Source organism: Trachypithecus francoisi, unplaced genomic scaffold, assembly GCF_009764315.1.
Source record: "Trachypithecus francoisi isolate TF-2019V2 unplaced genomic scaffold, Tfra_2.0 Lachesis_group9, whole genome shotgun sequence".
Taxonomy (NCBI): Eukaryota; Metazoa; Chordata; class Mammalia; order Primates; family Cercopithecidae; genus Trachypithecus; species Trachypithecus francoisi.
The window spans coordinates 7256279-7328367 of NW_022681474.1; the positions used below are offsets into that span (position 1 = coordinate 7256279).

The 72089-nt window shown below is 37.4% G+C and overlaps 1 long non-coding RNA gene across 3 annotated transcripts; it reads left to right on the forward strand.

Annotated features, from left to right (window-relative positions):
* Positions 1–954: 954 nt before the first annotated feature.
* Positions 955–40422, forward strand: LOC117082222. Of its 3 annotated transcripts, XR_004436527.1 has the most exons (5): positions 955–1055; positions 9566–9711; positions 38005–38141; positions 38784–38885; positions 40011–40422. It is a non-coding gene; the product is annotated as an uncharacterized LOC117082222 (long non-coding RNA). The 3 variants fall into 3 exon arrangements; XR_004436526.1 differs by lacking the exon at positions 38784–38885; XR_004436525.1 differs by lacking the exon at positions 40011–40422 and having other exon boundaries at positions 38784–39059.
* Positions 40423–72089: the final 31667 nt, after the last annotated feature.

Genomic DNA, 72089 nt, shown 5'->3' on the forward strand with positions numbered 1-72089 from the left:
CTGGAAGTTACACCATAAGCTTCCCTGGTTCTGAGGTCTTTGAACTCAGAATGACCACACCAGCTTTATTGGTGCTCCAGCCTGCAAAATGGCCAACGATGCAGATGAGCTAGCTTGGGCTCCAAAAATTGCATGAGCCAATCCCATAATAAATCTCTTTTATCTCCTTATATATTCTGCTTGTTTTGTTTCTCTGGTGAAACCAAACACAGACATGATGGCTCTGAAACCCACATACACATGATAAAGTAAATATGTTGGACAAATATGAAGAATGTACAACATTTCTCTGTGTCTATGCATTTATCTTTAAATCTGTTAAAAAGGCTACTGACTAAAGTAAAAAAAAATGTTGTGTAAATTATTCTTAGAGAAAGGATATATGCTCATAAGAGTACAAAGTTTGGGAGACTGGTAATTAGAAGCATACTGTCGTAAGATTTTTACATTTTTAATTAAGAAGCAGAATATTCTTTGAAGATAGAATGTGATAAGTTAAAGATCATATTATACTCTCTAGAGCAACCACTACAAAATAACAAGAAAGTCTTAATAGGAAAGTGGATAGAGGGATTTCCAGTTCTGTCTAAGTAGGGGTAGACTCATTCCAAGCTATTTCTCTCTGTTATAACTGAAAAACCCTGGCCATACTACAGGAAGCAAACACAGGAACATTGAAATGTGGACAGAAAAAATCAGCCTGGCTAGGAACTTCAAGACATTAGAAATAACACAATACGTAACATGGTGCACTGGAAAAACCTGTAACCTAGAATCCCCAGCAGGTGATTGGAAATAAGTGTCAAAGCCCCAAGAAAACCTTGATTCCTGGAGTGAAGGGACTGGTACAAGGTTGGTGTAGGAGAATAGAACATCAATTTGATGATATCATCTCCTGCATGTGATGTTGTCAATGGGATCTAAGGAGAAGCTGAACTTCTCTTCTCTCCCAGGAGCAATGAGGTGCTACAAGTAACTCCTCCCTTGACCCTTCCTTGGTGTTGACTCGGTCCAGTGGAGAGCTGAGCTTTGGTCCCCACCTGGCAGCAGCAAATGTATGAGACAAATGTATATGTGTTGGTTACTTTTACTAATAGTTATAAGACTAAGAGTATATAATTAGCCAGGCCTGGTATGAGCACCTGTAGTCCCAGCTGCTTGGGAGGCTGAGGTAGGAAGATCGCTTGAGCCCAGGAGTTCAAGGCTGCAGTGAGCTATGAGCGTGACACAGTACTCCAGCCTGGGTGACAGAGTGAGACCCTATCTCTTAAAACGATATATATAGAGACAGCATATTATGTTATATATACACTCATGTCTCTATTTTTAAAATTGAAGAGCCAGAACACATCCATGGATTAAAAAACTCAACATAATATGTCAATTCTATTCCAAACTTATGTACTGGTTTAATACAATTCCTGTCGTATTTCCAGCAAAGCTGTTTTTTAGATATAGGCAAGCTTATTTGACAAAAAGAGTTAGATCTAATTAGAATTAGTTATTAGAATAATTAGATTAGTAATTAGAATAACTAATTAGAATAACTATAACAATTTTGGAAAAAGAAGAAAGTGAGAGGAATTGACCAGATGTCAAAACTTAATATATAGTTACATTAATCAAAACAATGTAGTACTATAGACCCATAGATCAATGAAATAGATAGAGAATCCATAAAGAGACTGACACAAATATGATCAATCAACTGACATTTGTCAAATATGCAAAAGCAATTCCACGGAAGGAGGACAATGTTTTCCAAAAATGGTACTGGAACAACTGGACATCCATGGGCCCAGAGGAAGGAAGCCTGGATCTAAGTTTTCCATCTTGCACAAAAATCAACTCACAATAGATTATAGTTTAATTGTAAAGCATTAAAAATATCAAACCTTTCGAAGAAAACATAGGAGAAAATCTTTGGGACCTAAGGTTTGGTAAAGAGTTCTTAAATATGACACCAAAACCCTGAGGCATAAATTAAATCAAATAACTACATGTTATCAAAAATAAAACTTTAGTTCCAGAACATATTGTGTTATGAGAATAAAAAGACTACAAACTACAGAATAGAATATTTGCTAACTGCATATCTGACAAATAACTTACACTTAAAATATGTAAAGAATTCTCAAAATGCAACAGTAAGATATTATTTAAAAGTCTCAATTAGAAAATAGGTGAAATGAGAATTTTACTAAAGAGGATATTTAAATGGAAATTCAGCACATGAAAACATTTTCAACATAATTGGCCATTAGATAAGACCACATGCAAATTAAGACCATGATGAGGTATCACAATACAGCTATTGGAACAGGTAAAAAAAATTTTTTTAAGTTACATTACCAAATGCTGGTAAACCTAAGAAAAATCTGATTTCTTATACATTGCTGGTGGGAATGTAAAATGGCTCAGCTATTTTGGAAAAGAGCAGGTTTTAAAAAAAATTAACTGAACATGTACTTTCCATGAAACCCAACAATTTTACTCCTAGGCATTTATTACAGAGAAATAAAACTTATGTCTATATAAAAGTTATATATTAGCCAAAAGCTAAAAACTGTCCAAAGACCTTCAAAGAGTGAATAGTTTAAACAATTGTGGTACACCCATACAATAGAACAGCACTCAAAAATTTTTTAAAAGTTGGCTAGTAACAACACAAAAATTTGAATGAATCGTAAGGAAATTATTCTGAATTTAAAAAGCTAATCCCAAAAGGTTATCTACTGAATGACTTAATTTATATACCATTCTTGAAAGGGCAAAATTATTGAGATGTAGGACACAGTAGTGATGGCCAGGGCTTGGAGATCTGGGGAAAAGGAGACAGGTCTAACTGGAAATAGGTAGCAAGGAGGATCTTTGTGGTAATGGAGCAATTTCTCTACTGAATATGATGGGTTACATGAACATACGTGATAAAATTGCACAAGACTACATACACACACGTGTGCACACACAAAGTGCATGTAAAACTGGTAAGATCCAGATAAGGTCTGTGGATTGTACCAATGTTGACATTGTGGATTGGATATCATACTCTAGTTACATAAAGATATTCTCATTGGGAGGAGTGAGGTTACTGTTATGGGGAATCTATTTATTACTTTTGCAACTTCCCATGAATCTATAATTATTTCAAAATTTTTAGAAAGTCAAAAGAGGACATAAAGTAAAATATTAAAACAAACAATAAAACTTCAATTCATCTATGACAAGTGAGAAAAGAGAGAACACAGGAACAAATAGCAGATAGAACAAACTGAAACCAAACAAAATGGTAGACTTAAACACAAGCATGGCAATAACAGATGTATTACCAAGTTGCGACGTATTGTGGAATACTATCCAGCAACAGGAGGAGCAACATTTGATATCTCCAACAACAGCGACGGACGGATCTCAAAAGATTTGTGCTGTGTGAAAAAAATTAACTGCAAGATACACAGAGCACTGAGGCTACGATGTCCCTTATTTGAGGTCTGAATCCAGACCAAACAAATCTAGGGTAATACAAGTTAGAAAGTGGCTGCCTGGGGAAGGGTACATTTGGCTGGAAATGGGCAAAAGGGAGGGCTCTAGAATGATGGAAATAATCAATGCTTTTGGGAGGTGTGTGGGTTACACAGGTGTACACTTTGGTCAAAACTTATCAAACTGTACTCTAAATATGAGCTCATTTCTACAGATACAAAATTATTCCTTAATTTTAAAATGTCTTTTCTTTTCTTTTCTTTTTTTTTTTTTTTTTTTGAGATGGAGTCTCACTCTGTTGCCCAGACTGGAATGCCACGGTGTGGTCTTGGCTCACTACAACCTTTGCATCTCAGGTTCAAGCAATTCTCCTGCCTCAGCCACCCGAGTACCTGGGACTACAGACACTCACCACCGTGCCTGGATAATTCTTTGTATTTTTAGTAGAGGTAGGGTTTCACTGTGTTACCAGGATGGTTTTGATCTCCTGACCTCGAGATCTGCCAGCCTCAACCTCCCAAAGTGTTGGGATTACAGGCGTGAGCCACTGCGCCTGTCCTCAATTTATTATTTTTTTGAGACAGAGTCTCCCTCTGTCTGCCAGGCTAGAGTGTAGTGGTCATCACGACTCACTGCAGCCTCCAACTCCTGGGCTCAAAGCCTCCAACACCTGTGCATCCCAAGTAGCTAGGAGTACAGGTGTGCACCCATACCTGGCTAAATTTTTTTTTTTTTTAAACAGATGGGGTCTTGCTATGTTGCCTAGGTTGGACTCAAACTCCTGGCTTTAAGTCATGCTCCTGCTTTGGTCTCTCAATGTGCTGGGATTACAGGCATGAGCCACCATGCCCAGCTCCAACATTTTAAAGAAAAGATACAAAATGGAATCCCTAAACTGTATTTAACCAAAGGAATGGAGAGTTTACGTTCATTTGGAGGAGGAGTATATGGAGAATGCTGACAAATTCTTCTCCATCAACTTACCAGGAAAAAATAACATAGAAGAGCGTCAGATCACTGCACCGAAAGCTTCAGTTAGATTTTAGGAAACATTTGACTCATCTACAAGAATAAAAATCTAGTTAAAAACATATATCTATGAAAATAAGCAAATATACTTTACACAAAACTTATAAATTTACACATATCTGGTGAAAAACATCCTCTCAGCTACCACCTTTTTATGCCTTGAGGTTTGTTTTCCATCATTTTAACAGTCGGGTCTGCACAATATTTTACACTGACCTAGTGTGAGCTGTTCTTTCACAGTGATCTTGATGGTAAACATTGGTTGCGATATTCCGTTTCTCCCCTCCAATATGTTTTTATTGGACCTGATTTGGAAGGCTAGAAATAAGTTCAACCAAACACTAAAGTGGACATAGTGTAATGTCACCGGCAGCATTGATAGAGATATTTCGAAAAAGTCTTGTTTTCTGAGAATGTTTAAAAATCAATCAAATGTGGCTGGGAGTAGTGGCTCACGCCTGTAATCCCAGCACTTTGGGAGGCCAAGGTGGGCAGATCACCTGAGATCAGGAGTTCAAGACTAGCATGGCCAACATGGCGAAACCCCGTCTCTACTAAAAATACAAAACTAGCCGGGTGTGGTGGCACATGCCTGTCATCCCAGCTACTCAGGAGGCTGAGGTAGGAGGATTGCTTGAAACCGGGAGGCGGAGGTTGCAATGAGCTGAGACTGTACCATTGCACTCCAGCCTGGGTGACAGAGCGAGACTCTGTCTCAGAAAAAAATTGAAATTAAATAAAAAAAAAAATCAATTCCAGAGGCTGAGGCAGGAGACTTGCTAGAACCTGGGAAGCGGAGGTTGCAGTGAGTCAAGATCATGCTACTGTACTCCAGCCTGGGCAACAGAGGGAGACTCAGTCTTTAACAAACAAACAAAAAAAAAATCAATTAAACGTGGAAAACAAAGTAGTCCCAGAAATGTCATTCTGCCTGACTCATATTACATCATAGAAGCAGTAACTAGGTCAAGAAGCAGTTTAAATCAAGCTCAGAATAAAATATGCCTAAGATTTTAAAAAACAGAAATATGGCAATTTAGTTGTGTGTCACCATACTTCCACAGGTTTTGTCAAACCCTGGGCATTTTTAGGGTGTCAGCTTTCCATTTGTTGCTATCTTCTTTGTCTTGGGAATAAGAATCAGTGTTATACTCTTTTTTTAAATGTCTTTTTCCACATCATGGTCAGTTGTAGTAATTGCCCTTGGTCTATTAAAGCGAATAAATAACCAAGCATGCAAGTACATTTATTGAACAGATGTGCATAATCCAGCAACAATGCTCTGCTGATGAATCTAAAATGAAAACACAGATCCTGCCTTCATGGAGATTAACGTCTTGCAGGAGTTTAGTACATGTTGACTGCAAGTGAGTAAATAAGAACTAGGTCGGCCAGGCGTGGTGGCTCACACCTGTAATCCCAGCACTTTGGGAGGCCAAGGTGGGCGGATCACCTGAGGTCAGGAGTTTGAGACCAGCCTGGCCAACATGGTGAAACCTCATCTCTACTAAAAATACGAAAATTAGCCGGGCATAGTGGCAGGTGCCTGTAATCCCAGCTACTCAGGAGGCTGAGGCAGGAGAATCGCTTGAACCTAGGAGGTAGAGGTTTCAGTGAGCAGATATTGCACCACTGCACTCCAGCCTGGACGACAGAGCAAGAACCAGTCTCAAAGAACAAAAAACAAAAAACAACAACAAAAAAAACCAGGCTTACAAAGTGGGGAAGGATGAAAGAGAACTACCACTTACTGTGTATCTATAATCCCTGTGCCCTGTGCTAAAAAACCTTTCTGCATCATCCCATTTAATCTTCTAACTTCACCCTCATCTCCACCCTCCACCTCTAAGTAAAGGAGCTCAGGAAATTTAAATCAGCTGTTCAAAGGCATGCACACTACAAATGAAGCCACAATTCTACTAAATTAGGCTTCCACCTGTGATATTATAATTGTTTTAATTATTTAGGGGTGACTACAAAAGTGGAGTAAAAGTCAAGTTACTTGAAATCCTATTGTTTTAATTATTCATATTTGTGTGTCAATAGCTCTTTATCGTCAAGATTTCCACTAGCAAAATACAAATGTCACTTCCTCCAGAAAGCCCTCCTGACATCTCACACAGGCACAAATCCTTTGATCATGTGCTCTACTCATGCCAAGTACCTTTCCCTTATGCAACTCACTCTTTGAATATTTTCTACCACTTTCTCTAGATTATAAGAATGGGTGTGGTGCAGGAAGTACACCGCCTAACCCAATAATTTTAATTATGAACAGCTGATTTAATAATTTTGAAAGGCTGATTTAAATTCTTGACTTTCTTTAATCACAAGTGAAGGCTGGAGATGAGGGTGGTGGTGAAGATTAAATGTGTGAGGATATATAAAGGCTTTAGCACAAGACACAGGGATTACAGACACATAGTAACCCAGTACATTCAAGCTTACTCTTGAGTGGATAGTCAATAGTAAGCTTGGAATTATTCAATGAATAATTATTTTACGGGGCCCTCAGTGGGATAATAAAGTGTCATAGGCCCAAAGCTGATGGCAAATTGTGAGTAAAATCCTCTAAGGGGAATTATTTAACAGAGAAAGGGGTTCAGGAGATGAAAGACGCTTTCTTTTCATATTCAACGGAACTGAATATTTGTGGATATTAATCTATGTTTACTTTTGCCATCGTGGAGACAAAAGCGACTTCATCTTGGATGCTAATCTACCATGTTAACCTCTGATGAGCGCCAGTCCCATGAATGCCTCCTGATTCCTACTTTATTTACTGTCTCTAGGGTAAGAACATGGATCAGAGTAACCTTGATGTTATTGCATATATTATAGACAATGACGCAGATAGCATTCTCACCTGTTCTGGAAGGTTGCCTTTTATTGTCTTGCTGGAGCACGTAAACCCTTTCCCTACCGTAGTTAAGCCCCGAGTGTGGGAAGGAACAGTGCAGAAATCTACCTGTCTTACAGCTACCCAAGACCATGCTTCTGTCTGTAACTTGCCTTCATAAATCACTCAATAGCAACACACTAGATTTGTCTGCCTCCTTCTTTGGTTTCTCAGCTCCTTTAGCATTTGCTGGTTGCTTTGCGTATATGAGCCTTTCACAAATAAGTCATATGTTTCTTATTTCCTTTCCCCCAAGTCAAGAGGTAACAGTGGTGTCAAACAGTTTCTCCATAGCTTGGAGGAGATAAGAAGCAGGACCCAATGCAGAAATTTACTCTAATACTTCCTGGATTTTGTTTTGCAAAAAAACCCTTTGAGCCATGTAAGGTAGAGGAAGGAGACAAACAATTGAGCAAAGTATGAAGAAGAGAGAAGCTGCCTCCTGTTCACATAGGGAGAGGTCTGTGGGTCTTAACCTGTGGGGCCTAGCAAACCTGACCTTGCTCCTTGAAAAGGCTGAAAAGAAGAATCACCATGAGATCCTCTAAAGAGAGGGAATCCCAGGACCCCCAGGTTCCCCAGAGAGTTCTAGTTCTCAGAAGAGCACACCTAGCTCCAAGGTTACATTGTAGGCATAGACAATGAAGGCGCTTTGCCAAGAGAACAGTTGCTTTCTTAACAGCCCCCGTCCTCCAAAAGAAATGTTTCCCTTGGTATTCCCAATGTTGCCACCTGCTCAGTAACAATGAAAATCTAGGAGTCATTCTGGATTCCCCCCTTCAGGTCAACAATGGGCACTCTCCAATCACCTGGAAAGTGGCCCTATCTTGTTGTCCTGTCCAATGCATTTCTGTTCACTTTTGTCATCTTCACTGCTTCTGCCCTGGAAAAACCACTCTCTCTCTTCTCTACTGTCACTTGTTATCTTCTTCCATGCTAGCCTTCCTTCAGTCTTTTCTATGTAATAGATATGACTGGTTTTTTGTTCGTTTTTGTTTAAGAGACAGGATCTTGCTCTGTCACCCAGGCTGGAGTACAGTCGCACAATCATAGCTCACTATAGCCTCAAACATCTGGACTCAAGCCATCCTCTCGACTCAGCCTCCTGAGTAGCTGGGACCACAGGCACACACTCCCATGTCCACTGATGTATTTTTATTTTTTATGGTGATGGGATCTCACTGTATTGCCCAGGATGGTCTTGAACTCTTGGCCTCAAGTGATCCTCCCACCTCAGCCTCCTGAAGTACTAGGATTATAGGTGTTAGCCACTGTGTTCGGCCTATGTTATTGCTTAATTTAAATCAGGTCAAAGTCAGCCCCATTTTAAAACTTCTTCTCACTTCAATCCCCTGCCTGCTTCTCCACACTTGCCCTGGGGTCTTGTCGCTCTCATCCTATTTTCTTCCCTGTTTTTCATTCAGGCTGCATCATGTTCTCTCCTCTCTGTCTGAGACGACTTGCCTTTCATCTCTCTCCTTATGCAGCATCCATCTCTAACTTAGCATCTTCAGAGAGCTTTTTTTCTAGCTGTCCCAGGAAAGCCAGTCCCCGTTCCACTTGACAAGACACGAGTGTACCACATCTGCTGTTTATAGAGTTTCATGATGTGCCATTTGGGCCATCCGAACTAAAACTGAGAAAAGAGAAATTGAGTGACTCTCCTAAAGTTAACCAGTTATTTGGTGCCAGAAGTTAGATTCACTGTCTAGGAAAATTTGCAATCTAAAGTTCTATGTTATATGCTACTGGGTTCTAAAATGACTTGTTGAAAAAATAAAACATATGAATATCAGCCGAAAGCATGGTGGACTGGAAATCTCATCCATTTCCCCCAAAATGGGCTCCATATTGGCTTCCTAGAGCCTGACCTTTTATAGGGAGAGTCAGCCACAATAGTATCCAAGAAAAGATGTCCTTGGAAAATGGTATGATATGTTATCAGAGTCACATAAACTTTATGTAAAGTAAATAACAAAAGTAATGTATTCTTTCAAAAAAGACTTGAGTTTGTGGACAGAGATTCCAATCATTTCCTAATGCATTTTCTGGCAATATCTTATTCATTATTAGTCATTGGGATTCCCAAGTTACACCCATGCTATTATTCTTCATTTACCTCCCAAGTTTGTCCACATTTTTGTCATTTTTCAGATGTGTGACGTTAGACAGGTTCAATATGGGCATAAAGAGAAAAGTACATTTCTGACAAAGTTGAACAGAATAATGGACTGAAAAATTCTCTTATCCCAAAGCTGCAGAATCTTGTGCAGTTTGGTAAAGAAGTCCCGCATGGTCTGGTAAGTGGTGTGCAAGTGCTTTTTCGATGTTTTTTATTTCTCTAGAATCTTCTTTGAAGTGGTGCTTTAGGGATCATAAATAACTTCCACTGTCCCTGCAAAGGGCAGGATTAAGGCTCCATTATTAGCAGGAAATGAAGGCTTAGGCAGTTGCAGCAAATTATATGAGGCTTTGGGCAAGTGGCAGTGAAAATTACCTTGTCTGGTTTATAGTGTTTTTTCTTGGGCATGAAAATAATTGGGAATGGCTAAAAGTACCTAATAGTATGACAAAGTTTCTTTCTAGGAAACTAATTCAACTCTCAAGCCACATCATATTCTTAAAGAGCCTTTATTTCTGGTTACAATTCAATTCCTGCCTCAAGAGTCGACACAATGTTCCAGAAATCAATTTCATTATCATAATGCCTGCTCATTGTATAGTTGCAGTCCTAGATAAATGGCATATATTGGCAGTCTGGATACTTTCTGGTGTCATTTACACATCCTCGCTGCATTCCACATGTCAACCCAACTTTTATTGAACAAAGCATTCGTGATTTTTTCCCTTTATTTTTGTCTCCCTCTACTCCACTCGAGAAATAATCAGGGTAGCTGGGAGCATGTCCAGGCAAATTAGCTAATGTTGCAGTTAATTTCCAATCATAAAGTCGATAATTTTCCTTTTCATTCTGGTTGAAGTAATTCATGATGAACATGAATTCTCTCATGAGTCTTTTTTACAAGCCATGTTGCTGGTCGGTCCCTGTGTGAAGGGGGATGGTGGTGGTGGTGACGTCAGGATTCTAATGGTTGTAGAAAGTTACCTTTATGCTTCCTTAGTGCTCCAACAAACGTATGTTACTTGTCCATTGGATTGTGTCACTTCTTTGTCTACTTCTGATTTTTCTTTGACTAGGCAAGCACATCTTGGGACTTACTCCATGAATCACCAACATTTCTGCTCATTTTGCAGTGAACCTTGTGATACTTATGAACTGAGGAATTCAATTGCTGATCAAGAAATTGCATCCGATTAATCATTCGTAGAAGGCCTTCTTATATAATCACTATTATTTTCCGGGTGGAAGATAGCCCTCTTTTGCGGAACCCTTCTGCCCTATACAGACTCCTGTCTCTCCCATTATTGATTTTAAAAGTGTATACGGCTATAATTCACTATTGTCTTTGGTCAAAGGAAAAATAATATACTGTTACAATAATTGTTGAAAGGCACTTGTTAAAATTCATAAGTCATTCTTATTTTTTTTTAAGAAACAGTTTCTGCTCTGTGACTCAAGCTAGACTGCAGTGGCATGATCATAACTCACTGTAGCCTCAAACTCTCAGGCTCAAATGCTTCTCCTACCCCAGCCTTCTGAGTAGCTAGGACTATAGGTATAGGCCACCTTGCCCAGTTAAGTGTTTTATGTTGTTGTAAAGATGGGGTCTTGCTATGTTGCCCAGGCTGGTTTGTGAACTCCTAGCCTCCAGTGATCCTCCCACCGTGGCCTCCCAAACATTGTGATTACAAGTGTGAACCACTGCATCCAGGCTCATTCTTAATTTTAAGAAGTGTTACATATGAAAATAGTGGTAGTTTATCTTAAGGTGATTCCTTAAAAAGTTATCAAGTACAATAAGTATCGAGTATATTTACTGATATCATTTTATTTACACTTGGAAGCTAGAACTAAAGATTTGTATTTTACACTATCATTTCTGGTGATTTGGGGCAGTGAATTAAAAAGTTCAAAGGATGTCTTGATACTGAAAACACGCAAGGCAATCTCCTAAAAAAGCAACTAGAAGTTATAAAAGTTCTGTAAGGTGATGAAATTGCTTCAAGATAATAAGGCCAAATTAATACTTTATCTACATGAATAAAATAACCAGTAGGAAAATACAATGCAAAAATAACCAATCTGCAATAGAAAAACTAATTCCAGAATTAAGTGGAGCTAATTCTCCTTTTTCTTTTTTGCCGTTTGTTGATGGACAACTTTTCAAAGTTTGATGCACAGTTTGAGGTGATTTTGTTGACTATACTTCAAGTTCGAGGATCTTCATATTTACATCAGCCATACCGCACCGAGAAAAGTATTTTGACATTTTATTTGCTTGCAAGAGCTCTTACTGATTTGGGGCAAAATGGATGGGTTGTAGTAGGCAGAAACAGGCAACTGAAAATGATATAGTCTACAAAACTATGAGTCTTAAACATATGTTCATGCATATATTCAAAGCCAGTTTATTCTTGCAATTTCTTCTTTGTCTTGAGTGAATATATGATTTTTGTGCTGTTCTTTAGTTTTTTTTTTTCTTGTAAATCAACTTCTGATGCACAATTCTTTGAAATATAAGACATATTGGAACAAATTTCCAAAGGGCCCTATGTGACATGCCAGAGCCATGGAGCCTGATTAGAACTGGAGTTGGAATCATTTGTGGCACTGGATATAATTTAAGACACCATGTTGTTCCTTAGGAGGAAGCCTTATTTATAACAGCAGTACCATGCTGCACAACAGATGCCAGTGGAAAGTGAAATGATGATGAAATTAATTTGACCTTTCTCAAGCCTGCAGAACATAAATCAGATATATTTAATAAAGATCAAGTTTGCAAGAAATAGCTTCAACTGCAGACGTGTAAATGCTTCAATGAAAGAAATGATGGCAACATTTTGTACAGTTCTGAATGTAGCTTAAATTAGACAAAAATGATGAAAAATGTAGTTCAGTAGTTCAGAGATGTGCAGCTTTTCTTCATTAAATGTATGTGGCATACTAAGAAATTTGGTCATTTCACTGCACTTTTCAGACCATTAAGCACAGTACAGGTATCAATCTGTTGTGTATCTAACAAAAACTTAATTTCTGATGCTTAACTAGGATAAGTGCATTAAGTAGTGTTTGATATTTATTAGGGATGATTTTGTTATCAAACCCCCTTTAAAGTCTATGATCTAATCTCTCATAAGTTCCTGGGGCTTTGGAAATCTTTATATATAAAAAACGATTGAGCAATTCTTCCTCAAAATAAAAGCAAGATGATTGAAGTTTCTCTGACTAGGACAGAGGGCAAGAGTTTATTCTGAAGACAGAGATTTTTAAGATTAAAGTCAGGTTTGGCAGGAAGCCTGCTTTATTTTAATAAAAGAATGGACAGGGGCCAAATTCATTACTGTTGGAATACCTAGCAGCCCCTGAGCACATAAGTAAAAGTAGAAAGAGAACACATGCAGTTTAGTTTGCCAAGATCAGGATAGAAAGGAACTTCATTCATTTATTCCAATATCAATCCCTACTATGTGACAGGTTCTGGGAAAGTGAAATGAGTCAGAAGCAAATATTGCTTTCAGAGTGCTCTCATCAGATTGATTGCAACGATTTTTTTGCATCCAATCTCTTTCAAATGGCTAAATGCTGTGATCATGGTTTGTACAAAATTCCAGGGAGCACAATACTGCCTCAGGAGTATCAAGAATAGCTGTTTTGGGGACCTGAGTGGAGTCTTCGAATACAGACAGGAATTCAAAAGGCTGAGCAGGGGAGAATGCATGTTTCAGGCCAAGGAAAAAGAATGTGCTAAAGGTGCAGAATGGAGGAATGTCGATGCCATGCAGCGGAGATCGAATTCTATCCCAAGTAATGAAGTTTTTTTTAAAATGAATTAAGCCAGAATAGTAATAGGGCTATGATTACCTTACAGAAAGATAAGTCTGATTGGAATGGGATTCTCAAGATGGCATGGGGTGGGCAAGCGTGTGAGTCTTCGAATTGGGGAGGCTGTTGTAGGGAATAAGAAGGACTGAGGCATCTGGATTAGGACAGTGGCAATGGCAGTCAAGAGGGAAATACGGATTCAAGTGACATCCAGATGATGTGATTAATAGGATTTGTCTCTTTATATCAGAAATCAAGACAGAATTAAATACCATTTATATTAAAATATTTGGGTTGGGGATGCCTGAAGGAAATCTCTTACAATGTCCAGGAGGCTTTAGAGAAATAAAGGAATCGAAACCAGCCTGAGCAATATGGCAAGACCCTGTCTCTACAAAAAATACAAAAATTAGCCTGGTGTGGTGGCACATGCCTATAGTCCCAGCTACTCAGGAAGCTGAAGTGAGAGGGTCACCTGAGCTTGGGGAGGTCAAGGCTGCAGTAAGCCATGATTGCACCACTGCTTTCCAGCCCGGAAGACAGACTGAGACCCAGTCTCAAAAATAAAATAAAATAAAATGAAAAGAGAAGAGAAAAAAGAAAAGACAAAACTGATTGGAAAATATATGGTCCAGAGATACAATTTATAACTCATTGGCTGTATTAGTCTGTTCTCACACTGCTAATAAAGACATACCCAAGACTGGGTAATTTATAAAGGAAAGAGGTTTAATGGACTCACAGTTCCACATGGCTGGAGAGGCCTCACAATTGTGGTGGAAGGCAAAGGAGAAGCAAAAGCACGTCTTACACAGTGGCCAGCAAGAGAACTTGGGCAGGGGAACTCCCGTTTGTGAAACCATCAGCTCTTGTGAGACTTATTCTCTACCATGAGAACAGTATGAAGGAAACAGCTCCCATGATTCAATTATGTCCACCTGACCCCACCCTTGACACCTGGGGATTATTACAATTCAAGGTGAGTTTTCTGTGGGGCCACAAAGCCAAATCATATTATTGGCATAATAACCTTGTTGAAGCCCACAGAGTAGATAAGGTGACCAAAAAATGGACACAGTACAGTAAAAGAGGAGTACAAAGAAGCCATAAGGAGCAACATAAAGATTTGGTTGGAGAGGCTGAGAAGTCTGGCTGCAAGGAAAGGTTAGCGTGGCAGTGAAAGAAGGAACTCACAGGACAGAACAAACTCACAGCGCACCTCCCTTGCATCAGGCACAGGCTAGGTGTTTTCAGAGCCTCTCATCATTATTCCCAGCCTTTGATATAATCTTCACAACATTATGTCCACTTTACAGATGATGAGAGTGAAACCCAGAGGGCCTAAGTAACTGCCCCAGCTCACGAAACTATTAAGTAGCAGAAGCTGGATTTAACCCAGATCATTTTGGTTTGAAAAGACTGTTGTTCTTTGGGAGTAAAATTAAATGCAGTATGCATGTTTGTGGGATGGGTGAAAAATGGTCCATCTTCTCTAATGGGGTGTAATTTTGTGGTAGGACATGTTGCCTGTTTTAAATACATTTTGTGATGCTCAAGTATGATTGTTATAGATGGAGATGCTCCTAAAATACTCTACTGTTTTCCCCTCTACCACACTCACATTTAGTCTTCAAAATTGGTCTTGAATTACGTGTCTTGGTATGGCCTAAATTACTCCTTTTGTAACTGTGTAGTGGCAAAATCCATGGGGCTATGAACATATTACTGGGAAATAAGAAGATGATTTTAAAGGATAGAGGAAGTTCCAACCATGAAGGACATTCCTAGGAGAGGAGGGAAGCAGCTAGTGACTTTGTTGACAAGGGAAAATGAGGGAATGTCAGAGTATAGTCCACCTGAACACTGCCCAAACTGTCACCCACCATCATGCAGAGGGCCTGGCCTTCCACTCCTCATTGAGTCAGTGGGTCTTCCAGGAAACTCCTAGGTACAGAGAGAGTAGCCTGCACAAATCTCTCTGCAGTCTCTTGCACAGCTCTTAGATCAGTCACTAGTAAAGCAGCCATTCTCTCTAAATTTGTTTCTACCACTGGAAATTGGGGAGATAGAGAGGTCTTGCTCCCCACTGGCGTAATCCCCAGAATGTTGGGGAACTAGAACAACTAACTAATAATCCAAATTAACCTGAATCCAGATTTCAAAACCTGTCAGCAGTGAACACCTTTTGGATATAGGGAACAACTCAAATAATTCTGGGTACATATGTTATATTAACTGTGACCTGAGAACTGTTTACTATGTGGTTCAGATTTCACCACAATGTACACAGCCAAGTCACCACTTGGCTGGACCTTGGCTTCATAGCAGCCGGATCCTCCTCTGAAGCTGAGCAGTTTTGCTTCTAATACCATGTCCTCTTAACACTGTTGTGTATATCTTAGGTCCTTCAGGTTATAACAAGAAACTGGGTAGTTTACAAATCTAGATGACACCATTAAGATGATGGGGAAAGAGACTTTCCGATGCAGTTTACAACTAACACTTCTACGCTTCTGATTTTTAAATGTCCAAGTCCACATTCTAGTTTATGGGATAGGAGGTTACTATAAATCTTTCTCTTGAAGAGTTTGAGTTTGGTATTTTATTTGATAAAACATCACCTGAAAATGCCTGTGCTACTTACTGGAGCTACTTCAAAAACAAACAAAATAAAAGTTAATTATTATTGTGATTTAACCCGATATTTTTCATAACCAATTGTCTTTGACAGTTTGTTCTGTTACATAAGTGCCACAAATAGCAGAGAAGCTAAAATGTTGGTGTCAACAATAATATGATTAATTTCTCAAACACTATATACTAAAACTCCATTATTCCAGGCATTATTAGCTGGAACTGTTGATGACAATGTCAAATATTGCACTCTTTAAAAAACATAAAGTATGTGGTAACACTCCTATCCCTGTTCATTTTTCTTTCAATATCTTCATCATTTTGGAAGGATCATGCTTTGAACAAGCAGCAGATGTTAATATGGGAATATAGAACATCTCAATTTTCTCACTGCTAACTCAGCTTACTGAGCCAATTTCACAGTTCTCACATTCCTGAGTCCTAGGAGAAAATGCTAATTTAGATTGTTAAAATTGACATGGGTTAGGGTATAAAGGGTAATTAGCATAAAATCCCACACAAAGTGTTCTTAGCACCGTTAATCAACACCCACCTAGGCATACACTTTTTTAGTCGGTGCTGATGTTTAATGGAGCTGAAGAATATCTAAAATATTCTCTTCTAGTTAAGTAATAAGAAATGCAGAGTTTGTCCTCGAATTGAGTGTTTTTAGGGAAAAAATACCTAACATGCAGTTCAAGCATAACTTGCATTTCACACTTAGGAATTATTTAAAGCATATAAAAGGATTCTCTTGAGGAATACGCCTCTTAAACACTTGTGTTTCTGACATAGTTATCTCCGCGCTGTGCTATACATGTGTTGTTATTGCTAAAGACGCTGATCTGTTTTCTTTTTCCTCCCTCGCCACTTGCAAAGACTGTTGCCTTTGGCAACATTATTCCCACTCTTAGTACAGGACCCAGTAGGTGTCAATGCTGCTTTCTTTCACCACCCCTAAACCCAGATAAGCCACGCAGGTCTAAATCTGCTCAAGACAGAGGTGTACTGTATTAAAGCTTCTTTTTGTTTTTTCCTCTCCTTGCTAATGAACTAGAGGCAAGGCATCTGTCTTCCACTTAGATGAATGATTCAAAGTCAGTCAACTTTTTGTCTGCCCCTTAGTTTCCTCATTGGCAAAAGAGAAAAATGGCATAAATAACAAAGATGGTAAGTATAACAAAAATAATGTTTAAATCACAGGGGCGTAAGGGTCATACATTCCTAGGAGCCCATCCATATATGTCTGTGGGGAGACCATCTTTGGAAAATCTATCTTGGAAGCCTTATGGAGGGAACAAGACTGAAAACATGTTATATTACCCCTGGAGGCCATTTATTCTGCATAAGAGAATGCTGCTTCGTATAAGACATGGGTTAGTCACAGGAGATAGAAGCTGAACAGAACAGTCTCAAGAGAGAGATTGTTTTAAAAAAAATCCATAACCACAAGATAAGTGTTGTAATAAATGCTGGTGCTATGAGAACATGCAGCAGGACACCTAATTAAAATAGGGAAAAGGAACTAAGGGGAAGGACGTGTAGGCTTTGCCTGGGTAAGGAGGAAAGAAAAGAGAATGTTCCTGACACAGCATGTTTGGGAAGAAAAAGCAGCATGGCAAATTCTAGAAGCAGAAATTTCAGTACAGTGGAGGCAGGCAGAATAAAGTGGAGGTGACCTGAGTTGAACCTGGGATGGTAGGCAAGAGCCAGGAGCTGAAGTGTCTTTTGCACCATGGTAAGGAACTGCATGGATCTGAAAACCAATAAGAAGTCACTGAAGGGTAGGAAGTTTGGAAGAGCACATTGTCTTTCCATTTTTGAAAGCACCACTTCAACTGCAGTGAGAGGACAGATTGGATCTCGGAGGAGACTCAAGGCAGGAGATCAATGGGAAGACTCTTACAGTGACCCCATGAGAAAAGCCTGCAGATGGAGGGAAAGAATGGGTTAGGATGGAGAATAGGAATTAGTCATAAGAATAGCTTGCATGTATGTTTTCCGTGTAGGGTCTTGTTACATATACAAAATTCTATAAATATAAGTATTATTTTATTATGTAAAAAATGAGGAAATGCAAGTTTAAAGAGAAGAGCAGCTCAAACTCAGGAGTTCCAAAAAGGCAAAAAGCTGGGATTTAAAGCCAGGAAGTTCTAAGAGCTCCAGAGCTCTGTCTTGGATCCGCTTTACAGATAAACTTAGGAGGAAGAGTTGACAGTGGTCTGTGATCTACCGGTAGAATTGGTAAAAGGTAAAGGAGAAGGAGGTCACCTGTGTTGTGAGGCAGTAAGGGAGGTTGTTCACTTGGATACCGAATCCAAGAATAAATGCATGATTGGGGAAGGGCAGGAAAGAGGAGCAATTTGACCAGATTAGTGGACACCTTGAGTCTGAGGTGGCTGCAGGATATCAGAGTGGATGGGCAGCTGGTAGGGTGGATCTAAGTCCGGAGAAACGGAGTGGACTGGCCGCCTAGGCTTTGGGGTTAGCAGCCTATCAGTATATTTCTTGGGTGTGAAGTTGTAGAGAAAGAATCCATGGAGAAAGAGGATACAAGGCATGAGAAGGAGCAGTCATAGAGTTAGGAGCAAAATCGGGAGACTGTGTTGTCAGAAAAGCCAAGGAAATTGGCGCTTTATGATCAGGGGGCAAATAAAAACATCAAGCACTGCTGGGAGGTTAATAGGATATGGACTGAAAAAGAAACTATTTCATTTTGTAACAAAAGGGCTTTCTCCTGAAGATTCAGGACTTGGTGAAAACATGGTACAGTGCCCATACAGAGACCTTCAATGCCACTATTCTTCTAGAGATGATACAATGACATCATTCTACAGATTACACATGCAGACAAGGGGACTGCTACTGGGTGTATTATCTGTCCCCACCCCAGGATTGCATAATTTATAAAGGAAAGATGTTTAATGGACTCCCAGTTCCACATGGCTGGGGAGGCCTTACAATCATGGTGGAAGGTGAAGGAAGACCAAAGGCATGTCTTACATGGTGGCAGGCAAGAGACCTTGTGCAGGGAAACTCCCAGTTATAAAACCATCAGATCCTGGGAAACTCATTGACTACCATGAGAACAGTATGGGAGAAACCACTCCCCATGATTCAATTATCTCCCATTGGGTCCCTCCCACAACACGTGAGAAATATGGGAGCTACAATTCAAGATGAGATTTGGGTGGGGACACAGCCAAACCATATCACTAGGCTATCTACTGCTTCTGTGCCTCTCATGTTCTCCTTATTCGTGCATCTGACTTGACTTAGAAAAACAAATTCCAGTGCCCTTGAACTTGAGCTTAAATAGTTGGTCAAGTCATGTCCTAAATCCTTTATGATTTAACAAAGTTGAACACTTAAGGTTAGAAATTTATTATAAAAGTGATGCCTCCTGTCCTATCCAACAGCATGCTTTTTTGAAAGGAGAAATTGTGACTGGAAGCTTTCTTTAATGCAGAACCCCTCCCAAGATTACTAATTTCATTTCTAGAAACCCTGATAAGCTTTTGTTTTATAATTATACCATATTTAGAAATGGATATTAAGAAGGCTTTTTGCTTATTGTGTACCTTATATTTTTCACGTTTTCACACTGCTAATGTCTTGCTCTAAGATAGTCCATAGGGCAGAATCTTGAGGTGGAGGAAAGAAATAGTAAGTAAAAACCATGATTTATACAAAACACTACTGTGAAATAGTCTGAATTTTTTTTTAATTTCTGATTTTTAAAAAATTGATTATAAGACAAATAAAACTCTATAGCAGCCTTCATGTACTTGGCTCTCAATAATTAATAACTTATACAAAGTTCTGTGAGGTTCAGTAGTAACATTTACTTACTAACGGGACATTATACATTTGTATGACTTACTTCAGGTCACTTAAATGTCAGTAGCATAGCCAGGAAGGAAATCAGAATGAATGTATTTCCAGCCACTGGAATTACAGTTTCTCTCAGTCTGAATCTTTCCATTTAACTCTGTTGCACAGAGGATTAACCATTTTACTTCTCTCAGAATAGGGAAGATAAGATTCGTCTTATTTCTGCTGTATTTGAAATTACACAACCAAATTCAGTTTCACAGAATATTATTGGGAAGGAAACCAACCCTATTTGCTATATAAGGAAGTCTCTCTGCTTGCAAATGTTCACAAGATGAATGAATGTACAGATGAAAGACAAGCAATTTATTTTTATTTGATACTGAGAATAGCAATTTAAACTTCAGTGAATTTGCCCTTTGAAGAAAATGCAAAATATAGGTCAAATATCTTTAGAATGGTATCAACATAAATAAGTAAACTGTGATCAGACCAATTTTGAGTTATGGGACAAGTGTAGTCATCACACATTTCATCGTATTGTTAGTATTAGTGTGTGAAGTATATATGTGCATATATACATATAAGATTCAGAAACTGCCTTTCAGTTTCCATTATTGATTGAAGGAGTTATACCTGGAATACCATTACATTGCAAATCAGTCAGGCCTTAATACTTCTAAATGGAGCATGAACAAGCTGAAACTCTAGATTTGGAACTATCCACCACACTATTTTATATCGTAAGTGAATAAAAGCAATAGTTTTTTTTAAAGGGTAGAAAGAAAAAGAAATAAGTATCGTATTATTTTCGAGCTGGAAGGGAACTTAGATAAAATATAATCAAAATCCTCCATTTTACAGACAATTCAAAGAGGTCCCCAAGTAGTGGTTTCCTGTATTTACCATTTACTGTTTACTACACATTGGGTACAATGTACACTGCTCAGGTGATGGGTGCACCAAAATCTCAGAAATCACCACATCAGTGTTCCCCCAAAACTATTGAAACAAATATTTAAAAAATAAACAGATAGAAAAAAGATGACTTCCCAAGTAGCATTTTCCTGTATTTATCTCTTACTATTTACCACACATTGGATACAGTGTGTGCTGCTCAGGTAGGTGATGGGTACGCCCAAATCTCAGAAATCACCACGAAAGCACTTTCCTATGCAATCAAACATCACCTGTTCCCCCTAAAACTCTGGAAACAAACAAAAAAATAATTAAAAGAGAAATTATAAAAGAAAGAAATAGACATCCTCAAGTAGTGATTTCCTATAAATATGACGGTTCTTAAGTGTCATGGAAATTCTAATAAAGGAAAACAACTATGGAAAGTACACTGAACCAAAACAAATAATCAGTAAAGAAATATAGGGCAAATAAAGTAATGCGTTATTGAATGATGCTAAAAAACCAAAATATGCAGTTTTTCAAAATTCAGGAGTCCATTTCCGACTTGGAAACCTGAGAAGAAGAGAGATGTGAATGTGTGGTTGAGACAGTTTTGATAATACCACAATGAGATGCACAGCCTGAAGCACTGCTCTTTACTGCTAATCAACTAGATATATCTTGTAACAGCTAACCTCAGAAGCTTTTTGCTATAATTATCATAAAGACTTTACCGTCTAATTTATGACAGCGGTATTTAAAACAACTTTTCGATTTCCATTTTAGACAGGATATATTTTAAAACATCTTCTGTTTTTCAAGTGCTTGGCAAAAAACTGTTAGTCTGCATCTCCATCCCATCCAAGTATCTCGATTACTTTATTCACTAAAGACTCTCTCCCTAAATATTATAACTACCAACGTGGGGAGGTGTGGACCCTGTGTAGAATTGAAAGCCATCTGCTTGCTTTTCAACTTTGGCCTCCATCAAGGATAATAAACACATTCTTTAGAAGAAATTATTGTATTCTAGCTTTCCTTGTTGGAAAAAAAATGTTGCTGTATCCCTTACCTCATTTTATTTTATTTTTCTTTATAATTAATGTACTTAAACAAGTCCCCTCCCTCAATTTCTTTGTCTCCTCTTCCTTCTCTTCTTTCTCCTCTTTGCCTTCTCTTTTTCCTCTTCTCTTCCTCCTTCTAGTGGAAATCACAATCTCCATTTTCCAATAATTTTGAACAGCAGAAAGAATTTTACATGGAAAAACACATGATAAAAATGTTTATATTAACTTTCCTCTGATATTTGGATATTAACCTGACCTGGTGATATATGTACATTTATCTTATGATTTTATCATCCATAGAACAAACACACTCCCTTCTACTGCTTAATTTCATAGTCCACTCTCATAGGATGCCCCCATTACTTCAGCTTGTCTCTGCTAGAACCTTTCCTTGAAGTTGAATATGAGAATTTACCTAACCCACTGTGCAAAAATAGTCTCTGTCTTTATTTAATATCAAAAGAAAAATAATGAAAGGAAAAGAGAGGATTCTTACCAGAATTAAATTGCTATCTATCTATTTAGGGTTTTGTTGTTTTTTTTTTTTGAGATGGAGTCTTGCTCTTGTCACCCAGGCTGGAGGGCAATGGCACAATCTTGGCTCACTGCAACCTCCGCCTCCTGGGTTCAGGCAATTCTCCTGTCTCAGCCTCCTGAATAGCTGGGATTACAGGCGCCTGCTCCAACGCCTGGCTAATATTTTGTATTTTTAGTAGAGACAGGGTTTCACAGGCTGGTCTTGAACTCCTGACCTCAGGTGATCACCTCGGCCTCCCAAGTGTAGGAATTACAGGCATGAGCCACAGCACCTGGCCTCATGTACCATCTTAAAAGAATGTGTGATGCATAGTAAGTACTAACTAAATATTAGCAATTTATCGTTTTCAGAGAGCAAAGATTTATATAGTGGTTCAACTAAAACCAATCTCAGAGGCGTATATGGGCTAAACTACAACAAATGTGGGTAATCACTTAGGCTTACTTAGTTCCTCAGGGAAGAAACATTAGTAGACTGTGCAAACTTAGCCATGCACTGATTTGGCAATAACATTCCAATGATTATATAACCCTATATTTAGAAAAAAAAAAATACAACAACTTTTAACCTAGCAATTACACTTCCAGAAATGTGGCTCAGGGACATAATCATATTCATAAAGACATGGCTGCAGGGGTGGTCATTATGAGATTGTTTATAGTAGCAAAAATGTTGGAATGGCCAGCAGTATGAAATACATTTAATAAACTATGGTAGAACTCTGCTAGAAAAATATTTAACAACATGGAAGTATCTTCACAAGTTTATTGTAAAATAGAAAAGCAAATTATAAAACTTTATGAATATAAGATATCAGGTTATTCTTCAGATGTCTCAATCTTTCTCCTACCTGACTTATACCACCTTTTCAATAGGTAGGTCACCTTCAGTCCTCATCTTACCTGATTTCACAGTAGCAACTGACACTATGAACTGTCTCTTGAATATCACTTATTTATGTTGGTTGTCTAAACACATGTTCCTGTCCTTGTCTCCTGCTATTCTGAGCACTCTTGCTTTTTATCTTTGTCAAGCTTTGCCTTCACTACCCACGTAAAATGCTTGCATGCTCCCAGTCATAGTACTGGGCTCTCTCATTTTCTGATTTCATTTCCCATCTTTCAGTGTTACCTTTTACATCATTGGTTTTCATTTCTATCTATATATACAGATGATATTTATATATAAACTTCATTTCAGACATTCTGTTTAAGCTTAGATCATATGTCCAACAATGCAGCTGTGGTACTTTGGTTATTTAAAAAGCAAATCAAACTCAAACTCAACACATCTAAAATGAGACACATTATTACTCCTGGAATCACCCACTTCAACCTGGTTGTGACCTGGTCCCCTTTCAAAGATTCCTAAATGGAACTGCTCTAAATGGAACTGCTATTTATTAACTTATGCAAGACACAATAATTGATGCTATTTTTAATATCACCCTTACCTCCAATAATAATGTAGCACAAGTCCTATCTATTTTCTCCTCTGACAATCTGTCCAGTGAGTCCATCTCTTCCCAGCATTGTCCTCTCCCTTGTCTAGGTAACCACAAATCTCACCTGAACTACAATCAGAGATTCTTAAATGTCCTCACAATTTCTGCTCCTCCTTATCTCCAAGTCATTTGTACAGATGTCATTAAGTCAGTCCCTCCTTAATTACTACAGTGACTTTTTATTGCACTTAGCTAAAGACAAATTATTGATTTGTAGCGTACTAAGTGCAGTCCCGGTCCCATGTTCTCCCTCTTTCTTTTCCAGCTACTCTGGCCTTCTTTTACCCTCCTATATTCACCAATTCTACAGAACTTTTGAACAGGAGACAATTATAATCCCCAGAGATGCAATACTAGACCCATAATCTCAAAGGCTGAAATCCTGAAAGAACAAAATCCTGAAAATATAATTCTGGAAAGAATAATAAAAAAATTCTTTAAAATATGGTCATTTGTACTTGTGTAGGGGGATTTATTTGAGAAACATATAAAACCATGGGCCACTTTGCACAGTAGAATAGGTGATAATAACATACACAGTTTTTCATGTATAAGTACTCAGGTCAACAACAGTCACACGAGTATAACAGTTATGAACAGATTAACCATATCCATAAAGGAAAATGTATAAATACATGTCACTATGACTGGTAGTTGGGTGCATCCAGCTTTATAACTGCGGTCATCTAAAATACCATGAGGAACAACCTGCTTTTTGATGAGATCAATCAAAAAGCGTGATAGATCACCATCACATATGCAGTCATCCAAAAAGCTGAGATCTTGAGAAATCTTATTTTTCACAAATGCTGATGTACAAAAAGGACATCTCTTTATTTATTGAGGAAGTTTCAACATTTTTAGATACATGCACAAGCCTTACGCCCAAAGTAAATGTTGTAAGAATGCACTTTTATGGAGTCAGATTTGCAAAAAAATGCATAAAACAAATTAGAACGCAATAAAAGTCTCTACACAATTGATATCTCCAGTAATAGAAATGATGTGAACATGAAATACACAGGATAGGAAGATGGAATACACAGCAAAAATTAATGCTGACAAGTAAAAATACTGTGAAATAAACAAAAAAGAAAAGAAAAAAGGAAAATTTTACATATGAAGAGGCATATTACAGGGATTAAAACAGACTATGAATAATTGCAGAGAGGTACTGACTGACGTGGATGATCATTAATAAGATTTTGAATTCTTGCATCTTGATGAATATCTCCTTTTTTGTAATTTTAGGGCATGGCTCTCCTCAGAGGATATGTTCACATCATTTTCTATATGGCACAGCTCATTCTGAACTTCTGTAATTTGAGATACACAGACGTGAGCAATCATGTTACCATTTTTTCTGCCATGCTTTCATGCTGTTTGGGCACATGGAAATCCATTTTTCATGCCCTCACATAGAGGCCACAAATTTGGCAGAAACAGTAATGTCTTCTTATCCTGCCATGCACATAGTTATTTCTAAACCAGTCAGTACCTTTTCTGGCTTCTTCAGGTAAATTTGTCTCTAATTTACTAAAACTTCTGGAATTTCATCAGCTGAGAGAAATGCCAATGCAGGCAAATGACACATTTTTAAACTGAAGTTTTCATTGTTAGTGTACAGTGTGGTCAATCTGCTCATCTGAATTTTCCATCAAATGCATTGGGTTGAATGGAAAAAGCAAACGTTATTGGTAACAGCTTGAAATTCAGTTCGTGAAGCCTTGATCTCACTTGATTCCAAATCTATCATTATGGCTTAGCGGTTCAATTAAAATCCATTTTTCTTCTGCAAAGTCCACCAAACCTTCAAATAAGCTTCTAAAAAGTGCTTCACTTTTTCCAGTCATTAATACATAAAGGAGGGGAGCTTTATAAGATTTTTTGATCCATTAGGATCATGAATTGTACATAGTTGAGAAGAAACAGTGGGGATAGTTTTGAAAGTACCAATACATTAGGCAAAGTGAAGCATATGCTAATTTTGTTTTTGTTTTTGTTTTGTTGTTATTGTTGTTGTTTTGGAGATGGAGTCTCGCTCTTTCACCCAGGCTGGAGTGCAATGGCATGATCTCTGCTCACTGCAGCCTTCGCCTCCCAGTTTCAAGTGATTCTCCTGCCTCAGCCTCCTGAGTAGCTGGGATTACAGGCATCCGCTACCATGCCCAGCTAATTTATTTTTGTATTTTTAGTAGAGACAGGGTTGCACCATGTTGTCCAGACTGGTCTCGAACTCCTAACCTCAGGTGATCTGCCCACCTCGGCCTCCCAAAGTGCTGTGATTATAGGCGTGAGTCACTGTGCCCAGCCAGCATGTGAGCATGTGCTAGTTTTTTAACATTAGCTTTAGTGGTAAATACAAGAAGTTTATCTTCTTCGACAGTCAAATTCCTAATCAAGAAGAGTTCATCGTTTAATGTGTTTTGCAATCCTGAAGAAACCTCAATATCAGTAAGTGTCTTTGGTTCAGAAGATCACTGAGTATATCTAATCATTTCTATTCTCTGGGGGAGGTGTTTTTTGAAGGCAAGCATGGTGCCCTGTGTGGAGTGTCAGAAGTTGTATGTGATTCAATAATTTGGCAGGAGAGATATCTTATGTTTTTCACCTGCATTTTTTTCCTCTTCCCATGGTCTTCAAAACACCCAAGGCACTTGTGTTTGGAGAGTGGTTACAATCTAGAAATTTTGTAAGCGTATGCTGTCCATTTCAAGGCATGATTATTGCTAGGTCATCACAATGAAGAGATTTTTTGTTTTCACAGCATCAGGCATAACTAACTTTTAAACTTTTATCTTTCATCATTAAGTAGCCTTGTACACTTAACTTATCACAGCCTTCTTACAGGAGACCAATTTCACAGATCTCTTCCATTGTGTTGTAAGAAATACAGTAAGAAAGAATGCTATTCCACTTCCCCAATACCAAGTCTGTATAGTCAGGTGTCTCCAGAAAGACAGAACCAATAAGCTGTTGAAGCGGCATTATTGTCTGGGATATATAACTGAGGTTTAACTTCTCATACCAAGGAAATCGAGGACCCAGACGTACAAGAAGTGAGTCTAAGAATGGAGGTTTGGCTGGGCGTGATGGCTCATGCTTGTAATCCCAGCACTTTGAGAGGCTGAGTTGGGTGGATCACAAGGTCAGGAGTTCGACACCGGCCTGGCTAACATACTGAAACCCCGTCTCTACTAAAAATACAAAAATTAGCTGAGGGTGGTGGCAGGCACCTGTAATCCCAGCTACTCAGGAGGCTGAGGCAGGAGAATCGCTTGAACCAGGGAGGTGGAGGCTGCAGTGGGCTGCGGTCATGCCACTGTATTCCAGCCCAGGCCACAGGGCAAGACTATGTCTCAAAAAAAAAAAAAAAAAAAAAGAGTGGAGATTTAATAGCCAAGAGAAAGAGATGGGCTCTCTCTCATGCAGAGAGAGAGGAGGCTCTCTAGAAAGTTTCTAGTTCCCTGGTGAATTGCAGGGGCTTTTACAGAAGAGCTTGAGGAGGCGGTGCCTGATTTACCTAGGGCTCAAAAAATTGGTTGGACCAGGTGTGCCATTTACATAGCACTTGAAGAAGCTGGCCACTCCACCCTAATCTTTTATTATGCAAATGGTTCTCTATGTGGCCTGCACCGTGTTGCCTGTTTCTTTGTGGTTGTCAAAGAAAAGGGAAGAGAAAACCTCCTTGAACATGCCTGGCCCCCAGGTAGCCTCTTCCTATTGGCTCAGCTGCTGGCATTCATCCATGCAAGCTTCCAGCTGACTTTACAGGCTGCTGTTTGTTAGAAAAGAATTTGGGAGCTGCTTTTGTTAATAGGAAAACCTTACCAAGGACTCTGTTACCCTGACGAGCTACCCAAATAATTTCTATCTAGCTCCTGTATCACTATGTGTACAAACAATATGTGAGAGGATTTATTAAAGGAGTTGCCTCATGAAATTACAGTGAATGAGAAGTCCTACGACAGGCCATCCTCCAGCTGGAGACCCTGGGATGCCAAAAGCTGCAGGACCCTGGGGGCCCCTGGTGCAAGTCCTAGAGTTCAAAGGGTGGTGAGCCTGGAGTTCTGATGTCCAAGTTAGCAGAAGAAATGTCTGTCCCACCTCTCAGAGAGAGACCAGTTCACTTTCTGTATTTGTTCTCTCCCAGCCAACAGCCAGTAGGATGGTACCCAAGAACACTGAGGGGACACCTTCCCGACTTAATCCACTTGGATCCATGCACTGATCTCCCCTGGAAACACCCTGTGATGGTGAACATTGAGTGTCAACTTGATTGGATTGAAGGATGCAAAATATTCTTCCTGGGTGTGTCTGCGAGGGTGCTGCCAAATGAGATTGACATATGAGTCAGTGGACTGGGCGAAGCAGACCTACCCTAAATCTAGGTGGGCACCATCTAATCAGCTGCCAGTGAGGCTAGAATAAAGCAGGCAGGAGAAGATGAAAGAGCAGACTTCTGGCCTTCATTTTTCTCCCGTGCTAGATGCTTCCTCCCTCGAACATCAGACTCCAAGTTCTTCAGCTTTTGGACTCTTGGACTTACACCAGTAGTTTGTCAGGGGCTTTCAGGCTTTTGGCCACAAACTGAAGGCTGCACTGTTGGCTTCCCTACTTTTGAAGTTTTGGGACTTGGACTGATCTGCCACTGGCTTCCTTTTTCCTCAACTTGCAGACAGCCTATGGTGGGATGTTACCTTGTGATTGTGTGAGTCAATTCTTCTTAATAAACTCCCTTTCATACGTGCAGATACCTTATTAGTTCTGTCCCTCTAAGAGAACTCTGACTAATACACACCCTCACAGACACCCCAAACAATGCTTTCTGAGGTTTCTAGGCATTTCTTAATCCAGTCAAGTTGACACCTCAGATTAAGTCCATAAGTCTACACCTTGTCAACTTGGCACCCAGAGGCATCTTTTTAAACCATACTTAATTTACATAAATAAAGGCAATACCAAAGGAATAATTCCACATAACATGATGCAACTATTCTGTGCTTGTGATTTTTGAGTTTTTAGATGTTAGGGATTTTAGACTTTAGGGATTTAGATCTTTTGGGATTTCAACATTTAGGATTACGGAGTTTGGATTGTGTATTTTAGCATTATGACCCAAACCTCATGTCCTGAACCCCATCAGTCATGAGATAAAATAAAACATTTATAAAAAGTTTAAAGTTTCTATCGGATAATGACTATTTAATAGCTATTTTTAATAGTTGAATATTATTTTGAAATTATTTTTATGCATTCTACCAATTTAGATGTTTGTAGTCATTTGGCATATTTTTATTAGAAATCTAATAAAATTAACTTTTTTTTAAAATTTTGAAGACAGATTATGTGTAATCATATTAAATAACAGAATCTGGTCATTTCCAAAATTAATAATTAATTTTTTATGTGGGCCAAAGATGTGATTTGGTAGTCAGAGGTCTTAGTGGGCGTTATCCTGAGGAAAATGGGGCCGAAAAAAGAGGAGTAAATCATCTCAATTTCAAATGTTCCCCGGGCACAAAATTGATCATTAGATCATAAATTCAAAGTGAAAGAAAATAATGACAAGATCAATCATATTGGACATATTGCCAGGCGGCTCAAAAACAGAAGACACTCAAAATCCCAGTACATAAGGTTGAATGAGTAATTATGCCAAGTGTCATATGAGTGAGATTCCCAGAGGTACAAATAAATAAATCCAAAAAATCAATATGCCATGAGGTTGACATTTCACATACTGATTTCTCTTGCTCCCTTTCCCCATCTTTGCTACGTAGAAAGGGATAAAAAATGTCCTCCAACAGATGTCCACATAAGTAGGGATGGACTCTCTGCCAGTCGAATTGGAGACACCAGATACTGTCAGTGCGGCTGGACTAACTAGATGCCAACCATATGCATACAATGGAAAGAGGGGACATGGGAAGACATCTGGTTAATAAGAAACAGAAACCCAACTAAATAAATGTTAGTATTTTTTAATGAAGAACAGTGGTAAGAATATTTAAAAACTCTCAATTTTCCAAGACTCTACTTTATGTATTCACTTCTTAACATTCAGCTTGTCTCAACAGTTCTCAATCTGATTGGTCTCGCCCACTTTTATTCTCTACAAAAGAATGCCCTCCTGTCCTAAAATAGCCGTGGTATTTCTCAGTGGCTGCATGACTCTAAAAATTCTCTTTTCATGTTTCATAACTCCGCTGGATGTTTTCTTCTGCATTCTGTTTCCTCTAACACCCCTCTTTGGTAGCATCTTCTCCTCTCCTCACCCTGCCCCCTCAAACCTCCCTATCCATTCCATCTCATGATAGAATGTCACTATGACCAGGGGTGCTGGGCCAGTGTGGTGACTTGGGTGGCAAAGGGAAAAACCCAGAAAGAGATTTTTCCCTATTTTATTTTCCCTCTTTACCCTCAGTATAGAGATGCTTGATAATAGTAACTGGTAATTGGGATGTGTGTCCCCGCCCAAATCTCATATTGAAAAGCAATCCCCAATGTTGGAGGTACAGCCTGGTAGAAGGTGATTGGATAATGGCGAATGGATTTCTCATAAATAGTTAGCCCCATGTCCCTTGATACTGTCTTTGTGATAGTGAGTGAGTTCTTTGGAGATCTGGTAGTTTAAGAATGTGTGGCACCTTCCCCCTTGTTTTCTCTGGCTCCTGCTCCCACCATGTGAGCCAGCTGCTCCCCACTGGCCTTCTGCCATAATTGGAAGCTTCCTGAAGCCTCCCCAGAAGCCAAGCAGATGTCAACACGACGCTTCCTGTAAAGCCTCCAGAACCATGAGCAAGTTAAATCTCTTTTCTTTGTAAATTCATCAGCTTCAGGTCTTTCTTCACAGCAATGGGAGAAAGGACTAATAGAGAAACACCACCCCCTCTACCACCTTCCTCCTCTTTATTTAAAAGCTTTTGCTGACACTTCCTTGCCAGCATTTAGTATTCATGATAAAATGCTAATGAATCGTATCTTAATCCTTTGTGTGACCTAAGCCCATTTGTAGAGAGAACAAACATTCTTTTCCACCTAGGATTGTTCTGGTTTACGTCCATGGGCCCAGTGCAAATATGTAGCCCCTCCTTTAAGTTTAAAAAGTGACCTGTTTTGGAAGATAAGTCATATGGACTTTGTGCTTATAGGGGAGAAGTGAAAAAAATTCACAGGGAGGAATGAGCATAGGAAAAAATGATCATTTGTATCCATTGTCTGATTTGCATTGTTAGTGGGAAACAACTCCATCACTTACAAAAGGCAGGAAGGGCCAGGCGTGGTGGCTCATGCCTGCAATCCTAGCACTTTGGGAGGCTGAGGCCAGCGGATTTTTGCCTGAGCTCAGGAGTTCGAGACCAGCCTGGGCAACACAGTGAAACCCCGTCTCTACTAAAACACAAAAAATTAGCTGGGTATGGTGGCGTGCACCTGTAATCCCAGCTACTCGGGGGCTGAGACAGGAGAATCACTTGAACCTGGGAGGTGGAGGTTGCAGTGAGCTGAGATCACACCACTGCACTCCAGCATGGGTGACAGAGCGAGACTCTGTCTCAAAAAACAAACAAACAAAAAAACGCAAGAAGGAAGATTAGAGTAGAAAACAAACAACTCCCCCACCACCCATCCACCATACACATCAAGGGAATTAGGTGCTGTGTCTGTATCCAGACAAGGAAGTGACTCCTGTCCAGTAGTAATAGTTGCAGCAGCGGAATTAAGCCTGGCAGGTTAATTTTTACCTGGTGGGGGAAAAGCAGGGGCACTGGAAACACACTATTCAGGACCCTCAAACCCCCTAGATGACTACAAGGAGAGGCAGGTGTGTGTGGTGGTGGCAGGGGCACAACAGAGGGAACAGGAGAGCAGCAATTTTTGGCTGGGCTATAGGCAGTGATCCTTTTTCTATTCTTCCCTCTCGCCATTAGAATTCTGGGTCTGCTGTTGCAGAAACATTGTTATACATGGTGATTATGTTCTATAATTCCATTAGCAGAGTACTAAGCTTCAGATACATTGGGCTTAATTAAGCTTTTATGGAAAGGCCTGGGGAATTAAACACCATGTATAACATTGTTCATTTGAAAAAATGTATTCCCAAATGTAAACAACTGCTCAACAAAGAAACTTCTGGAATATGATTTCTTTGAAAGTTATAGATTAGAAAAAGCCTGATCAATTGTTTTCAAACCAAGCTGCACATTAGAACTATCAAAGAGTTTTTTAAAAAATGTTGTGACATGGGCTCCACACCTGGAGATTCTAATTTAATTTGCCTCGGGTGAGGTCTGCAGATAAGTAATTTTACAGAGTTCCATGAAGAAGGGTTGAGAACCACTGGACTAATAAATGGGTCTTGGATTTAAATTTAAATAAGTAGGTCAGGAGGATTTGTTTTCATTACAAAGGGGCATTTTTTTCCTAATGTAATTCACTTTTAGTTTCTTAAATATTATTCGACCTAAGCAACCATTTTAGTTAGGCCTTTTCAAAAAAGACACCCACGGTGTAAAAATAAATACACCTCCAAAAGAACAAACAAATAAATAAATACACCCTCTTACCAAACATACAGTTACCACTGACTCTTTTAGAAACTTACTGTACACTATTAAAAAGGAAATAATTATCAACATATTGACAACAGAAAATTTCATAAGAAATTAATTCCATATGTTTGAAAGATTTCATGCTTTCTCAGTCCCATCCTGCAGGATCCTAGCAAAATTTTAGTGTAGATTTGAGTCCTAAAACCCTCCCTGAAGGTCCCCTGAGCAAGGTTTTGCTGCTCCATTGGAGACCGGTGTTGTGGAGATGAAGTTTATTAAGCATATGAACGCCTCCAAGTTCAAAATGAAGGGCCAATTATAAGAGCCAGACTTTTGCATAGATAGGATTAACGGTATTATCTCCATTGGTAACATTCAGGCAATTGACAAAATCCTGTGGTCTCCCCTAGTCCTCTACTTGTCATACATGAAGGGCCACTAGAGCAGTCTCACAACCCTACAGGGAAGTCCTCCAGCCCACTGCTCTTGTTACACTGTCATGCAGTCTTCTTCTGTCTTCCTTGTTAGCTCACTCTCTCATTCTTCACCAAACAAGTGTATTTGAATATGTTTTGAAACTTTTGCCAAGAAAGTCAAATTTCACGTAATGAAGCCTATGTTCCTTCCCCATCTCCACTGACTTCCATTCAGTGAATGCAAAAGTATGTATGTACATTTTTGAGGACTCTAAAATAAGAGGAATGTGTCACCACTACAAATAGTAAAGAAGAGGTGGTTTCCTTGATCAGATTTCTTTATCCTCCACACTCAGCCCTAGGTAAGGTAGGGAATAAGTGAACATATTCATTTTCCTTGTGTATAAACAACCATGGTATGTATGCACATTTTATATATCAAGTTATGAAATTTATTACCTTTACATACATAAATTATATTTTAACCAAACTGTACGAAAAAGTGCTATGTGCTCAGTGGTCCTTATTTGCAGTTCATTATTAATATGACTATAAATTATAAATAGTAAATAGATAATACACAGAAAAATAACTAGTTTAATTTCTATTACCCCTAAAACAAAGCAATAGTTACTTAGTGGTATTTTCAAAGACATAATAAACTGAAACTCATGTATGTAATATTTTGGTTTCAGTTAGGCAGGTGATTAAGAAAAATGGTTCATTCATTTACAAATTTCTGGCCAGGCACAGTGACTCATGCCTGTAATCCTCACACTTTGGGAGGCCGAGGTGGGTGGATCAGTTGAGGCCAGGAGTTCCAGACCAGCCTGGCCATATGGTGAAATCCCGTCTCTACTGAAAATACAAAATTAGCCGGGTGTGATGGCACATGCCTGTAATCCCAGCTACTCAGGTGGCTGAGACACAAGAATTGCTTGAACTCAGGAGGCAGAGGTTGCAGTGAGCCAAGAGTATACCACTGCACTCCGGCCTGGGCAACAGAGTGAGACTCTGTCTCAAAAAAATAAAATAAAATAAAAAATAAATACAAAACTTTCTATTGCACAACTACTATGTGGCAGGCAAGATTTCATGAATTGAGAGTAGAGAGGTGAATAAATCAGACAAAAATCTTTGCCCTCTCAGAGCTTATATTCTAGTGGGAACTTACAATTTTGTGTGTGACATATAATGTACTCTTGAAAAACTATGTCTACATTTTTTTTCTTGAACATTTTCTTCAACATTCATCCAAGCTAAATTTGTATCCTTTCAACTGTAGATATTGAAAAGGATGAGATGGCAGTAAAGGGTTTGGTCAATGAAAATAGAGGAATTTATATGGGATGGAACATTAGAAGGAATAGAAAGTCAATGGATTAAGAAACCGTTCTCACTATACAAAATTCTCTGATCCGAAGGGTTGCTGGGATCAAAGTTGTCTGCTCAGAATTAAAACGATTAAAATCCTGCATATTTTTAAAGTGTGTTTGTTCATTTTTTATCCATGTGCATGCTTTTAAGAGTCCTACAGTACAAGTACCAGTGCCACACTCTGCCTTGCATGCTAAATTATAACAAGAATAATGGAATGGGGAGAATAAATCTTTCCAAACAGACAAATCTAGGCTGGAACAGTGAATATGAAGAAGGCCTTGAAGGGGAAACAAATGGAAAATTAGATGGGAAGGAGCCTGCAGAGAGTAGCACACAGCAGTCAAAGATGAACTGAAATAACCTTGCCTAAAAGATCAAAGGGTAAGAGCTGACTGCTGCCAAGGGCCAGGCCGAGGTGCAGGTACTGCCAGACAGAACCAAAGACAGCGGAGCCATCAAGCCAAGGAGAATAAAATGGTTTTGTGTAATTCTGAAGGAGAGAGGAAGGTGGTGATTATGAAATGCAAACCCTAATGAGATTTCCAAATGTAATTGTATTTCCATAACTTTAAACTTGCCGCCATCTGCCAATATCAGCCTTGAAGACATCAACCAAGAAGCTAAGAGAGACCATCATCCCCCAATTTTAAGCCATGTGTGACTTACCACTCATTATGATAACCCTACTCCTGGAAAGCGACATCTTTATAAAATAAAATAGACTTTTTGAGTTTCCTAGCAAAAATGGAGAGATACATGTATGTATATTTTTCATGCTTCTCAGTAGCTTAAAAAGTTTAAATTGTAAAACATATCAAAGTTTGTGAGAGACCTTCAGCAGAGCGAGTAAAACCTTCTCCAAGATAAAACACCTTTCTCCCCAAGACACTTAATACTGGTTTCCTAATCAAAAGGGAGAGAAAATATATTTAAGATTCCTCTAGTGTATGCAATTAATACTACCTGTATTTGATTGTTGGGATATCATGGACCTGGAGGGTTCAAATAAGTGGGTAGTTCGACACCACTGAGAAGAACAAACTGTGATTGTGTCCTCTGTTGGTTCTCAGTATTTCCTATGGGCCCATATCTCCTACTGAAATAGAATAATCGGACTTGCAGGCCCAGGGTGGTGGCTCACATTTGTAATCCCAGCACTTTGAGAGACTGAGATGGGTGAATCAACTGAGGTCAGGAATTTGAGAACAGTCTGGACAACATGATGTAATGCCCTCTCTACTAAAAATAGAAAAAAATCAGTCAGGCATGGTGGCAGGCACCTGTAATCCCAGCTACTCGGGAGGCTGAGGCAGGAGAATCACTTGAACCCGGGAGGTGGAGGTTGCAGTGAGCTGAGATTGCACCACTGTACTCCAGCCTGGGCAACAAGAGAAAAACTCCACCTCAAAATAAATAAATAAATAAATAAATAAGGCATTCAGTGAGATTTTAGCCAGAGTTATCATTCTTCTCAATGACAAAGAGATGGAAGAAACATTTCCATATATCAAATAGAAACTTAGAAAGATCTGTGGGGTTTTCTCAAAGATATGTCAGTAACACTGTGACGGGAACTTCCTCACAAGGTCATGATTTGCCTTCACTTGTTCAATTTTTTTCTCTATGACTTCCAAGGTGTTCCAATGTGAGTTATGTATTCCTTTTATAACCCTGATCTCATTAGCTATGGCTCCTTAGGAGCTGGGACTACCAGCCATTTCAGACTCAAAGAATCCTGGATTCACTCTCCCACTTACTACTTTCATAAAGTTGAGCCATGTCCTTTAAGCTCTCAAAATTGTACTTTCCCCTTCTGTGAAATGGAGATAATCATAGTTACTAACTCAAAGTATTGTTACAAATTTTCACTGAATGTGGCCTGCACAGTGCTTGGGATACTCAGTAAACTTTAGCAATAATAATTAATAATAATAATACTCATTATTCTTATTGGTTGCCTCAACATTTGTTATAATATCTTGCACTGAAAGTTAATGTGTAAAATGGTGGTATCTCCAGCAGTTCATAGGTTTCCTACTGCCCATAGAAAACCTAGAATAGATATATTAATAAAATGATAAACCAAATAGTTGGATCCTTGGTTGATTTTCTTCCAGAAGACTCTTTCCCAACTGTCTTCTTCATAAATTAATAACTGGGCTCAAGCTTAGTGTATTGCATTTGCTATTAAATATATACACAATAAATGCATTTCAAATAAATCTATTCTGTTGAACACAAGACTAAAATTATACCACATCAATCTACTAAAATCAAAAAAACAAATCACAAATGACTCCGTAATTAAACAAAGCAAAAACTACTTTAGTGTTAATGGTGCATCAAACATTCACTTTTGTGACAAATAATAGAACCCTGTTTATACTCAGTTAATCTAGACATCTACATTGACTCAAAACTATTTGTACTTTCTTGATTAATTTTGACCTCTCAGAATCTGTGATTCCTAGTTCCTGATTTGGATGTGAATAAAGCCTAACTAAAAAGTCTAAAGAAACATCTTTTGTTTCCCAGCAAAGCTGAGTATTAGAGCTATTTGCAACTGAGCTGCTTATTGCAAAATTTTGACACAGTTCATTTTCTCAATCTTTGTAGTTTGGCTGCGCCCCAAAATTAAGCTCCTTATTAACCATCTCTGCACATGTTATAGTTTTTAAAAGCATATCATGTTTTTATTCCTTGCTTTCCATAGTTTAATGTGGTATTATATACCCTCTAAAATATAGTTTTCCTTCAGTTAGGGTAGGAATGTTTACTAACATACTTTGATGGTCAGGAAACTGAAACACAGTTTCTTCCAACACATAATGATTTGAGGAACAGAACATGTGAAGATTAGTACCACTATAGAGACATATTTCTTCAAATTAAATGGCAAGGATTATATATTAATTACATTGATGGAAGTAATTTTATGCTCTATGCTAATTTGCTGTGACTCTACAGTTTATAAGGAATGTATGGTTATCTTATATATTGCCATAATTAAAGTCTCTCAATAGAATACGGAAATATAACAAATATGTAGATTTTATTTTTTATTCTGCTGGCAAGATCATGTCACATTGTTAACTTTTTTTCTCCAGTCAAATAAACGCACAGAAATTTCACAAGGTTCTTACCCATTTACCCTTCCTGATTTTTACACCCAAGACTCATTTCATGATGATTAAGTTCTTGAAAGACAGATTGACTCTTTATAGAGTAGAGGCAGCTGTGGCAAATATAGGCTGTAGCACTTTAAAGCTTATAGATTTAACAATGGACTACTCAATCAAGAAGAAGGAATTTCACATATGAAGGTCTGACTGCATCACAGATCTCTTAATTGGGCCAATTCTTGTCCTGTGGAAAATACACCTTCATATGAAAATTAGTTTGAAGCTACCAAGATCATCCAATAATGATGCTTGGCTGGATTTTCTTGTGATTAAATACTACCTTAAACAAATGCAAAATAACCTTGAATCCTTCTCAGCTGATGAAGAGTGATAGACAATTTTGAAGGTGTCAGGTTTTAAGACTGTGGTGATAGGTTCATTTCTCCAGTGTTGATTTGGTTCTTTTCTCTCGTTAGAATGTATAGAATGATAACCCAGCTGTGCCCTAACCACATGTTCAGACTCACACAAAAGTCAAATCAGCTTTCTTCTTCTAAATTACTTCCTCCCTTGATGTATGGACCTTATTTATAACCTCCCTTTGTGTAGTCATAACACTATCACATAGGGCTTAGTTTCTGAAAACCACAGCAATTGCCTGAAAATTGATTTGATGTCTTTTGGCCATCCCTCCCTTAGGTCCCTGAAGACATTTTAATATGAGCCATGACATTATGATGGATGAAATCTGGCATTTTACTGTAGCAATGCTACTCCCATGTGGAAAATAACAGCTTGTTCAAAAGCTGGTCTTTCAGCCAGATTTAGAATATACAGTAAGCCGCATTTCCAATCTTTTCTCTTTTCTTTGCCTTCAAAATTTCTTTCCCAAGCTTCTTTGTGTTGATTATCAAATTATCCAAGTATCACAGGTTGAAGCTAACTGAAGTTCACATAATAATAACAATAAACGTCACCAAAAGACAAGGTTAATTGTGAATAAGAAGTAACCTGAATATTTGAACATAGAGTAAAATAATTATTCAATACAAATGCCCATCTGCAAAATCACCAACCTTCTGTTGATTTGTGAAACAATTTTATATTTTTAAGAGATAATGTAAGACTTACAAGAAACTGCCTCCCTAATGCCAGGTAGGACAGATGCAGAAAAAGAAAAAGCATTAAGTTTATTCTTCAATAAACTCTATGTTCTTATTTGTAAATTATAACATTTTTTCTAAATTTATATTGACTACCACAGTCAACTCTTTAAAAGCTAATAAATACAAATGTACTTACCGATTTCCTAATTAAAAGGGAAAGAAAATACATTTAAGATTCCTCTAATGTATGCAATTAATATTACTTATATTTGATTTTTGTGATATCATGGACCCGGATGTTTTAAATATAGTGAGTAGTTCTGACACCGTTGAGGGGAACCAACTGTGACTATGTTCTCTATTTGTTCTCAGTATTTCCTATGGGCCCATATCTCCTGCTGAAAGAGAATAGTTGGACTTGCAGGCCCGAGGTGGTGGCTCATGCCTGTAATCCCAGCACTTGGGGAGGCCACGGTGAGCAGATCATCTGAGGTCAGGAGTTCGATCCCAGCCTGGTTAATATGGGGAAACCTGTCTCTACTAAAAAATACAAAAATTAGCTGGTTGTGGTGGCGTCGTGGTGGGCACCTGTAATCCCAGCCACTCGGGAGGCTGAGGCAGGAGAATCGCTTGAACACAGTAGGTGGAGGTTGCAGTGAGCCGAGATCGTGCCACTGAGCTCCAGCCTGGGTGACAGAGCGAGACTCCGTCTCCTAAAAAAGAGAACAGTTGGGCTTGCAGAAAAGATGGAAATACATCGTAATAAAAACATTAGTATTTGGATACAGGTAATCAATGTTGATGCACTTCACCCATATAACTCAATATTTATTTAATGACCTACTAGAAGCAGGTGATTGATTATTAACGTGAAGAAAGTGATACTGGTTAATGAGTATTGAATTCAGAGATCCAAACTTCCAGAATGCAGCACTGTTGTAGATCTGTTTCATGTCAACAGAGGATAGAATAGCATTTACATTCCCCACACTCATTCATGATTAAATGACAAAATGAGGCAATCATTGTCAATAAACATATACCTTGTGAATTATTTAGCCACTTGCATAATTTCAACATTCAGAGGAGACTGAACTGAAGGTGAAATGTGGTTCATGCCATGGGCATTTTGTATTGGTCCAGTTTACTCTGTGAGCATTAATTTGACTTAATTTACTTTTCAGTTTTACTTTTATTTTGTTCACGTTTTGTAGCTACCTCCTTCAAATTCCTTTGACAACCTGAGAATGTCTTGCAGTTGAACGTAATATTAATTACATTTCAAAGCAAACCTTTATTCATTTGGGGGCAATCTGTGAAACAGAAATCTGTGACTGAAGCTGCTGCCAAGCCAATTACTGCAAAATAACTGAAATATGTCTTGACAGATTGCATTCTTCCTATTGTTAGATTATTTATTTTGTAGACCAAAAGGCTACATTCACTTTAATTAAAATGATCTTACTCACATAGTTAAATATATCAGCCCTTTCCTGGGTCTTTATATGGGTTTATGTATAGACAGGGTGTGCGAATGAAAATCTCTGGGATTTTATTTTAACTGCATAATTCTGGGTTTTTTTTTCTATGTGTTTCTAGGCTTTCTTTATGTCAAGGCAGCCTTTGTATGAACAAGTTGAAGGAGAAAGAACTAATCAGCACTGAAGACCAAAGTGCAAAGAAATTATTCAGTGCTCAAATCAATCCACCCTAGGCACAATCACATTGCATCGCACAGGCAGAAGAGAGTGGTGAATTGCAACAAGTTAAGTTGGAATAAGCACTTGATATTCAGATGCTTATCGGAACGATTCAGATTTCTTAGTACAACAAGGCTGGGAATTTTTATTTTTATTTTATTTTTTTCTGAAGTTCCTGAAACACTGTTGTATGAGGTTTCATAAATATCCTTTTCTCTTCAATATAAAATAACATCAGTCAATATATTGATTTACAGAAGAAAGAAGAAATCTTAACTGCTGTGAGCTGTATCTTTTGAACATGTAATGAACCGTCATCACATATTTGTGTTTCTGTAGTTTTGCGATTCAAATTAAAAAATATGGTTTCAGCCAGGCGCTGTGGCTCACGCCTGTAATCCCAGCACTTTGGGAGGCCGAGGCAGGTGGATCACCAGGTCAGGAGATCGAGACCATCCTGGCCAACATAGTGAAACCCTGTCCCTACCAAAAACACGAACATTAGCTGGGTGTGGTGGCATGCACCTGTAATCCCAGCTACTCAGGAGGCTGAGGCAGGAGAATCACTTGAATCCGGGAGGCAGAGGTTGCAGTGAACCGAGATCGCACCAGTGCACTCCAGCCTGGAGACAGAGGAAGACTCTGTCTCATAAAACAAAACAAAACAAAAAAAAGGTCTCATAGCCCCAAGTATCACCATCTTTTAAGTTTTTCTAAGAATGTATTTAGCTTTAAACATATAAAAAACACATTTAAACCCATAAAGAATCTGTAAAAAAAAAAAATTACTTTATGCCAAAAGACCCCCTTTTGTCTTTAATAGCTACTAAATGATTATTTAATCTTTCACTTCAGGGGGTTTTGATAACATTTAAGGAGAAATTCTGCACAGTTAATTTGGCAGGAAAAGGAATCTCAATGGTACATGTTCAGGGAAGTTCGAGTTTAAACAAGTGTGATACCAGCCAGGGGAAGCATGATGGCAAATGTGTGAATAACACAAAGTAGGCAAGAAAAAGATGAACTCAGCAAACTTTTCCGACTCCAGTTACACTTGCTGGAACCTTGGCTCATAGTCAGGCTCCCCTTTTTTTCAGTAGAGTAGGTGAGAAGTCTCAATGCATATTGCCAGGGCTTTCAGCACTGTTGACCAATGCAGTCCCCAAGTTCCCCACCTTGAGCGAATTTCGACAACGCTGTACCTGCTTGCTACATGCTGTGGTTTGAATATTTGTCCCCTCCAAAACTCGTGGTGAAACTGAATCCCCAACATGGCAGTATGGAGCGCCTTTAAGAGGCAATTGGGTCAGGAAGGCTTTGTCTCATGAATGGATTAATCCATTTGTCAATCAGTGGATGAATGGGTTATCATGGGAGTGGGAGTGGTGGCTTTATATAAAGAAGAGAGACCTGAGCCAGCACACCAGCATGTTCAGTCCCCTTGCCGTGTGATACCCTGTGCTTCCTTGGGATGTCCAGGGAGTCCCTACCAGCAAGAAGGCTCTTAGCACAGACGCCTCTAGACCTTGGACTTCTCAGGCTCCAAAACTGTAAGAAGTAAATTTTGTTTCCTTATAAATTACCCAGTTTCACATCTTCTGTTATAAGCAACAGAAAACACACTAAGAGTAAATTGTCTATCCGTCTTCCATTGCTATAGCTTTGGGTGGTGTTACTGGTCTACAAAGCCTTGGGGTTCTACGACATTTTTCTGCTCTGGGCTTTTTCCCACTCCTGGCAGGGTGTCAGACTCAGGGAGCTTATGTATCTCCATTTCTGCAGGAGCTGAGGTGAGTCACTCACAAACAGAAATGAATGATGTATCATTCCCTCCCTTGCTGTTATCATATGGGGCCACGGTTGCAGGGAAGGTATTAGTCAGCTGGGGCTACCTTAAGAAAATAACACAGATTGGGTGGCTTAATAACAAATACTGTTTTTTCACAGTTCTGGAAGCTGGAAATCCATGATCAAGGAGCCCACCAATTTGGTTTCAGGAGAGGGTTCTCTTCCTAGCTTGCAGAAAGCTGCCGTTTTCAGTGTGTCCTCATGTTGTGGACAGCATGCCAGCTCCAGTATCTTTCCTTTCTTTTCTTTTTTCTTTTTTTTCAAGATGGAGTCTCACTCTGTCACCGAGGCTGGAGTGCAGTGGCACTATCTCTGCTCACTGCAGCCTCCGCCTTCTGGGCTCAAGCAATTCTCCTGCCTCAGCCTCCTGAGTAGCTGGGATTGCAGGCACCCACCACGACGCCCAGCTAATATTTGTACTTTTACTAGAGACGGGGTTTCACCATGTTGGCCAGGCTGGTTTCGAACTCCTGACCTCAAATGATCTGCCAGCATCAGCCTCCCAAAGTGCCAGGATTACAGGTGTGAGCCACCTCGCCAGGCAGTCTAGTGCCTTTCTCTTCATAGCAGCACACTAATCCCATCATGGGGGCCCCACCCTCATGAAATCATTCAGACTTAATTATCTACCAAAGGTCCCACCTTCAAATACCAGTATACTGGGAACTGGGGCTTCAATATATGTATTTATGGGAGGGCACAAGATTTAGTCCGTAACAAGCACGATTTTTATCCTGCTTCCTTCTGCCTCTTCATGTAAAGCTATCCTGCAAGGAATGTGCATATCTTAGATCTGACACTAGACAAATTTATCTGCTGGTTCTCTCTTTGGAGCTAGAGAATTGGAGGGAATCTCTGAATCGCAAGTAAGTCACTTGGATTTTTGAAATCTACAACTGTGATCTAAGCCTTTCTGACCACAGGCCCCCAAGAGCGTGCCTTTGTGTTTCTGGTGGTCAGTGGAATAAAAGCAACATTCAGCCCATATAAAACAGGATTCCAAAAATAATCCCTCTATTTGGCAAAAGAAATGTTGGAACTATCAGCCAACTTGGAAATAGGTCAATATACTAAATAAAACAACCCCTATTTTATACACATTGCTGAAGTATGTGAGGTATTTATAGCTATACCTAGCATCGCCCTTCAAAATGTATGGCACTCTTTGAAAATCCATGTAATCATTTCAGAATCCCAGGGGAGAAGTACGAAAATTGGGAGGGTCATAAATAATCAATCTTCACTTCAGAGCGACGGAGCAATGACTAATCTAAAATATATCTATTTACATATGCATGTGCATGGCAGCCTTGAGCTTGCGGGATTCAAATGTCCTTTCAGGAGAGGACCAGCTGCAAGGGTGTACTTAGCAGACAGCATCCAGCAGCCGCACCTGTAGAAACCACCACAGGGTTAGGGCCAAAGCCTCAGCCATCACAAGGACTGAACATAGAAGAAACAGTAGAATCAGCCATGCAGAACTCTTGCCATCGTTACCCTGGGGCTCACCATCAGCCTGGCTGACAAATCCTCAGAACTGCAACATAGTCTGAGATTATTTTACCCTCTCCACTCTGTCCTTCTCTCTCTTTGTTCTGATGTCACACTAGCACTGCAGAGTGAAGGTTCTCTCTTGCCTATTCCTGCTTTTTCTTCCCTTTATTATTTATAGATGTTTATTTACCCTGAAGAATTTCTTACATTGCCAATTCCACCTAGGCAAAGGTTTCCCAGAGGACCAGAACTGACAGTGTGTATTGCACCCATATATAGAGAGATACATGTATGTATACATTGATATCAATGTATACATTTACATATGCTTATGTCCATTTTTGTAGATATACATATGCATGTGCACATATGTTCACAAACACACCCATAAACACACACTTATTCAACCTAGAATCCTTGGGAGGAATGACATTCTGAAAGCTGGAACAACTAACTTTCTCACAGAGATATGTATGTTAAAGAAAACACAATATTTTTTTCAATGTCTTGAGAAATACTATTGTTGATAGGCAAGGACACAAGTACTTATGTGTGGGATGGCATACCATGACATTAATTAATGACATTGTTATTTAAAGCCATTATTAAAAAGGTAAAGTGAAAACGAAACTAAAACCCAATAGGTAAATAACCAATAGATCTAGTCTATTCCATTATATGAAAGAGTCTTATTTGGGGTTTAGTGGGTAGGACTTCCTGGAGTATATGAATTTTTCAGTTTTTTCACTGACATTTGTTGATGATATTTGGATTCAACTTATACGAATAATCTCTTCTAAATAGGTAACCAAGGATTAAGCCTGACCTAGAATAAGAATGACTATCTTCACTCAAATAGAAGTTCACATTTATCAAATTATTTTAAGAATCTTTTGATACATTATCCTTGAACATGGATAGATTTCAGGCTAGTCATGACATTTACAGTAAATTTTGTCTGATGGTATGTTGATGACCATCAACCTTTTGATTACAAGTTTATTATTTTGAAATTATATTATGTTGAAAATTCCTGAAACCACACAAAAACATTTTGCCCAAACAGGATATTTGGGGGATGGTCTTTAAATATAACATAATTCCATATAATATTTATCTCTGCATTTTAGAGTGAAGTTTATTCTCATCCTAATCTAAAATAGTCTTATAAATTGAATATTAATGTGAGAAACAATTTTGATAATATTTTTCAAGATACCCTTGTAGAAATGCAATGGATTGATACTTTTCTTTTTTTTTTTTTTTTTTTTTTTTGAGACGGAGTCTCGCCCTGTCGCCCAGGCTGGAGTGCAGTGGCCGGATCTCAGCTCACTGCAAGCTCCGCCTCCCGGGTTCCCGCCATTCTCCTGCCTCAGCCTCCCGAGTAGCTGGGACTACAGGCGCCCGCCACCTCGCCCAGCTAGTTTTTTGTATTTTTTTAGTAGAGACGGGGTTTCACCATATTAGCCAGGATGGTCTCGATCTCCTGACCTCGTGATCCGCCCGTCTCGGCCTCCCAAAGTGCTGGGATTACAGGCTTGAGCCACCGCGCCCAGCCTGGATTGATACTTTTCATATTTTTACATCAATTACTTTTTATATAAAATATATTTACTTTTTATCTTATGCAAATACATTTTATATACATTTAATTAATTAATATCAAATCTTGCAGTTTTTTCTTTGAAGATGTCCAATTTACCTTTTTCTCTTTAACTGGTTACATGGAAGTCCAGCCACAATTATATGATTAAAATAATTTCTATGAAGTCTGCTTTTGCAGTGAATGGGTACATTAGGCAGAAGCCCTTTTAAAATCTGAATTTCTCAGGGTTTTTCTCAAGCATTCTTGATTCAACATGCATGACTTGAACTTAGAAATTTCTATTACCCTTAATCAGAAAAGATGTAGCCCATATGTTGATTGGAAAATATACTCTCTGAACAGTGTACTTTCACAAACAGAAAGAAAAACATGTTTCATGCAATTTCAAACTTTTTAAATGCCAAAACATGAAAGAAAAAAAAAAGCCAGGGATTTTTTCAATACCCATTGAGCGTAAGTTAAAAGTTTTTGTAAAATATTTACATAAAAGCAAATTTGTTATTTTTAGGCCAAACTGATCCTGCTATGAGAGAAACATATTATGTGTTTTTCTCATTGTATTCTGTTGAAAACTAATAAAATTTAGTTTATGTCTGCACACTAGTAGATGCTAAGTTATTTTAAAGAGAAAGGAATATAAGACAGGGGATAGTATAATGAGAACTGTGCCTTCTTTCCTTGTCTCATCACTGGCCCTCAGGATTCCAACACTCTCTTTATTAGATTTGTGAGACAGCATGTTTCAGGTTGGTTGTTCAAGGGGTAAAATAGTACGTGTACATCATAAAACATTTGCAAATTTTTTTTGAGAGAGAAAGAGCATATTTTAAAAGCTGATAAAACCCTCAAACTCTCTCTTATCCTGGACTTCAAACAGTTCTTCAAAAATCCAAATGCAAAGAATGTCTAAATGAAATATAGGGCTATCACTTCTCTAAAATGTGGGGGTTTTTGAAGTTATTGATGCATAATATGTGAGCCAATCATGGAATAAATATTTGAAAAGTTTTGGGAAAAATAATCTCACCAGTTTCCTCTTCCATGATTGAAACTTCTGCCCTCTGTAGCTGAGTATACTTAGACAAATATGCTACCGGCAAGATACATTCTCTGAAAGTCTATGGATTGAAGGGCTGCAAACAGCGAAAAACAGTATTTGAAAAAATGGGACTGGGAACCCAGTAGCTTGGGTACAGTTTCAAAAAACAATTGTTTCATGCTGTGAAACATCAGAATCACTCAAATACCCACAGTAATTTGGATAATTATCTCATGATGATCTGAGAAGTCATATCTGAGGGGTTAAGCAAACATATCTGTGAATCTCTGCCTCTGCTTCAGCACTAAAAGAAGCCTGGGGTCCTCTATCAAAAGTATTTTAATGATGTTAGGGATTGAATGTCTGTGTTTCCTTCAAAGGTATATGTTGAAGTCCTGACCCCTAATATGGTATTTGGAGATGGGAATATTGAGGTGATTAGGATTAAAGTCATGAGGATGGGGCACTCATGATAGGATTAGTGCCCTTAAAAGAAGAGACTTTAAAAGAAGAGCTTTTTATTCTTTCTCTCCACTCACACATACCAAGGAAAGACCATGTGAGGACAGAGCAAGAAGGCCACCATCTACAAGCCAGAAGGACAGCCCTCCTTGGGAGGCCAAACGATTGGCACTTTGATCCTGTGCTTCCCAGTCTCCAGAACTATGAGGAATAAATTTCTGCTTAAACCACTCAGTCTATGGTATTTTGTTATGGCAGCCCCAGCTAACTAATATAAATGCTTTTTTTCCCCTTTGGTTCACCAGTGTATTATTTTTATTATTTAAATTAAAAAGGAAAATTATATAAGCTCCATATTTATATTAACTTTTACTGAAGTAAAACCTAAAATAATAACCAATCTGATTTTAGGGGTTGGACAGAACTTTGATTATTGTAAGCCTTTTTCTAAGAAGGAGCAGAGAATAGAGAAAAGACCAGAAAGGGTGATCATGTATATTAGTGTACAAATAATCTAGATTAGTGTCAATGGCATGAAGGATATTTTAGCCAGCTCTCCCTCACAACCAAGGGCTACTTCCTGGAAGGCCTCCTGACTCTAACAGTCAATAATATATGCGCTTGTCCACAAGCCTTTTCCACTGGTTATGTCTCTATTATTTGCTATTCACACAGTAATGTTCCTTTGACTTCTGTTCTTGCCAGAGCCTATTGCTATTTATAGCCCCACGTAAAATGCATAAAATGTTTAAGCAGGCTGGGGGGATGTGGAACATTCAGGGATAATATATGCTAGAGTAACCTGAAATAAGGGATTTCTACGCAAGGTGAAGGGGCACTTTTCCCTATCATTATCAACCTGGAAAATATTTGTACTTTTATTTATTTATCTGTTCATATTTTTCTTGTCAAAGCCTAAGTTGAGTATTTTATTTAAGATTCTTCATATAAAAGAGAGTCAGTATAATCAGGACTGGCTGAAGAAAGAGATGATTGATTGTTTCACGTGCTGAGTACATTTGAGGTAGGGTAGGTTCAAACATAATTGAACTCATGGCTTAAATGAGGCATTCAGAACTCTGTTTCTTTCTTCCGTGGTAGCTTCAAACTCATGCTCCATGATCTAGCAAGATGGCAGCAGTAGTGCTTGGGTTTCACTTGTGAGCTTCCCATTCATACAGAGATGCAATTTGCCACTGTTTCAGAGCATTCAGCAAAACTCTCATGATGACTTTTAATCTCTGAAATGATAATGTATGCAGCTGTGAACCAATCACTGTGTCCTGGGGGCTAGGGGAATCTAATTCACCAAGCTGAAGCCACTTGCTTTCCTTAGGTTCACCGCAATCATATTGACTGAGGGTAGGGTTGGGGGTTTCTAAATGAAAACCACCTATTAGCAAAGCCCTGTAAGTGGATTCCTGTTGATTCATACACAAACATCTCCCATAGCCCAATGATCCTGGCTCCCTTTTAACACATATATTTCTTCCTTCATATTCCATAGAAACAAACACTTTTATCTTCTGAGATTCACCCATTTCCTCCAAAAATGAGATGAGGTGGTTTCCCAGTTCTAAGTTTAGAATCTTTGAGTAATGTGCAATTCTTTCCATCAAGTATAGATGTAGCCCGAGACACTTCATGAAAGAGAGAAGGGAGAAAATGCACCATTTCCTATGTGAGATGGAGAGAAGGAGTTTTGGACCATCTTGTCTCTTGAATCCTCTGGACACATAGTGAGAACCCACTGGCAGTGGAGGGTGTTTGTCAGGTTAGCCCAAGACTTGGCCTAGGTGCTCTCTTTCAGGGGACAGCTTTCTGATTTATTATCTTTCCTTCTCATATCTAAGATAGAATGTGGTGATAAGGTATTTTGACATACAATAGAAAACCTAAAAATTGCCTTGGTGGCATTAAAAAATTCATTGATATGGTAGACAAACAAATCTGTGATGCAGGAAAACAAACTTGAGGATAGAATACTGAAGATGGTAAACAAATACTACAGAGCTATAACACTGTGAGAGAAAAAGGAGAGAGGAAACATTCAGTCTGGGAATTGCACAGTTTCTGTGAAACTCTTGGAATGAAAAATATTAAAAACCAATTGATAAAATCAATTATCAATTAAATAATTAAAGAAAACTGTTTTAGGTTGAAAAAGATTAATATGTAAAGACAACTTTTTGTGAATTGGGCAAAAAAAGATGAAAAATAAAAGATACATCTATCCATTCATACTGGTAAAATGTTGAATAACAGGGATTAAGAATTGTATACCTAGGAATTAAACAAATACATATGTTTTTATGTATATACAAATTAAACACTAAAAACAGATAATCTGTTCTTCCTAAAAAATTGAAGACTATACATTAAGCTGCCTCAAACATCATCTCTGAAATACAAAGTATGAAGGTATACTATGGAGCAGGTTCACTTTCTTTCTTTTCTTTCCTTCCTTCCTTTCCTTCTTTCTTTCTTTCTTTCTTTCTTTCTTTCTTTCTTTCTTTCTTTCTTTCTTCTTTCTTTCTTTCTTTCTTTCTTTCTTTTCTTTCTTTCTCTTTCTTTCTTTCTTTCTTCTTTCTTTCTTTCTTTCTTCTTTCTTTTCTTTCTTTCTTTTCCTTTTCTCTCTCTCCCTCCCTCCCTCCTTCTTCTCTCTCTCTCTCTCTCTCTTTCTTTCTTTTTATGGAGGCTCATCCAGTCACCCAGTTGGAGTGCAATGGCGTGATCTTGGCTCACTGCAACCTCCACCTCCCATGTTCAAGTGATTCTCTCACCTCAGCCTCCCGAGTAGGGAGGACTACAGGCGCATGCCACCACGCCTGGCTAATTTTTGTATTTTTAGTAGAGACAGGGTTTCATTATGGTGGCCAGACTGGTCTCAAAGGGCTGACCTTGTGATCCGCCCACCTCAGGCTCCCAAACTGTTGGGATTACAGGTGTGAGCCACCACGCCTGGCTGGTTCAGTTTCAATGGCGGAGAAATGGATCATGATCAGAGTCTTTTACTCTGTGCTAACGGGTCATGCATGCTTAAAACTAACTAAAAGTAATAAAACAAGAGTTATAATCATCATAACGCACAAACAAAAACCAATACTTAGAGCTCAGTATACATTAGTCTCTGTTCCAAAACGTTTACGTGTATCGACTTATTTAATACTACATGTAAGTATTATTTTTATACTAATTTAACCAATGAGCTCAATTCCAAGAAACACTAAAGAACCAAGGTCACGCTGCTAATGTATGAAGGAACTGGCACTTAATACAAGCTTTCTGGTTCCAGAGTGCTTTGTATGCTAAAATAAGGAGTTCGAATGTTGGTTTTGGAAAAAACATCTAAAGATTCTCTCTACACGAATGGAAGTTGACTTGAATTTAGTAACTTAATATTGTAAATTTTGGAAATACTAAAGGACTTCTACATCTGGCCTAACCATTGACAATGGATTTTGTGGCCCAGGGGTAAGGTACGTACAATGAAAAATAGGAAGAGTGAAAAATCTGGAAAAATTGCAACCAAGTATTAACATAGATTGCCATTGAGTATAGAAATGATTATCTTCCTCTCTTAATTTTCTGTATTTTTCTTTTTTTATTGGTTAGCCATGAGTGCCTTTATAAAAGCAAGAAGAAACTATTTTATAACTTTCATAACATGACAGTTAAACTGTTTCGATGTACTTCAGTATTTGTGTAATTTGTCTTGTACAGTTGTCTTTTGCACTGTAATCACAGGATATGTTTGATCATTAGCTGTAAGCCTATGCCAGAGAACCACTGGTTGGTCCCATTGTACCACTGTCTTGGGTTGTCTAATGTTAAGCAAATGTAGCCGTATTTCCTCTGCTGAACAGATATTAAGGGAATAAAAAGCCGAGCATAGGTGGATATGTGTGGAAGAACAAATATCTTGGTTTGTGTTTGCTTCTCTGATGTTTCATGTAATTGCTTATTTTATTTTGACTTGCCTTTGATATAGCCAAGGAAGAGCAAAGTCTTCCTGAAGGGCAAAATACAGGGCTTTGTTTTGTTTTGTTTTGTTTTTTCACAGAGGTAGATACATTGATCTTTTTGATATTGTCTCTCTCTTCAGAAAATTAATAGACGTTTCTAAAATAAGCCTACACTCATTTTCTTTACAAAAGTAATAATATAAGATCACATATGAAAATATATGAAATCACAGCATGGTCCATTCTAGGGAGAATCTTATCATTAGCCTCAAAAGATTTCTACAGAGATTAGACCTTGTTTCTTGATACTTTCCTAAAACAAATTGCTACAGGGTCCCAACACAGTAAAATTCCATTCAAAGACCTATTCATGGGTGAAAAGGGGTTCCTGGGAAATCCACTGTTTATAGAATTATTGACTGGTGGAGAAGGACAGCTTCTACGTAACACATTCTATCTTAACAGAATTGTGCTTTTAGTTAGAGATTCTGTTTAAAATAATAAATATCTAGAGTGTAAAATTAGTAATTTTATGTAGATTAGTAAGAGGACAAGAAAATAGATCAGGTGATGAAAGGTTTAAGCTTGCATTAGTACATCAGGTCTGAATTGAACCTTTCCACTATATGTAGAAACAAGATAAAATGGAGATCTTGCATTTCTTTGTGCATGAATGATTCATTCCCAATCTTCAATTCTGCTTATTTTACTGCTTGAAGTGGCTTCCTTTGCTGTTTCCTTTTTGGAAATCCTAGTTCAGCCAGAATAGAACAATGAGGAACATCTTTTCTGATGAGATTGTTTTTCCCCAAATCTAAAATATGGTGATAATGCATATGTGAATTGGATTGTCATTGCACTGTAAGTAAATTTGCTTGCAACCTTTTGTCAAAGTCTGGAGAGGAATTTAACTATGTCTTTATATATTTCTATATATAACTATATGGAGTATTGTGTCATTTTAAACAAAATTTCATGGAGGATATAAAAACTTTAGATAGTGTACATAATACAAAATTACATATACATTTTAATAGATATAGATATATGATTAATCTCCTCTGAACTGTAATACTACATTACAGAAAAAGTCATGTTCTGCAACAGCACAAAAAGAAGTCACCCCACTAACAAGAAACTATCTTGGTACTTAAGAAGCTTACTAATGTCAAGGTGTATTGTGCTAATTAGAGACAGGAACATATGATATAGATAGGATAAGAAAATTTCAGGTAGACATCTAATGACATCATATCTAAATAGAATGCATGGTTTTGCCTTATGCCTTGCACTGCATAGGTGGGGAATATAATTATGTGGTTTTAATACATGAAAACAAACATCAATGGTCAGGAAACTAACTGTACATAACCTCAGTCCAAGAGGATGGGAGATGGTGGATAGAAAGCATCCTCCCCAGAGAGGCACAAATAATATGAGAACAAAGCAAAACAAAACATTTTTGAAGAACAGGTGGAAGACTGGTTCCAACAGGAGCCCAAATAAAACACATGCATTGTTGCACTGCAGAGCTGGGAGGAAGAAGTGGAGCTCTCTAAGGTTCTAAAATGCAAACAAAACAACAGCACAGGAAAGAAAAATAAAATAAAATTCATGAAATAAAACAAGAACAAAACCCAACAATATGTTGTTTAAAAGAAACAGAACTAAAATACAAGAATATGTAAGGATTCAATTTAAAAGACCAAAACAAACAAAACAAAACTACAGTCATACCAACCTAAAGCAAGCTGATATAATGATATTACTATGAAACAAAAATTAAATTTAACTACAAAATCCATTATTAGGGACAAAAGTTCATGTTGACCATATGAACTATTGCAAGTTTCATGCATCTAAAACATTTTAAAAATAAATACAGCAAAACTGATATAAATATAAGAAAAAAAGGACAAAACCATCATCGTGGTGGGATGTTTCAACATTCTTTGAATAATTATTTGTAAGTAAAGCAAACAAAGAGTTAGTGAAGCTGTAGAGGATTTATTTGAACACCATAACTAACACGAGTGATCATATGCACACATTTATAAGCCTATATGAAGTGATACATACTTGCATACATCAATTCATTGCATGTCACTTTACTGGGCTTTGCAGGTACTGCTTTTTTCACAAGTTGAAGGTCTGTGGCAATCCTGCGCTGAGCAATTCTATCAGCACCATTTTTCCAACAGTATGTGCTGAGTTTGTGTAGAATTCTGGTGATTTTCACAATATTCAAACTCCTTCATTATTATTATATCTGCTACGATGATCTGTGATCAGTGATCTTTGATGTTACTTTTGTAATTATTTTGGGGCTCCAGGGACTGCACCCACATGAGCAGTAATCTTAATTAATAAATATTATGTGTGTTCTGACTGCCCCAATGACGTAAAATTCTTCCAACTCTCACCTTCTCCTTGGGCCTCCCTATTTCCTGAAGCATACTAATATTGAAATTAGGCCAATTGGGGGGTGGCGGGGCTAGGGGAGGGGTGGCATTAGGAGAAATACCTAATGTAGATGATGGGTTGATGGATGCAGCAAACCACCATGGCACATGTATACCTATGTAACAAACCTGCACGTTCTGCACACATACCCCAGAACTTAAAGTAAAATTTTAAAAAATAAATTTGATGCTTATTCATATATATAAAAAAGAAATTAGGCCAATTAATAACCCTACAGCGGCCTCTAAGTGTTCAAGTGAGGCAGTTATACATTTCTCACTTTAAATAAAAAAGCTAGAAAGAAGTAAGTATACCGAGGAAAGTATGTTAAAAGCTGAGATAGGCTGAAAGTTACGCCTCTTGCACCAAACATTTAGCCAAGTTACGATGCAAAGGAAAAGTTGCTGAAGAAAATTGAAAGTGCTGCTCTCCTGAACACATGAATGATAACAACGTGAAATAGGCTTATTGCTGATACGGAGAAAGTTTGAGTGGTCTGGATAGAAGACCAAACCAGCCACAGCATTTCCTTAGATCAAAGCCTCATCCAGAGCAATGCTCTAACTCTCTTCAATTCTATGAAGGCTGATGGAGGTGAGAAAGTTGCAGAATAAAAATGGGAATTTAAAAGAGGTTGATTTATGAGTTTTTTTAAAAGCCACCTCTATAACATAAAAGTGCAAGGTGAAGCAGCGAGTGCTGATGGAGAAGCTGCAGTTAGACAGAAGATCTAGCTAAGGTAATTGAAGGTGGTTACACCAAACGGCAGATTCTACTCAGTTTAGACAACAGAGCCTTCTATTGTTAGAAGATGTCACCTAGGACTTTTGTAGCTAGAGAGGGGAAGCCAAAGCCTGGCTTCAAAGTTTCAAAGAACAAAGTAACTTTCTATTAGGGGCTAATGCAGCTGGTGACTTTAAGTTGAAACCAATGCTCATTTACCATTCTGAAAATTTTATAGCCCTTAAGAATGATGCTAAATTTACTCTACCTGTGCTCTATAAATAGATGACAGGACAACTGTTTAAATCATGATTTACTGAATATTTTAAGCTGACTGTTGACAACAATATTCCATTCAAAAATTACTATTTATTGACGATGCACCTGGTCATTCAAGAGCTCTGATGGAGATATGCAAAGAGATAAATATTGTTTTCATGCCTGCTAACCATGAAGTCCTTGGATCAAGGGGTCATTTTGACTTTTAAGTCTCATTATGTAAGAAATATATTTTGTAAGGCCATAGCTGCCATAGATAGCACTTCTTCTGATGTATTTGGACAAAATAAATTAAAAATCTTCTGGAAAGGATTCACCATTCTAGATGCCATTAAACACATTCATGATTCATGGGACTCCTCCCATGGTCAAACACCAACATTAACAGGAGTTTGAACAAAGTGGATGCTAACCCTCATGTATGATTTTGAGGAGCTCAGTACTTCAGTGGCGGAAGTAAATAGAGTTTCAGAAATAGCAGGAGAACTAGAATTTGAAGTGGAGCCTGAAGATGTGACTGAATTGCTATAATTCCAGAATAAAACTTAAGCAGCTGAGGAGCTACGTTTTATGGACGAGCAAAGAAAGTCGTTTCTTAAGATGGATCGTATGCCTAGTGAAGACGCTGGGCACATTGCTGAAATGACAGCGAAGGATTTTGAATATTCCATAAACTTAGTTGATAAAACAGCCCCAGGGTTTGAGAGGATTAACTCTCAATTTTGAAAGAGGTTCTACTGTGCATAAAATGCTATGAAGCACCATCTTATGCTACAGAGAAATTCTTCAAGAAAAAAAGTCAGTCAATGCAGCAAAATTCATTGCTGTCTTATTTTTGAGAATTGCCACAGCCACCTCCACCTTCAGTAATCACCACCCTGATCAGTCATAACTCCAGCAGCATAAAGGTAATGACTCACCGAAGGCTCAGATTACTTTTCGCATTTTTCAGCCATAACACATTTTGAAATTCAGTTATGTATTTTGTTTTTTGGACGTAATGCTATTGCACATTTCATGGACTAGAATATAGTGTAAACATAACTTTGATATGCACTAAGAAATGAAAAAACATTGTATATTTGCTTTATTGAGGTAGTCTGAAACTGAACCCACATTTCTGATGTATGCCTGTGTTCTTTTCAAGCACAGATGGATATTTTTTCAAATGACCATTGACATAGAATAAGTCATAAATTTTTTAAAAATGTGTATACAATGACCATATTGCAATTTAAGTAAAAATTAGTACCAAATGTAACATTTAAAAAATCATAAGTTGATAATTTGGAATACACTAATAAATAACTTGTGGTAGGAAAAGTTATCATATCAATTTTAAAATACTTTCATCTTTATTAATAAAAATAGTTTAGATTGAATTTATGAAATAAAGACAGAAAAGGATTCCTATCACTATGTGTATGGTGAGTGTTAATGATAGCTCAAAATGAATTAGCTGTGAAATTAGTATTTTCTACAGAATAAATTCAAAGAAGTGGAAAGGGGGAGAAAATAAACATAAGAACAGGAATTAAAGAATAGAAAACAAACTCACAATAGCACTGATCAACAGAGTAAACAGTTGGTATTTTATGAAGCCTAATATGATAGACAAGTCTCTGTCAAGATTGATAAGGAAAAAAGAAGAAAGGGATGAGTAAACAGTATTCAGTATGTTAAGAGAGGCCGTGACTAGTTATACACCAGGGTTTGGAAAGATATCCAAGGCATTTCCAGGTTCTTGATAAAGGATTATTAAGTAGTAGTACAAGTAACTCTCTTGCGATAAGCAACAGCAACAAAAACCTGGAGAGAACAGAAAATAAAAACTACTCTCTAGTGTTCATGGCCGAACAAAATATTGACAGATTCCTAGGCGGGAATTTATAAAAGAGCCTGAACAGGTGATACTGAGAGGTTTCAGTCCTAGGAGTACATAGTCCAGGCAAAGCAGTTAAGTGTCACAGACCTTTCTTGTTAATGACTTGATGCAATGGGGCAGGTGTCAGAGTCCAGGGTTGTTAGGAGATAGGAACCTGTAAAACCTGAATATGGCTCTTCTCTGAATGGTATGCTTCATTCACCTTACATGCAACCAAGATTTGCAGTTTTTTACAACAGGACATATATTTATCACAGGAGACATCTAAAAGGTTAATCTACTTGGTGGATAACATGTGCTGAAAGAGTTGGGTTAGTGTTTTCCACCCTCTCAATGCACAAACCCTAGAATATAATCCCCACTCCATATCAGGACTTACATGGCTCTCCAGGCTGTACTCAGCATTGTTTTGCCAACATAGAAAAAAATCCAGCCTTGGTCCTGGCAGAAGGAAACAAAAAAATTCTTTCTGTAGGAGACTAATATTATCTGACATCTCAAATTATATATAAAAGTAATTTAAGATGTATTTTCTGTTAGCTGCTGTTTTACAGAAAATCTCTTATTTATATGTGTGTGTGTATACTAATCTTACACCAACCATTTTCTAAGAACTGCCATAAATTCTAAAATTTTCTGTATATAATTTGGAGTTTTTCAAATATACAATATTATATTCAAATAATAGTTGATATATTTGTTCTTTTCAAATTCTTATACATGTATTTATTTTTCTTGCCTTATTACATTTGCTGAAGCTTCAAGTAAAAGATTGAATGGAAGTAGTAGTCTCTTTTTTATATTAAATGAAACCCTTCGTGTATCTTTTAAAATACATAGTCTGTGGGTTTTTTTGAGGGATATGCTTTACAAGATTAAGAAATTGTCCTTTAACTCCCAACTTTTAATATTATTAGTTGCATCTATTGAGATGAACATACATACTTTACTCCTTTAGTTTGAAAATTAGGTGAATTATTTTACAAAGCCATGTTCTTATCCACCATGCTCCACTGCCTATATATCCTGAAAGGACGTATAATACGTTTACAAGGTGGGATTTTGGCATAACTATTTTTTACTTAGATTCAATCAGGGAATTAATCCTTCTAGCAAAATACATGATATATAAAATCTCCCCTCCCATTGTATCAGCAGAATCACAGCATACTCAGGTTTTACATGGAGATATTATAGACCACAGAAGGCAGAACACAAATCATTCAGAATAAAGTACACAGAAAGAGAGTGGATCTACAGTGCCACTCACACATCCAGAGAAACTATTTATGCATAATAGCAATTAGAGGAAAACTATTGGCATGGCATAATCAGAGATAGACTGAGAGAGAGAGAGAGAGAGACAGAGAGAGAGAGAGAAAGAGAGAGCGAGCGAGCTCCTCCCCTAGCTATACAATAAAGCAGGATATAGTGTTACATTTTAGAAATTCTTTACTCATTAAAATAATATATGAACTTATTGCCTTGCAGAGCCTTTTGTAACAACACTAGTACATTCTAGTCTCCTCTCAGAGGTTATCAATGATGTTAGCTTTGTATATGTCCTTAGATAAATCTTATGTATAATGACAAACATATATGAACGTAAAAAGGTATTATATTTGTGGATTTCAAAAATATGGATATAATATTGTACTTGGTTTATGTTTTAAACTTAAGAATATGTTTGGAGACCTCCAGGTATTTTTATAGCTGCATAGTAACCTACAATATGTGTATTCTGTAGTTTATTAAATTGTTCTTTCAGTGATGGTCTCATTGAAGTTGTTTTCAAGTTTCCACTATTGTAATGGTCAACGAATTTTTTTGGACATACCTCTGTATTCATGAACAATTCTTTTAGGGTAGATACCTGAAAGTAGACTTGTTGGACTATGGAATTAGGACACTTAACATTTAATAGATAATCCCAAATTCACAGTAACATAAGATAATCCACTTATATACATTCTCACCTACAGTTGATATTATTTGATTTTTAAAATTCGGTATAACTCTCATCTCATTGTTTTGATTTGTACTTTCTTGATTACTATAAGGTTGAGCATATGGTGTTTATGGTTATTTTTCTTTTATTTTCTCTGAATTGTCTGAACATGTCAAATATTTGTTATGATTTTTACATTTTATGTTATATCTTATGGGTTCCTATCCCAAGTTTGTAAACATTGGTGGTGAGCATAGCTGCCTTCCAGGTTTGTAAACATAATTTTGTTAACAAAATTTTAATTGTTTCAAAGATTTTTCTGAAGCACGCTTTTAAAAATATGCTTTAAAATATTAATTAATATAATATTTTAGAGTATTTTAAAATAACAATTGAACTTTGTTTTATTTTTCCAACAGTCACTTCGGCTAAAGCCATTAATTCAGTTATCCATCCCATCACCAGTGACTTGAAAGTGCTATTTCTATCACACACTAAATTATCTCACATATACCGAACACACACATAAAACATGTTGGTCTATGTTGTAGACTCTACTCAGTTCCATTGGTCAATTACTATATTTGTGTCCTAAACCAAATTATTTTAGTTACAATTGTTTTATAATATGTTTTTCCCACAGAATGTTTAAAAATCTGGTGAATATCCATAATATCGTCAAGGAAATCAGATAGATGATAGCCAGATAGACAGATAGATAGGTATGCAGACAGACAGACATGGACAGACAGATAAATGGACAGACAGATGGCTAGAAAGGGAGAGAGACAGACAGATAGATACATAGATAGATAGACAGACACATAGATAGGCGGATAGACAGACTGACAGATATATAGATACATAGATAGATTCGTAGAGAGAGAGAGAAAGATAGGTACATACATACATAGATACATAGACAGACAGAGGGATAGTTAGACAGACAGGCAGACACAGATAGATAGACACACACAGTCAGATAGATAAATTGATAGGCAGACAGACAGACAGATAGAAAGATAGGTAGGTAGATTGGCAGGCAGGCAGACAGATAAATAGGTAAATAGCAAGCTAACAGATAGATAGACATATAGATAGACAGAAAAATGTCTAATTAGATAGATGGACAGATAGGTAGATAGATGAACAGAGAGAGAGAGATAATCAGACAGATTGATAGATAAATAAATAGAAAGGTAGATAGATAACAGAAAGAAGAATGTATAGATAGACAGACAGATGTATAATTAGGTCGATAGATGGACAGATAGGTAGATGGATGAACAAATAGATACATATACAGATAGACAGACAGATGAATAGTTATGTAGATATATTGACAGATAAATAGAGAGAGAGATAGAGAGAGAGATAGATAAATAGATAGAATGTTCCTCAATTTTAATGGCTTCATGGTTACAGTGTAGCAGGGAAAGTTGCTCATTTGTTATTCTTTTCAAAAATTGTTTTGGGCTGAGGTAGGAGAATCGCTTGCACCCGGGAGGTGGAGGTTACAGTGAGCAGGGATCGCACCACTGCACTCCAGCCTGGGCAACAGAGCAAAACACTGTCTCAAAAAAAACACTGTTTTGGATATTTTTATACATTTATAATTCCATGTGGTTTTTAAATTTAAAGTTCTTGATATTTTCTATTTTTTATAAGATGGCCAATCAGGTGTGGGTAAAGAAGAGACAGATGAGAGGCTCAGGAAAACAAAGTTTATTATACTCACAGTTCCTAGGGACAGGAGGCATGTTGCACTCACATGGAAAAACTCCAGGATTGTCAGGAGGCACAAGACAGGAGCGCAGGGAAGGTTAAAGCCAAAATCTTTATTGGAGTTTCCACTGGAAAGGCAAGGCAGGGTAGTGTAAACCATTTAGGATTGGCCAGTTTGATCAATTTCAGCAGGCTCTAATCAATAGGGGTGATCCCTAGTTGTCTGGTTCCTGACCCTGGGATGATTAAGGTGAGGAACTTTGCCTCCTGGGGTGTAGGGGCCAGATAGAGGAGGTATAGATAGCTCTGGACTGGTTAGTTTGTAGACCAAAGGTGTATTCCTCCCTGAGACCTTCCTATCTCTAAATATTGAATAGCCCTGGGAGGGACATTGTCTCCCTAGCCAGAAAGGTCTTATAAGATGTCAAAACATCAGTATAGACAAAAAATAAAAGTATATGTATACAGTGTATATACAATGCACTTGAAAATTTCTGCAGCAAATTTACTGGACTTTCACTGAAATTACACAGTACTGTAGACTGAGAATCAACATGATTTTCATCTTCTTCAGTTAAAAAGTATGCATTATTTTATTTAAACTAGTCTTATCTTAATGATGAAATTATACATTGCACATTTATTGTTTTGCTTATTCCTACTGGTTAATTGTATTGTGAAAGAAACCTATTTTCTCCTTAAAATTTGTGTTTAATTATACAGATGTGCTACATAGCTATTGATGCTTTCCTCCTGTTTTAATGAGAAATGAATTACAATAAAACTCTGTTTAGATTTGCCATTGTTTAGTCATGTGACAGATACAACAGAGATTACAAAGATATTAAATACATATCTGTTTTTTAAAATGAAGTATTTTTGGACTCATACCATGGCCAGGAAAAATAAATACATAAATAAATAAAAATTTGAAAGAAATAAAAGCACTAAATGGTATTTGTTGTAGATTAATAAGATTTAAAAATACTAGGATTATTCTGGATAAGAACACTGTCGGTGACATATGTTGCAAATACAGCAGGTCGTTGAATTAATGTTGTTTCATTCCATTTTGTTATAATGCGGCGGCGGCTGGGGGGGAGTTCGAACGTTCTCCCACGCCGCCACGGGTTTTCTCCAGGCACTCTGCTATCCCTCACATCCCAGAGATGTGCACATGAGGTGAACTGGCGAGGCTGAACAGTCCCAGTCCGAGTGAGTGTGGGTGTGTGGGCGGTGGCAGAGATCTGAGTTACCCCATTACTGGTCTGCATCCGTAGCAACCTCAGTCTTGTCTCCTCAGAAGAAAGAATTGGACCGAGGGGCGTAAGTCAGAGTGAATGAGGCAAGTTTCAGAGTCGGAGTGGAGGTTTACTAAAAAGCCTTTAGAACAGGAAGGAAAGGAAAGACTGCTTGGAAGGGATCCAAGTGGGTGCTTGAAGGTGAAGGAGAGAAAAGAGAGGAAGGACGTGGTCTTTAACCTTGATCCTGAGACTTTATAAACTCGCCTCTTTCCCAAGAGTGTACCCTTAAGATGGGCTTTCCGCATGCGCGGTGCCCACCTCGCCCTTGGGAACTGAGCATGCGCAGTGTTTTTAGGGCATTTACACGGACGCCCCTCAGAGGCTTTTTTCCCCCTGTTCCGACGGAATGTGTCCCCGGAAGCTGATCCTTCGCCACCTTTTTTTTTTTTTTTTTTTGTCTCTTAACAGAAGGGCTGAGGAAGTTGTCTCTCCCTGGAGCCTACATTCAATGAACATCTGTAATGTTAGCAGGTGTGGACCATTAGGAGATTAGCTCTCCCTGGCTGCCCAATTACCATTTTTAGAGAGGCAATGCGATAATTGCTGAACGATGTCACCTGACATTCCTAGCGGATGGGAGAGAGTCCTCTCCTGCCCCACTCATTGCCTAACTACCTGTAACAGGTGTATGGGTGAGTGCTCCCTGTGATGGAACGGTGTCCTGTTCAGGACTGGGTCCCACCTGGCACTTTGAGCTACCAGGACCGGCTTTGGCTACTTGCGATCCTAAACTAGAATAAATGGGTAAATATCTTACTTGATTTTTAAAATCTTTCTTTAATATATGAATACCTCATATTTATTCCAGTGTTTAATATCAGAAGTGTTTTGGGTCTTTATTTAAAAGTCTGGTGATGTTTTTGCAACCAGAAATATGCTGTAGGAACTAACTCTTGTTGATAGCGATTAGCCTATGGGCAAGTGGTTTCTTTTTTTTGTTTGTTTGTTTGTTTGTTTGTTTTGAGACGGAGTGTCGCTCTGTCGTACAGGCTGGGGTGCAGTGGCGAGATCTCGGCTCACTGCAAGCTCCGCCTCCCGGGTTCCCGCCATTCTCCTACCTCAGCCTCCTGAGTAGCTGGGACTACAGGCGCCTGCCACCACACCCAGCTAATTTTTGTATTTTTAGTAGAGACGGGGTTTCGCCATATTGGCCAGGCTGGTCGAGAACCCCTGACCACAGGTGATCCACCCGCCTCGGCCTCCCAAAGTGCTGGGATTACAGGAGTGAGCCACTGCGCCTCGCCTTTGTTTACTTTTTTAGTGGTATCATTTGATAAATAGACATTCTTGCTTTTTGTTGTTCAATTTCTAAATATTTTTATGACTACTGCATTTTGTACCTTATTTAGCAATTATTTACTTACTGGATATAGAGACATTTTCTGTATTCTAATTCTAGAAATTTTGTTATTTTGCCTCAGCTTTTGATTTAGAAATCACTTGTAATTAATTTCTGTATATGATGTGATGTGAGAATTAAGGTCCATGTTTCCCCCTCACTGGACCAACCTCATTTATTAAAAGACTTGTTCAGCGGCGCCCTCTTGATCAAAAATTAAATGGTTTATGTATGCTTGGATCTGGTGTTTTATCTTATAGGTGTATTTATGTATTTTTAAAAATACCGTATGATTTTAATAAGTTTAACTTTAAAACAAATTTTAATATTTATGCCTTTCCCCCTACATTTTTGGCTTTTTCACCTTTTTAAGGATTATTTCATAGATTTACACACATACATCAACATAGACACTTGGATTTTGATTGAAATCCATTCAAAATGTAGATTGATTTGGCAAAAATGGGCATGTCTTGCATTATTGAGTTCTCCAATATATAAATATGATATGTACTATTATTGATTTAGGTCTTCTTTGATTACCCTCAATAATGCTGTGTAAATTGTAATGTAAATTGCTATGTCTAAGTCTTCTATATATTTTATTGTATTTTATCTTACATATTTGATTTTTTGGATGCAATGATAAATATCTTTAAAATTTTTCATAGCCTATTTATTTCTGAAATATGAAATACAAGTGATTTTTATACTACCTTTGTATTTAGCAAAACTGCTAAACTAACATTTTTAATAAGTGATCTACTGATTATTTTTATACAATCATATCAATCTGCAGATATGGATATTTTAATATCGTACTTTCAAATCTCCATAACTTTGATTTGTCGTTCTTGACTTATTGCAGTGGCTACAGTGATAGCTAAATATTGAAAAGAATGGTTGCTTATACAACCCCTCTAGGTTTTTTTCTAGATCCAAGTGAAGAAATTTAGTCTTAATTGTAGTTTTTCTTTTAAATCGATAACTGATACTGAATTTTATCAAAGGCTTTTTCAGCAGTTGAGATAATAAAATTATTATTCCTCCTTAATCTGTAAATGTGGTGAATTATCTTGAGATTACAGTGAACTTGAAACTTCCCATTCTTTGATAAATCTGTTGATTATATATTATGTGTTGTTACTGCTTTAATTTGGTAATTTTTTAAAGGATATTTAAATCCATATTCAATATTAGGATTAAACTTTACCTTCCTTTTCTCGTTTGTCCTTATATTTTTATACCACAGACTGATAGTGATGGTTGACTTGGGGTGTAAACTCGAGTGAATTAGGAGACACTCAGATAGCTAGTAAAGTACTATTTATTGGTGGGTTTCTCTTTTACCAAAAAGGAAACCCAGGTGGTTTGATATTTGATTAGAATAAGTGGGCTGTCCCAGGTGTGTCTGAGAGCCTGTTTCCAGAGTAGATTGGCATTAAGTCCCGGGACTGAATTAGGGAAGATCTGCTGTCAATGTGGGCAGACCCCAACCAATCTGTGCACAGCGTGAGTGAAAAATCCGCCCTCGGTACGGGCAGGCACCTTCCAATTGGCTGACAGAGTTAGGAAAAATCCGCCTTCGTGGATGGCACGTGCGCAGGTGCCATCCAATCAGCTGTGGCCTAGATGGAAGGACAAGGCAGAGGAGGGTGAGTTCGCGCTCTCCTGGTGCCAGGCTATATTTCTTCTGCTCTTGAACCCCAGAGCTCCAGTTCCTTCTGCCTTTGATCTTAGGGACTGGACACCGTGGCCCTGGGCTCTAGGGCCCGAGGCCTGGAGATGAGAACCATACCACTGGCTTAGAGGTTGCCTGAGGCCTTGGACCTACTGAATGCTCAAGACCCCTCCCTTGAGTATTCAGTTAGCGGAATGGCTATGCTGAGCTTTCTTGGCTTATGCTGAGATTTGTCGGCATACAGAAGCCAGTGAGCCTCTTGTTAACAATCCTGTCTCATCATTCTCTGTATTCTAGTGGTCCTGTCTCTCTGGAGAACCATCACTGAAACGTTGAAGTTTTCTTTTATGAAATGTAGTTAGAGGTCTAATGTATTTAATATTAATACTTATAGCAGTGTTTAGGTTTTCTAATTACTTTTGCCAGTTTTAGTAAGTCGTGTTTTCTAGAAGTTTTATGATTTGAAATAATTTTCCAGTTTATTGGTATCGTGTGTTCTTCATATCCATTTATAATTGTTTAAATTCCGGTCTCCTAGTGACTGGTCTTTTTTAATTTCCTTTTTTTGGTAACTTCTCGCGATCTTAATCAAGTTTTCAGAGAATTATAAATGTTAGGCATTTCTGTAAATAATTTTAAACTTTGCTCATCTTTATTTTGTGTGCTTTATAGTTTATTCATTTTCGATTTTTGTATTTTATTTCCTCCACAATTTAATTTTAAATTTGTCATTCATCTGTACCTTCCTAATTTAAGAGTGTTGGATAAATAATAACAGCGTTGTTTCCTTCTTAATACAGACATTTAAGGTTGTGTATTTCCTTCACAGCAAAGCTTTGTTGCACACAAAATCTTTTTATTAATGTCAATTATATTCATTTGAAAACATTGTTTGATTTTTATTTCTTCCTGAACCATGAATAATTCAGAAGTTTGATTTTTGTTTTTCTGTTTCCAAATATGGGGGGGAGCATTTTAAAGTGATCTTTTTGTGGTTAAATTCTATCTTAATTGTGCTATACCTAGAAGATGTACTCTAAATATGTTTAATCATTTGAAATTTGCTGCCCTTAGCTTTGTGACCTAGCATATAGTCAGCTACTTTAAAAATGTTTTACGTACACTTGAATAGAACTTGTATTCTATGGATGATGGATGTAGTGCTCTACGTTTTCCAGTGGCTCAGACTTGTTCACTGTGTTGCTTAAGGATTCTTCATCATGTCTGATTTATTTTGTCTGTCCTGTCTGTACAAAGAGGAGTGTATTAAAACCCCTCATTATCATATTGAATTAGTCCGAGTCTCCTAGGTATTAATCTTTGCTTTATATTTTATGCCATATTGCTAGGTATATGAAAATCTAGACTTATAACTTGTTGAAAAAACTTTAATGTTTATGAACTATCTCTTTCTCTGGAGTAATGATTTCTGCCTTAAATCTAGTTTGTCTGATATTAATATACTTCTACCAATATCTATCATTTTTTTCATGTTTTTGGTCTCTGTTGTTAATTGTAGCTGTTTTACTTCCAAAACATATATGATGGGTTTTGATTGTTTTTTAATGCAGCCTGACAATCTTTATCTTTTCATTATTGCAGTCCTTCATTGAGAGGTATATAAGTCCTGATATATTTGGGCTTAAATCTCCAATAGCACTGTTTTATTTGTATTTGCTCTACTTGTTTTGTCTTATCTTTTCTTCCTAATAATTAACTGTGTATTTCTTTTAATATTCATTTTTCCTTCATACTAGGTTGGTAGACATTTTACTATTTATTTAGTGATTCCTGTAAAATAATAACTGTTCATCTTTGACTTGTCAAAGTTTAATGTAAACATCCTTTCACCTTTTGCCAGGTAATGCAAGAATATTAGAACACTTTACCTTCCATATTCTTACAAATTACTATTTTTGTTTCACATTTAATTTGTATATTTGATATTTGAAAACCTCATTACTATTATTGCTTGCTATGCTCAATATTCATTTAGGTTCACCTACCTATGCATTTTGTTGTTGCTCTTTATTTTTTCTTACATCTCTGAACATCTATCTGGGATCATTTCTTTCTCTCTGAAGAATCCTCTTCAGAAAAGGTTTACTGGTGGAAAATTCTCTAGTTTTGGTTTGTCTAAATATTTCTTTATTTTACCCTGATTTACTTTTGGATATCTTTTTCATGGTATAGACTTCTTATTTGGCAGTAGTTTTATTTCAGGGTTATTGTTCTGCTGTCTTTTGACTCCTATCTTTTCATTTGAGAAAGTAGTTATCAACGTTTGTGTTGTTTTTTGAAGGTGATGTGTCTTCATATTCCTGGCTGCTCTGAGATGCTCAGTTTGTCTGGTTCTCAGAAATTTAAATATGCATATATATAATTTTTAAAATTTTGCTAGCTGTATACATATACTTCCTGAATCTGTGGCTTGATACCTTTTGTCAGTTTTGGAAAAGTTAACAACATAATTTCTTAATACATTGTTTCTCCTCATTCTCACTCTTTCTTTGGGAATTCAAACTATCAATTGTTAGATATTCTCTTTTGCTGTATCTCTGATACCTCTTTGTTTTCCCTCCATAAGTTTCTCTGTGCTTTATCTTTAGATATTTTATTTAACTTATCTTAACTAATTCTTTAGTTATTTCTAAGTGTTACTAAATCTATGCTTAAACTCTTAATATTGGTTATTTTGCTCTTTAAATTCACTTTTAGTTTTTTTTTTTCTTTTCCAGTTCTCTGCTAGAAGTGTTAATCCTATGCCTTATTTTCTTGAATATGTTATATATAGTTCTTTCAAAGTATAATCTTTTAAAGGAACTGTTTTTAGTGCCCATGAGTTTTTTCTCGCTTTTCTGTCACAATGTCTTTTCTTCACGTGCATTCTTAGTTTTGATTGGGTACTAGATATAGCGTATGAGTAACTGAAGAAACATTTTTCGTCCTAGAATGATATATTTCTCTGTAGATACAGATGTATATTTATGCTTCTGGCAGGCATTTGGGGACATTGGTTATCCTATATCAACTTAATTCTGTGTTTGGGACTAAAATTATTCAAAGGTTTCAGTGCCTCTCCAGGGTTTATGTATTTCTGGATTATTCTTATTTCCATTGTATAGCCTTTTGCTCTGCCAGTCCAGGTCACTGCAGGCCTGCACACAAATTCCTGTCCTTCTCTTTCAGTTTTGCTTGTGGTGTGTCTGTTCCAGTTACTGTAGTGGTGGGTTCTTCTTGGAACCCGTGTTCATATGGTTTGGAAGCTGATCCTGGTTGCATATATAGCTCCAAACCCATTCTCATGCCTTCCCTGAGATATGTACCACCGGATATCATTAATGAATTCTTTTTCCATTTATATTTGCCAGAGTTATGTTTCATGGCTTGTAACTACCTGTTTCTTAATGTCAAAACATCTTCCATTTCTAGAAAACTCCATTTGGTCATGATATGTTGATATATTTAGTAAATTAATTTGTTCAAATTTTATTTAGAAGTTTCATATTTATATTAATGAAATTATTTTTTGTATATATTTGATATGGCTAGAATTTAGGAACTTGAACATTTTGAAAAAGGAGTTGGAATGCTGTCATATTTTTGTAGCCACACAACCAAAAATATATTGAAAAACAAATAGAATTATCTGACACTGTCATTCATTTTGTTCAAATTATTCTGTAAAATTCTCACTTACATTCTAATGTGTAAAGTTTAAAATCATTCTGTTCAGTTAAATCACAATTTTATTTTCTGACTGAAATTGTTAATTTGTGTAGGACTGGCATTTTTAATGAAATCTGTTCTCCTTTTCAGAAAGATGATGTTTCTCTGTAATTACTCAGCCTTTTTTCATTCTTTATTAAAGTATGGTGATTATCTTCATATTAGACCCTAAACCTTTCTTTTCTTTTATTTCTTTTTAATTTTGGTTTTGATCTTACTAAGTTCTTTTTTTTTCCATTTACATTTCAAAGTGCTTCTTACTGCTACAGAAAGTGTATAGACTTTTACATATTTATTATGTATATAGATACTTTTTCAAAATGTCTTAGAATTCTAAAAGGTGACTGCTTGTTAGTTTTTAATTATGTATCTTGTGATTTCTAGGTCTTCTCTTTTTCTTTACTAATTTGAACAGAAATAGTCAAGTATGTGCTATTTTATATGGTAATTTACACATTTTTTAAAAAGCCATTGTCATATAGAGAAATAGCCATTTCCTTCTTATTTTACTTGGAAAACGTAAGAGAATGGTAGCTAAGTTTTACAATTTTTGTAACATATTCTCTTTATTTTGATATAATAATTTAATAAACTATAACTGAAAACATAACTTAGAAACATCTTTCATTTCTAGAAAACTCTACTTGGTCATGGTATATTGATATATCTTATTAAACTTGATTTGTTAAAATCTTATGAAAAATATTTTATTAATAATTGCACTTATAAATATGTATATTTAAGATAGCTAGAATTTAGACATGTGAAAGTTTTTAAAAATGAGTTTGGAATCTACTATATTTTGATATATTCCAGTAGTTTAAAAGACATAGATAGATTAATGTTATTTAAATTGAAATAGGAATAACCTGCACAACTTAATGCTAGACCTCTCTATTTTTGTTAGATATTTAAAGAACATTTTCCAATTTCTGCCATCACTGCCTTATTAGATTTTCTGACATTTTTTGGGTCAAATTTGCAAATAAAATTTTTCAATAAAATTTAGCATTTCTTCTGGATTTTCAAACTTAATGCCATCAAATTGCATGGAATATTTTTCTCTGATACTTGGAACACTTTCTGGGTTTACATATCTATATTCCTAAAGCTGTTTATTTGGATTTTTCTTTTTGCTGTATCAGGCTAGTCAGAGATTTTTTTCGCTAAAAAGCTAGCATTTGTTTTACTTATTTTTGGACGACATCTTTATTCTTTTCTATTTCATCTGAAAACACTTGCCTAATTTTCTGTTTCTTCTTTTGTTTATCTTTACATAATAATGTTGTTCTCATGTTACATACATAATTCCTTATCAGTCTTTCTTTTTAAATAAAATAATGTCTGGCTTTAAAGTTCTTTTTTATACATCTTTCTTTGTATACCATATAATTTGATGTGGTTTAGGTTTTTAGTTAATTGTTGAATGATTTATAGTTGTGTTTTTATTTTCCCTGTGCTTCAAGAATTATTTAGGAAGCAAAGCTAATGTTGGTTTTTGGGACCAAGCCAAAGCCACCAAAATTAATATTACTTGAATCTTTTTCTAGTAACTCTACTGAAAAAAGGTTATGAGAATTGAAATCTCCCTTCTAGTTTTGGCTCCCAGGTCCCAAGCCTCTCTGGTTAAAGGAGTGGGGGTGTGGGGTGGACCGCGATGGGCAGACTTCTCTTGTGGAGACTGGCAGGGCACTCTTCCTCTGAGACCACAGGTGCCAGCAAGCTCAAGCTGCCTCCCTTGTTCTCTAACAGGCTTCCAGAATTGGAAGGTTTTTCCTGTTCTCTCCTTTCAAGAATTTAAGGCCTCAGAAATGCTCTCACTTATTTCTGGGTCTAACATTAAGTTTCTGTTCTTCAAGCTGTTCTAGCATGGAGTTGGGAGGAAAAAAAGTGTCACGGAAAGCATTCAGCGAGCTGTCCTCAGTAATCCATATTTTTCTCTTGAAATATTTTTGGAAACTCAGCTAATTATCATCTCTTTCACTACCGTTGTCTTAACTGAAGCCCTTATTAGCCCTATCTTGTCCTACTGAAATTATTTCACCACCGAAGTGTCTCCTGCTTGTGTCACCTTAAAACCCATCTGTCCCCCATACTGTCAGTGTTATTTTTTAAAACAAAAAAGTTATGTTAACAACTTCCTTCACCACAACTTTCCGGAGTTTTTACTGCTTATGCAATCAGAATAAAGTCCAAATTCCTCAGGATGGCATGCAAGCCCCTTCAAGTTTGGGTGGCCTATCATAAAAATATGATCTGATACTCCTCCATGTCACTTCCTCCTCTAGGGCGTGTGTCTGCACCGCTTTCTCTAGCTGGTGCACTCACTCCATCACAGCCCACATGTGAAAAGCTCCAGATTAGTTACTCTTTTCTTGGGCTAACATTTCGGATTTTTATAATTGGTTTATTCTAACATGAGGTTCAGCTATGGCCATCAGGTATTTTTGGTAATAATGTGTTTCTGCATTCTTTCTTTTTAAAACTAGCCTGGATGATCTTTCATGTAAAAGACAGTGTCTGTCCTTCACACCAAAAAGTATGGAAGTTTAGAGGAGTACATTAATTTTGAAATAAATTAATAACAGATATCCATTTCGTTACACATTTTCTCTACTTTGTATTTAATTCATTACTTCTAAAGCATGGCAGAAATTAAGGGGCACATATACAATAAATAATAAACTAGAGTATAAAATGCATAAAGCACTAGGATTATTCAACAAAATAAATCTTTCCAATTAAAATCAATCTGCAAGAAGCCCATCGTCAAAAATAATCAGAAGTGATAATCAGCCATTTAGCACAAACGTAAGTTTGTGGCTGCCACAAAATACAGCAACTGGGGCTAGTGAGAAGCTTGACTTGTTTGTAGCCAAGAAATTAGGCACTTGTTTCCATATTGCTCTTGTTGGAAAAAAAGATAAATGTGAGAGCCCAGCATCTGTGGTTCAGAGTTGCCAAGCACATCCACGGAGTGACCATTCTCTTGGCTTAAATAATTAAACATATTGAAAGGGGGTGCAGAAGTAGACCAACTCCTGCATTGCCAGCAGGAGGAAAGGTGTGGGCCAAGCATGTATCACACTGCAATATAACAGCCAATTAGTTGTGTGATTGCATTTTGCCAATAAAAAGGCAACATTGTGTTTGGAATTCTGCAAATTTCATGTGTCTCCAACAGCATTGATTACAGTGTATAAAAAGGTGAGAATATCAACTTTTTGCTGTTTTGTTAATAAATAATTGATGACTTTAGAAGATAACAATTTAAACATAAAACAGAATGAACTACTATGATTAGCTTTAGTACAAGGAAATGAAGTGGCCAAAAACCTTTTGCTGGTCGATAGCATGTTAGGAAGTTAGGAGAAGGGTGGTCTTGTGACTCTTGTAAGTAAAATCTATTGCCTTCGTTTATGAGGAGGAGAGGAGTGATCTTTTTGTATAAAAGAATAATTATACCTGTAAACTACATAAGGATCCAGGATAAAGTAAGGCAGCATATTTATTTTCAAGTAGAATTACCCCCACTTCTCTTGTTTCACTCAGGAATCATTAAGGCCAAAGAAGAATGTGGAAAAAAGGGAAAAAGGTGACAAGAAGTGTAACATGTGGAGACTCACACCAGAAGAGCAATCTCTCTAAATTTTGAGCATTGTCTTTGTAATTGTAACTGAATTATTAGGCCAGATATAAAATTGAACAGTAATTTACAGAAACATTTGCATATCATCTAGTGAGAAAATGTTGACACTAGACACGTTAAAAAATCTTAAGTTGTTTTTCAGATGATCTGGATGGTGGCGTATCTGATTTATAGCCCTTTATTCCCTTAGGCCATCATTTCTTAAGCGTAGCCTTCAGAACACTGGTTTATATGATGTTAATAGACCCCAGGCATAAATAGTTTTTTGCACAAATAGATTTTTTAAATTTCAAGATGGACAAAGGTAGATAAAGTTATTAATGTAATACAGCTAACATTATGCTTAATGGTGAAAAATGGAAAGCCTTCCATCTGAGATCTAAAACAAGACAAGGATGCCCACTCCTGCCACTTTTATCCGATATAGTACTAGAAGCCCTTGCCAGAGCAATTAGGTAACAGAAAGAAATAAAAGGCATTTATTTAGGAGAGGAGGAATTGCAACTGTCAGTTTGCTAATGGCAAGTTCTTATTTACAGAAAACCCTAAAGAGATCACAAAAAACTATTAGAATTAATAAATAAATACAGTAAAGTTGCAGGCTCCAGAATCAACACACACATTTGTAGTTTTTATACAGTATCAAACTATACAAAAGAAATAAAGATATTAATCCCATTTACAATAGCTACAAATACAACTTAGGAATAAATTTACCCAACGAGGTAAAATACCTGAACACTGAAATTGAAAAACACAGCTAAGTAGAAAGATAATTCATGTTCATGGATTGAAAGAATTAACATTGTTAAAAATTCCATTCTACCCAAAGAGACCTA